The 72089-nt window shown below is 39.8% G+C and overlaps 1 protein-coding gene and 1 non-coding gene across 2 annotated transcripts; one reads left to right on the top strand and one right to left on the bottom strand.

The window, feature by feature from the left end:
• Nucleotides 1-29112: 29112 nt before the first annotated feature.
• On the top strand, nt 29113-48076 carry LOC138804444 (vascular cell adhesion protein 1-like). Its single transcript, XM_069988699.1, has 9 exons — nt 29113-29352; nt 29930-30205; nt 32627-32947; nt 34140-34406; nt 36803-37078; nt 39274-39594; nt 40478-40744; nt 43052-43318; nt 47170-48076. The coding sequence occupies exons 1-9, from the start codon at nt 29289-29291 to the stop codon at nt 47328-47330; spliced, it is 2220 nt and encodes a 739-aa protein (XP_069844800.1). The 5' UTR covers nt 29113-29288; the 3' UTR covers nt 47331-48076.
• Nucleotides 48077-70269: 22193 nt separating this feature from the next.
• LOC138804460 (small nucleolar RNA SNORA18) lies at nt 70270-70395 on the bottom strand. Its single transcript, XR_011365269.1, has one exon. It is a non-coding gene; the product is annotated as a small nucleolar RNA SNORA18 (small nucleolar RNA).
• Between the last annotated feature and the right edge of the window lie 1694 nt (nt 70396-72089).

Here is a 72089-nt window from a genome sequence, read left to right as displayed (position 1 = left end):
TCTCTCCTTCACATCTGGCTTTTTAGACACCAGTCACATAGATTGTACTTCTTGAATAGGTATTCATTCTCTCTTACCTTCCAGAATTTATTCTGAACAGAAAGACCAACCAAGGGGTTAAGGCCCAGGCATCAGGAAGCCTTGGGTGTTAATGTATAAGAAGTGTTTAAAGACTGCTGGAAATCTTTCATGGATCAGTGGGCCTCTCAGGAGGTTCCTGAGAAGTAAGTGTGTTGACAAGTCTTTGGTTGCTGGCTGACACCTCCATAAGGCCAGCTTCACTAACAGTGGTTGGCCACCAAACTTTTTGGAGGCAGATGGATTGTGGGTAATGCAAGGCTCTGCTTTTGTTGAGTGGCAGAGTTGGTGGAGTGTGTGTGTGTGGGGGTGGGGGGATTAAAACCCAGTTCCTTCTAACAAATGTGGAGGGGGCATACGATTGGCTTATGCAAGTTCCCCACATAGAATGGCCCCTTGTTTGGCCCACCAATTGTTCTTGTTATTTCTTCTCATTCTAAATGGTCCTTCTCCCATTCATCTTTATTGCTACCTGTTATCTTTTTGAAGCACAACTCTAGTCATAGTATTCCTTCCTTCAAAGTTCCGATGCTGCCTGTTGTTTACTGCAGATCTTACTAGAAAATGTTTGCTTCTTTAGCCACTGGGAAGAAAGCTGGAGAGAAAAAACATTCAAATGGTGCAGGCTACACTGTATCATCCCAACTACAAGTTCATTCACAGCATTCCTCCTCCTCCTCCTCCTCCTCCTCCTCCTCCTCCTCCTCCTCCTCCTCCTCCTCCTCCTCCTCCTCCTCCTCCTCCTCCTCCTCCTCCTCCTCCTCCTCCTCCTCCTCCTCCTCCTCCTCCTCCTCCTCCTCCTCCTCCTCCTCCTCCTCCTCCTCCTCCTCCCTTTTTTGCTCAAGGCTAGCAACTCCACAGATCCACTCCCAGTTTTTAGGTGCTTACTTGGAGATGAGTCTCAGGGATTTTCCTGTCTGGACTGGCTTTGAACATTGATCCTCATATTTCAGTCTCCTGAGTAGCTAGGATTATAGATGTGAGCCACCAGCACACTCTCCTGTGAATCTTGCTCAGAAGATGATTTGCTTATCTTGCAGCTCAAAAATATTCTCATCTGTGAAATGAAAGCTTTCTCCTTCTCATTATTCTTTTCTCTTTCTTTTCTGTCTTCTCTTCCTCTCCAAATCTAGACAGTTGGATTTGTCCGCATTTCACCAGGTGTCCACAGTAGTGTGAGAATCATGACTACCTTATTATTTAAAGGAAGGTATATTCTCCTGTTTATGGTGTCTGGCAGTGGCTTAGAGCTTCCTGAACACATGTTCATTGTGCTGATCATTGCTCCCAACTGGATCCAGGACTGCCATATGTGGATGATGGGGGAAATCAGCTCATCACATGGTCAAAATACAAGAGCTTGAATGTCTCCTTTGGGCAAAGAAATGCTTGTTTATCTTTTCCTCTTCCTGAATTCTGTCCACCTCCATTTGGGTGCAATCCATTATCCTCTTGTTAGGAAAAAAAGATGTTAAATGTCTTACAGTGAGTTTACCTTGGAATTGGAGTGATGTTAGAAGAAGAATAGAATAAATTATTCTCAAGCAGGAACTCTCTTTGCCATTCACTGCGGCTTAATGGATTGAGCTGACCTGACTGTTATTAGTCTGAAGTTTGTAGGCAAAACATTTCTTTGAAAAAGATTTCTTTTTTTCCGCCCCTAGCACAGTTGGATAGCCCGACTACCTGTTGCTTCTCTTATTGCTTAATTAGCAGTCACCAAGAGTCAGGCCAGCAAGCTTGATCCATCAACTCTTGGGACTGAAGGCGAATGCAATTGATAAAGTAATTTTGAGACATACCAGTTTTAACCCACGGAATGTTATTGTGAATTTATTGCTAAGAGATAATAGCTATAACCCAGCCCTGAATGTGGCTCATTTCTGGTCCCAATATAATCTCTTGCCTTCCCAATGATCACAAAATACATGTTACACTCTCTCTCTCTCTCTCTCTCTCTCTCTCTCTCTCTCTCTCTCTCTCTCTCTCTCTCTCTCTCTCTCTCTCTCTCTCTCTCTCATGTAGAATCTAGTCCCTAAAATAAATGACATGCACGTAAAACATTGTTTGGGGATCTGTGAGTGGAATGGAGAAGGGAGAAGGGCACATGGACATAGACAAAGAAGTTCATGTGTGAAATAATAAAACCCGCTGAATTATTTTTTTAAAGGGCAAGAGAGTAAGAAAGACAGTAGGGTGGATTTGCTCCAAGTATATGGTATGCAGGTATGGATATGTCATGATGAAACAGTCCCTTACCCTAATCCCCCCTAGCCTGCATTTTCATGACAAGTTCATAATTAAAAGGGAAAAAGACCATGAACCCTCCCTGCCCAAGTCCTACCTTGGATAATTAGTCTATGCTGCATTTTAAAAATAAACAAGATGGTGAGATGCCATGAACCAATGCCTCTTTTTTCCTGCAGGAAATGCCCTGGACATAAACATACATTATCATTCTCTTTACCTTCTCCCCCACCAAAGGCAAAGCCATCATATACTAAATGTTTCTACCCTTCCTCTCCCTCCAGCTCCCATCGATGGAAGACAGTACTAATGGATCACAGCATATTCTCAGGAAGATAGCACCAATGGATCAATGCCCTCTTTCTCCTCTCAGCCTTGAACTCTTCCACAAGTTCCAGTAGCCATGAAAGCCTTTGTTACCTTTGTAGTCTTTTACAAGCCAAGTACTGATTACACAGAGGTGGATGACACGCAATCTTTGACTTCAAAGCCATACACTCTAGTGAGTGGGATAAAGCCAATAGCCTCTTACCTTAATCCCTACCCATCCCACATGTTCTGTTCATGAGAAATCCATAATTTAAAGTGAAAAAGATGAACATTTTCCCCCCTGTGAAGAGGTCTAAGATGGAAATGTATTATTTAATTATGAAGTCACTTGATTTGTTTGTTTTTCTCCTAATGCTGGATGAATTCTTCTAATTCTAGTCTAAAAATAGCATAGCTGCATGGCTTAGTGGAAAAAGCTTTAATTTCCTCTTTGTGGTTCTCGAAAGAGCCTTCCTACCTTAATAGGATTTTTCCCCCCTTACTGACAAGGTATCCACAACCTTTACTTGTTTAAAATCCTCCCTTAGTGAATGGTGTGATTTGAAGCTCACACATTACTGGTAGGCCCTGTGAGATTTCTTCACTCCTTTGTCCTCCTGCCCTGGGAATGAGAGGCCTCAGCTCTGACACTCAATTGTCTATAGGGGGTATTGGAGCCTCTCAGGCCAACCATTATGGATGAAGCTTCAAATATAGATGATGCAAGGTGACCTTGGAGCAAAGCTTTTCATGTTTCCCCAAGGTGTATGTGATTAAAAACAGATCTGCAAGCAGAGTAAGAAGAAGCTGGAGAAATCTGGCCAGCCAGCACAAGGAGTAGTGAGATTTTCCCAGCCTGAAGATTCTGGAATGCAGAATAGTGCAGCATGGGGGAGGGGAGCGTCGCAGGGGCTTCTGGTAGTATTAACCTAGGCTTGCCTTCCACTAACTCTGAGAAAAGGTGCATGGCCCATGCTGTGTGTATCTTTCAAGCCACTCCACCACTGAAACCTAACCTTCTGTGAGGAATAAGTAGATATTCATCCTTTGGTAAGTAAATGCAATAGAAATGAGTCTGCTGATAGACAATTCTTCATGGGTTTCTTGCATTCAGCTACTTTGTTTCAGCTTCTTTTGAAGGATATGTGTAGTAAAAAAAAAGATACTGTGATGTCTTCATCATGTCTTCAAATGCAGGCTTGCTTAAAGTCTTGGATAATAGAAATAGTGTGTGTTTTCATAGAAAAGACACTATAAGTCCACTATAATATGTTTGGGTTTCCTAAGTTCCTTTCCTGTAAAGCATTCCAGCACGAGAACTGTGGGCCTCTTTGTATCACCTGTTAGATCAGAGCATGTTGAATCCATGGAATAAAATGCTTACTTTTGTCTACTGCTCTTTTTGTGACTAATGAGTATCCTTGGTCTCTGACCCACCACTAAGACTGTGGAGTCCAGTCTGTTAGCTTGCAAGTAAAGCAAAATCGAACCCAGGGCCTCATGCATGCGAGGCAAGCACTCTACCACTGAGCCACCTTCCCAGCTCCCCTCTACTGCATTTTTGAAGTAGAAAAAAGTCTGCATGCTCCTTCACTCCCATCTCTCCATAGTGCAGAGTGAGAAATGGGAGAGAAAGAGAGAGAGAGAGAGAGAGAGAGACAGAGAGACAGAGAGACAGAGAGACAGAGAGACAGAGAGACAGAGAGACAGAGAGACAGAGAGACAGAGAGACAGAGAGAGACAGAGAGAGACAGAGAGAGAGAATCAGTCTTCCATCCTATTCCATCCTAACTTTAATCTAGGGGATTGAATTCTTAGAAGAGCTCATCTGGGTCAAGTTGACCCATCACAAAGCCATGAAAAGCTAGCATATGGGAAGAGAGGAGGGGGAGGGAGAAGTTTCAAGGTGTTTGCTCTGCCTGCCATCTGTCATTACCAATTGGCTACTGCCCTGCTGTCACCTGTTGTTTCTGGCTGCATGGTACTATACTGACCTGATAGTTTCATTTGCTTTGTAGTGGCAATGTAGAAAATAGGAATAGCCCTTCCAATACAACAAGAAGTGAGAAAGAAAAGCACAATCCCAGATCACTTCCTCCATTTATTTCTCAGCCATCATTTTTAGCATCAACCCTTGGTTAATGTTTCCTCACTCTCATTCTCCTCATCACCTCCATTAACTGCAAGGTAAGTGCCTTCCATGTACGGCAACATAAAAGCTGGCAGGGAAGAATTAGTAGACCATGTATTTGCCATAGTACCAGCTATAAAGATACTAGAAACAGATTCAAACATTTTCATATAAGAAGCTGCTGGAGCACTAGTGGTATTGTAATCCTAGCTATCTCAGGAAGCTGAGATATGAAGCTCACGGTTCAAAGCCAGTCCCCAATCTTTCATTTCTAACTAGCACAAAAATGGAAGTAGAGTTGTGACTCAAAGGGTAGACTACCACCCTTGAGCAAGAATGTCAAGGCTTTTTTGCTGAATTCAAATCCCAGTGCTGGCACAAAAAAAAAAAAACACAAAAAAACAAAAAAAAGAAATTGCTAAAGAAATATGAGAAAATGATGGAATAAGTGAGCGACTGTCAACGTTGTTGTTTTTCGTTTAGCTTTCTTTGAAGATTTGTTTGGTATATATTTGCCCCCCCTTTCCTCTGATAATCTGTTAGAAGGCAAAGGACTAGTTAAGATGATGCTTTGAACCACATGGTTTTAAGAGGGGTGTCCATTCTTGCTGCATGCAACACAGTAGAAATGCATTTAAGGAAAGCTGAATTGCTCCCAAAGTTGACAAAGGAAGACTACACCATGACCCACAACTTCTCTTATGATTTTGGAATATTATCCATCCATAAAATTCTTCCTTTTGGTTTCATAAATGGCTGTCATACCTCCTTAGAAACTAAGAGGGGAAAACACACTTTTTATGCCCTTCATTTCTCATGCTGGCATATGGCTAATTAAAGCAACTGGTAGCCTCTAGCCTGGACAACACATTTCTATGTTCTCTGAGATGAATTTTCCATTGTCTTATAAAACCAAACCACAAGACATCTAAGCAAAAGTATAGACCACCTTTTATTATTAATTCAATATAATAATAGAACTTAGACTGACACAGATGACTGAAATTAAAGTCATTGCAACCTAACAGAGATAATAATGTCTTAAAATAGTTTTATTTATGCATTCATAATAGTCAATCCATATCCTATGAAGCTAGGGATACTGGGGGAGAGTTGGGTTGGGAGGGATGAGGGGGAATGATGAACAGGGTGACATTAATCAAGATTCATTATACTCATAAACTGGCATGTTGAATAAAACTTCTTTGTACAATTACTTAAGATAATAAAAATACGACTTGAAAAAACTCACAAATTTAAAAATATAATTTTGTTCTCATTAAGATATTGTAAAAAGGGGTTACCATAAAAATCTCTCAAATTAAAAAAAAATAAAATGTCAGTGAGATTTTTTCGAATTACTAGTACCTATTTCATGTCTTCTATCTAGGAAATGAATCAGATCTTTATCTCATATTAATTTGTATTAATCTTTTGGTACTTAAATCCCCATTCAAATAAGCTAATAAATGTATTTAAAATGTACCATTCTGTTAGCCTATTTTTGAGTGTTATTCATTACCAAAATATCATGCAGTGTCAATGGCATTAAAATTGTTTTGTTTCTTTATATTTAAGCAAATTGATAGTTGGATTTTTCTGAGAAGTCATGGAGCATACTGACCAAATATTGACCAAATAAAGATGACAGAAATTGAATCAAATGACTACAGTTTCCAAATCAAGTCAGAGAATAGGAGACAGTAATACACCAATATGTTCATGTTCTTGTTGCAATCTCTTTTTGGAAGAGAAACCTCTTGTGGGCAGGCTGGATATTCCGCTCTTCATTTTCCTTACAAGATCTGGGGGCCTGAGTGATGGCTCAGAGAGCAACATGGAGAATGTCTGCAATGCTTTAACTTTACAGAAGTTTCCAGGTAGAAGAGGACAAGGAGGCAATGACTGATCTTCCTGACAGAATGCTCGTGTCTTGACAACGGCTATGAATCTTGATGACCCTTCACATCTCAGGGAACAAAGAAGTCAGTAGAACAAGGTGAACATGTTACAAGGGAAATACAAAAGGAAAATGACAGGGTGACAAGTTAAACATAATCCACGGAATAAGAACCCCGTCAGCAGCCTCCTCCGCAGCACACCTACAAACACCTGCCCTTTTGTTCATGCATTTCAGAGAGCCTCTCTGTAACTCCTTATTTCCCTTGGGGAAGGAAGGCAGAGGACACGCTCCTGGGTGTCTAGGAAGAAGAAATCTCACTGGACAATGCATCCTGCCAGCTTCAATTTACCATTAGCCATCTTTGATTACCCCCAAATCTTGGTTATTCAAGTCTCCCGACTCTACATCATTTCTCTTCTCTCTCCACTTACAAATATCAATTGGAGTTAACAGATTCGAGTAGACACAGTTATCGAGTTAGCTACGTAAGGGAAGTCTGTGTGGAGACCACCTTAACAAGAAGGCTCACTGGAGCCAATTTTCAGAGATAAGAGTTCAGGGAGCCATCTGTGTTAGTCCTTCTTTCTTCACGTGAGAGCTTACTTGCAACTTCAGTCTACAGTTACAAGCGATGGGGACTCTTGATGTCTGACCTAGTAAGAGGAGGGTACGTTCCACACTCTCAAATAGTTCATCTGTTTGCCTTCCCTTCCCTTCCACAATTGAAGAGGAGAACCTTTTAATCCAAGGGCTTCTTTCTAATAATGAAAAAATAGTAGTACAGTGAATAAGACAATGGAATTCAAATAACTTAATGTAAATGAGTTATTCATTTCAGTTCAACTAATGGAAGAAATGTGATACTTGAATAGAGATCTGAGAAAGGAAAATCTATCAATGAAGGCTTGAAAGAGATGAGGAGCAAGGGGTGGGAGGCAACAATTATTTTCTTAACAAGTATCAGTTGTGTGAGGTATTTTTTTTCAGGATATCAGATAAAGAGGATTGATTCTCTCCATTTATATTATCATCACTGGTCAAAGCAAGACTTTATATTTTCATTTTTTTCCCATTTCTCTCTTTCTCTCTTTTTAGTCTCACCTTCCCACTGTTAACTCTTCTAATGCATTTATATCTTTTTTTTCACATGTGTTCTTGCAAAATGCACACTATTTTATGTACATACAGTTTAGACGTATGTATATATCTTTTGATCTTGTTTTAAATCTCCCATTACACAGGACCATAATTAAGATCCACGATATTGAGTATACATCAACTTCCTGGCCTCTAACTATGTCACAATGTATCTCCAGTGATGCCAGTCACTCATGTCAAATGATACTGAAATCAACATTCATGGTGAGGTCCTTAAGTAGACTGTATGAGAACCTTTTTAGGCTCACTGTCTAAGGGTAGAATGACTGGTGATAAGGATAAAATAATATTATATTCTGGATTGTTTTCCTGCAACCTCTGTCTCTCTCTCTCTCTCTCTCTCTCTCTCTCTCTCTCTCTCTCTCTCTCTCTCTCTCTCTCTCTCTCTCTCTCTCTCTCTCTCTCTCTCTCTCTCTCTCTCTCTCTCTGTATGTGTATGCGCTGGTCCTGGGGCTTGAAATCAGGACTGGGTGTTGTCCCTGAGCTTTTCTACTCAAGACTAGTGCCCTACCACTTGGGCCATAGATCCACTTCCAGCGTTTTGGCAATTAATTGTTGATTTTAAGAAGCTCATGCACTTTCCTGCCTGAGCTAGTTTTGAACTTTGATTCTCAGATCTCAGCCTCCTCATTAGCTAGGATGACAGGTGTGAGCCAATCATTCCCTGCTTGCAGCCTCCTTAATTTTGAGGTTGGTTGCCATCCTGCCTTACAGGTGAATGAATGGAAGGATGAAACATAGTCACATGATGATGCTGGGTTTAAGTAGTATTCTCTCCCCTGTTCTTCATGTGCCATCACAAGGCTCCACAAACCCAGACTATCCTGAAATTGGAAAGTACTATATTGAAACTACATTTCCTGGAGCAACCCCTTCCCCCCTCCCCCCCCCCCCCCGCCCTCTCTCTGGAGCACCAACCCAAGCACCCAGGCTAATTAGATGGGAGGGATGCAAATTTTTTTCTGGTTGACAACAACTCTAATGATCGTATTTAACTGTTTCCTGGTGAACTAAGATTATACTTGTGCATTCAAATTAAGGGGAAGCAAATGCCGTACTGATAAAAGGTCTTAGAGATGGTTTTCCAAGGTGATTGGTTCCTGGAGATTCCTCAGGGCAAGCTAATACAGCTTTTAATTCTCTCTCTTATATATCAGGCATAAAAGAGACTTGACCCTCCCCCCTCCAAAAGGACCTTGAGCCTTTATAAAGAGAGATTAAGTTGAAATCTGCTGGGAAAAGAAATAAAGGCACTTATGTGAGGTTTTCTCAAAAGTATTTTGTAAATAATTTATGAAAACTAATCTGAGTGATAGAAGAATCATATTTTTTTTCAAATTCGTATAATCATTTTGTATGCAGGCTTTTGAATTTGGGATTTTACGCTTTGTAGGAAAGTACTCTATCGCTTACCTCATGCCCCCAGCTCCTAGTTTTGCTTTTTCAGATAGGGTGCATTCTAATTTTGCCCAGGCTAAAACATCCTAATCAGATGGGTATAATTTTTTTTCACAGACAAACTAAAGCTTCTGCACAGTAGCCTGAGACTGTTCATTAAAGCAACGGCAGGACTCGGATTAGCTGAGCAAATGGGTTTCCAACTCCACCACACTGGGAAACCATAAAGCACCTTCTTTTCTGTATACATTTTGCAGAATGAGTCTATTTCCCACAGATAAACCAGGATCCTCCTATCTCTGTCTCCAGAGTAGTTTGCATTAAAGCATGAGCCACTATGCCCAGCCTTCTTGTCTCTCTTTAATGTGGTTCTTAACAAAGTCCTTACACTTTTCTGAGACTGTCACACAGTAGCTCCTGTGCCAGGATGAGATACTCTCTTACCAAGAAAGACTGATAAACTCATTCCAGTCATTCATTCCCATTTCTGTCTTTTACAAGGCCTGAAAGTTTTATTTTTTATTTTTTTTTATTGTGAACATACTGTACAGAGGGGTTACAATTACATGGGCAAGATAATGAGTACATTTCTTATCAAGCATTGCAGCCTCCTCCTTTGTTTACTCTTAACATCCCTTCCCAGCCTCCCCCTGCCCCCACCCAATCCTCCCCCCACCACCAAAGTTGTAAAGTTCGTTTTCAACATAACAACTTATACTTCTCATTGTTGCAACGGGTCCACCTGTATCCTTTAAAATGAGTTAAAAACAAATGCATGAAAGAAAAAAAAACATTTAAATACATATCTAAGGGTTCATTTTCCTAAGATCACATTATCTGACCTTTTCTGCTTGACTCATACATATACTAGATATTGCAAATAAGGAAAACCAGGGGACCTATGTTTCTTTGGGCTTGGCTTACTTCACTTAATATAATTTTTTCCAAGCCTTTCCATTTCCTAACAAATGGGGCAATGTCATTCTTTCTGATGGAGGCATAGAATTCCATTGTGTATATATACCACATTTTCTTGATCCATTCATCTACTGAGGGGCATCTGGGTTGGTTCCGTATCTTAGCTATGGTAAATAATGCTGCAATAAACATAGTTGTGCTGGTAGCTTTAGTGTGGTCTTGTTTGTAAACATTTGGGTAAATGTCCAAAAGTGGGATTGCTGGGTCATAGGGGAGCTCTATGTGAAGTCTTTTCAGGAACCTCCATACTGCTTTCCAAAGTGGTTGAACAAGTTTACACTCCCAACAGCAATGCAGGAAGGTTCCTTTCTGTCCACATCCCCTCCAGCATCTGTTGTTATTAGAGTTCCTGATTATAGCCATTCTAACTGGGGTGAGGTGGTATCTTCACTGTTGTTTTGATTTGCATTTCTTTTATGGCTAGGGAGGTTGAGCATTTCTTCATGTATCTATTGGCCATCCAAATAGGGAAAGAAGAAATAAAACTCTCACTCTTTGCAGATGACATGATCTTGTATTTAAAGAATCCCATAGACTCCACTCCCAAATTACTCAAGCTGATTCAAAATTTTGGCAAAGTAGCAGGTTGTAAAATTAACCCCCCAAAATCAATGGCTTTTCTGTACGCCAACAATGAGAAAAGTGTGGCTGAAATTAGGAGAGCAACTCCATTTGTAATAGCCCCACAAAAAATAAAATACCTGGGAATTAACTTAACCAAAGAAGTGAAGGACCTCTATGATGAAAACTTTAAAAACTTGAAAAAGGAAATCAAAACAGAACTTAGAAAATGGCAAAACCTCCCATGCTCCTGGATTGGAAAGATTAACATCGTGAAAATGGCAGTACTTCCCAAGGCTATCTACAAATTCAATGCGATACCTATCAAAATTCCAACCTCATTCTTCAAGGAAATAGAAGAAGCAATCCAAAAATTCATATGGAACAATAAAAGACCCTGAATAGCAAAAACGTTCCTCAATGGAAAGAACACTGCTGGAGGAATATCAATACCGAATTTCAAACTCTACTATAAAGCCATAGTAATCAAAACAGCTTGGTACTGGCACAAGAACAGACCTCAGGACCAATGGAATAGAATTGAAAACCCAGAAATGAACCCACAGACCTATAGCCATCTAATCTTCTATAAGGGAGCTAAAAAAAATAGAATGGAAGAAAAACAGCCTCTTCAGTAAATGGTGCTGGCAAAATTGGTTAACTACTTGCAGAAAACTAAGGCTAGATCCTTATATATCACCCTGCACCAGAATCAACTCCAAATGGATCAAAGACCTCAAAGTCAAAGCAGACACTCTGAAAACATTACAGGATGGAATAGGAGAAACCCTAGGTCTCCTTAGCGCAGGACGAAATTTTCTTAATAGAGACCCGGAAACACAACAAATCAAAGAAAAGTTGGATAAATGGGATTGCATGAAGTTGCAGAGCTTCTGCATGGCAAAGGACATACCTAGCAAGATCAATAGAAAGCCCACGGATTGGGAGAAGATCTTCACTATCCATACAACCGACAAGGGTCTCATATCTAAAATATACTTGGAACTCAAAAAATCAAATCCCCCAACAACAAATCCTCAAAGAAACAACTGCCCAATAAATAAGTGGGCTAAAGACTTAAAGAGAAACTTCTCTGAAGAAGAAAGAAGGCCTGAAAGTTTTGATCCTGAATCCAGACTTATGGGGGGGGATTCATCTTATTTTCATTTTGATAGAAACTTGCTTCAAGTGATCTATTTCAACTTGGGAAGGATAGTTTTCTTCAGTCTTCTGAGATTTTGGTGGAGTGGGAGGTTTTAATCACTATCAGCCTTTACCTAAGAGATCTAATCTAGCCCCCTCCCCCACAATGGATTTTGAGATCTCCTTATCCCTCCCCATTCTAGGGACATTTCAGACATTTCCCCCATGATTATTTGGACAATCTTCTCACTGGTTACATGAGAAAAGGTCTTTACATTGTTAATAAAACAAGTGCTAGGAAATAAGAGTGAGTCAGAGTCTCAGTGCAAGCGTGAGGAAACCTAGATGGAATGATTAGCCAGATGAGAATTTTTTAAGAAGAAAAAAAAAATCTCTTGGGATTCCCCAAAGGCTACTCTATTTTTATTTGTTTTTCAATGAGCAGCAAAGCATGTTTTTCTACTGAAAAGTCAGTGAATTAATTTTAAGCAAAACCTGGGTTAAGATTTGCTCTCTCTGTGACAAAGAGCTTTGATATGTTTGGTATCATCAGAATTCCTCTGGGCTGTACAACAGCGAGGTAAATGCCAAGCTCTTGTCCAAAAGCTATTAGGCAGTTAAATCTAGAGGACAAAGCAAACTTTAATGGGATCTTAGAATATTAACTTCACATCGGTCTTATTTTTAGTCTTTTGGATGAAGAAGGTGAACATGATTTCCTCTTGGTATTTCTTCCTGTGCTTTCTCCTCCTTTGGCACAAACTGTGGAGATATTGAGCTAAGAAGCAGGTTGGATCACAGGGATGCCTTTACTGGATAATCTAGAAAGAAAGAAAGGAGGATTCTTTGGGGAAGAATTCTTCAGTGGGCAAGTTCCTTTGTACAGATTTCTAGGTTTCATCCCCAGAATTGCTGATCCAGTACATCGAGGGTAATATTTATATTTCAAACCTGAATTTCTAGTTCTCATATGTTCCTTACATGTTCCCAGGTGATGTTGTTCACTACACACGGAGAAGCAACTTTATAGAATATCATTTAAACTCTTTTGAGACAGTGATCCAAGCTTCTTTACATCCAGTGGACATAACTTGATATAACTGTTGTCAAGTTAGAGCAGGTGATGAGCAGCTTTTGAAATATTGTCAAGACTTCTGTTTTGTTTTCACAAAGTTTCGTGTTCCAGTAAAAACCACCCACAAAAGAGGAAAAACCGAAACCTAGAAAATAGGAAAAAGCTTATCTAGTCATTCACTTTCTTCATTCTTATCAGGACTCAAAACTGTAAAAAGTCCAGGTCACATAATTGACCCAAAATAAAAATAAGCTTGATGTGGCTGAGGTGGTATATCATAATTTTATTTTTAGCAGAATGCAATAGCTAAAGCCAAAAAATCAGAGTTCAAATACGGATTCATTCTTGTTCCTTTCTCCCAGGAATAATTGTGAGTTATTGAATACTCTCTGTTTGTTATCAAATATACTACTAACTTTATATGGATTGTCTCATGTGATTCCAGAGTTAATCTGATCAGATTAGTATGATTTTTATTTGGTAGATAGGGAAATCAAAACTGAGTCAGAGAAGTCCATGCTTGTCATACAAGAAGCGGTGGAATTAGAATTGCCTATACAATTGTTACCAACTACACGATCCTGGAAAATCATAAAGTACCCACATTACTGTTTATATCCTACAAATTGACTCCCAGGGATAAAGTGAAAATAAATAGGTTCATTGAGTGCCACAGAGAAAAGATGTGTGGTGACTACACAATATGACTCTGAAATACCGTAGCATTTATTCTCCTTTTCTACACCTAACTCATGGCTCTATCTTATTATTTTATTATCTATTTTACTCCTGTATTTCTATTTCTTGAGGAATTATTTTTTTTCCTTGTCCCCCAAATCATCACGTATTCCTTTTTCTGTTGATATTCAGCCTGTAGGTTACTTTAGCTTTTCTGCTTTAGGTAGATGTCCTGATGACAAAGACTAATGGAAGAATTGACTTCAGATCTTGAGTTCCAGCCCCTACTGCTGTGGTCCAGGCTGCCACAGCTGACTGCATTGGCATCTGACCTTATCGGAGGAGCTCCAGTTATTCTACACCACAGCTTATTGAATGGATGACTTTATATTCCCAGACCCCAATTTGGGTGAATCCCATAAATATTTTGTAAGGATGCCAAAGAATGATCATTGCAGATTTTTTTTTCTAGCTGCAACAACTATAATAATTAACAGACATCATTTGGTTCCCTCATTGTGTTATAGACAGTGAGACTCAACGTCACTCGTAATTCATGGATAATTGGTTCTGATTCCATCTCTCTACTTCAGAAGGCAAATAACAAGGTTGACAATTATTTGAAATCCAGTGCAATTTTTTCCTTACAATTTCCAAACTGTAGCAGGTTCTTACTAGTAATAAATTATTGGTAGTCAGTTTTGATGGCACCCTCCTTTAATCCTAAGTACTTCAGAGGTGGAGGTAGGAAAATCAAAGTTTGAGGTTGTCCTGGACAAAAGCATGAGACCCTGTCTCTATCTAAAGACACTAAAAGCAAAAGGAATAAGATATGGCTCAAGTGGAAAAACACTTGTCTATCAAATACAAGGTCCTGTCTTTAGTGCCCAATACAGGAAGAAGAAGGTGGAGGAGGAGCAGGAGAAGGAGGAGGAAGGACAGGAGGAATTGCTGGATGAGGAGATTATTGGTGATAGCACTCATATTTGCTCAGTCTTTTATGGTTGGATGATTTTCAGGTCCCTTCCCACAAATACCCCTCAACTATCTCTTTGATGGTCGTGTGTGTGTGTGTGTGTGTGTGTGTGTGTGTGTGTGTGTGTGTGTGTGTGTGTGTGTGAGTGTGTGTGTGTCTGTCTGTCTGTCTGTCTGTCTGTCTGTCTGTCTGTGTCTGTATGCTAGTCCTGAAACTTGAATTGAACTTTTTTGCTTGAGGTTAGGTACGACTCTACTACTTGAGCCACAGCTCCACTTCTGGCTTTTTAGTGTTTACCTGGAGATGAGTCTCATGGACTTTCCTGCCTCTTCTGGCTTTGAACTGCTAACCTCATATCTCAGCTTTCTAAGTAGCTAGGATCAGAAGTGCAAAACACTGGCACCCAGCTAGTCTTAGATTTTTATCCAATAGACCTTTAAGATATTCTTTGTGAATTTGCTGCTTTGAACAATGAGTTATTCTTCACAATTACATCTATGATTTGTCCAGTTAGCTAACCTGAAAAAAATGGAAGGGGTGTTACAATCATTTCTTGAAGAAGAAAACAAACTTGCTAGACTCTATCATCCATTCCTGCAGAACTTTGAGCTTCTTGGAAGATAGCAGTCTGTGTAGTGCCCAGCTGCCTGGTTGAGATCTTTGTCATCTGAGGCAAAGATGGGATTGGCTTCAGATGAAGGAGATCTCAGAGAATGCTGATTCTGAATGGTTCAAATGGGGGACATCTCTTAGATTACACTGCTCAATATTTCACATTTCTCTCCATCTTAATTTTCTCTCATTTGTTTTTGAGTGTTGATTTTCAACAACCTCACTGACAAATTTGGAGCAAAGATTTGTGATCTCCGTAAAGAAAATTTAATATTTCCATGACAAGCTCCTTTTAAAACATTTTAATCACTTGGTACTTATTCTCTTCATCCTGGCACAAAGGTGTCAAAAACAGGATATTCTCCTTAAGTCCTATTTTAGCTAGAATGTGGTAGATCACAAGCGTTTATAATTTTTATATAAATGTCTTGGAATTTCCACAGCTCTGATCTGAGCCAACAAAAATATACAAAGATGGAAATCAGGGAATTTTTGAATTCCGCTCTTACTTCACAATATTACTCTTGTGTACATAGACTTGCTTAATATGGCACTTGATTTTAAGTAGAATGTAGAAATGGAAAGTTGTTTTTTGTGTGTGTGAACTGGACCAATATGTAAAAATAGTGCACATGTGTTGGATAATACTACATCTCAAGAAAAAGTTGTGCCTACGTTATCTCTACAAAGTTTTCCTGGATTTCTCCGAGTACAGGAAGACCAAAAAAGGTCTGGACTCTAGCTGAATTGAGACGGTTTTGTAATTAGGCATTGTGCCTTAGAGTGGAAAGAACACTCAATGGAAAGTCAGGAAACTTACCTTTTTGCCTTGCTTTTCCTATTACTTGGCTATGTGCCTTAGAACACACCATTTACTTCTTGGACCCTTAACTCTCTCTTCCTAATGGAAATACAATTGATAGAAGAAGGTCACTGCATACTTTCTATGAGGAAAGCTTGTTCAGAGACCCATGTAAGATTAAATATCTTTAAGAATTTTTGCTGGTTGCGGGGCTGGGAAGGTGGCTCAGTGGTAGAGTGCTTGTCTTGCATGCCTGAGGCTCTGCGTTCAATTCCTCAGCACCACATAAGCAAAAAGAAAAAAGCCGGAAGTGGCGCTGTGGCTCATGTGGTAGAGCGCTACCTTAAGCTGAAGAGCTGAGGGACAGCGCCCAGGCCTAGAGTTCAGGCCCCACGACTGGACCCCCCCCCCAAAAAAAAGAATTTTTGCTGGTTGTGATGGTACATATCTATAATCTCAACTACTCTGGATACTAAGGCAGGAAGATTCCAAGTTCAAGGCCATCCTGAGCTACATAATGAGACTATTTCAAAATTTGAAAAACAAGAATAGGAAATCTGGGTTGGGATGTAGCTCAGTGGCAAAGCACTTGCCTACCAAGTACAAGGTCCTGGGTTCAATCTTCAGTTACCACCACTCCCCCCCCCCCCAAAAAAGGAAAAGAAACAGAAAAACAAAAGATAAAAATAGGAAAGGCTTGTGATATAATTTGCCAGTTGAGCATTCAACTAGAAGGCTGTGAGCTCAGTCCCTGGTATATGTCCCATTCAAAGTAAATTAAAACAACTTCAAGGGGTTTTTTTTTGGTTGTTATTGCTGATCCTAAGGCTTGAACTCAGGGTCTGGGCCCTGTCCCTGATCCTCTTTGTGCTCAAAGCTAGTGCTTTACCGCTTGAGCCACAGCACAACTTCTAGCTTTTGCTGAGTAGTTTACTGGAGATAAGAGTCTCACAAAGCTTTTTGCCTAGACTAACTTCAAACCATGATCTCAGCATCCTGAGTAGCTAGAATTACAGGTGTGAATCAGCAGCACCTGGCTAAGATTTTTTTTAAGTATAAAAATATCTTACAAATGTCAGAGGTCTTTATAACAGCTTTCTACAATTCAGTTGAACACCAGATGATAAAATTGGATAGGATGACAAGTTTGATAACATGGTATTTATATTACTTGTTTAATAGGACATGATTTTTTTGCTTAAGAGGACTTGGTGTTTGTACTATTTGTTTATACTGTCTGAACCTGGTTATCTGTTTGGTTCAGCAAATATTAGTAGTTTTTTTTGCAATGTAAAGGGAACCTACTGAGTTCCTAGTACTGCTGTCAACACTACCCTCCTCTATCATTCTCTTTTTCCAAAGTTCAGTGAAGTTCTGCCTATTTTTACCACTACAATCATGAATCCAGACTCAGAAAACCATAGTACTGGAGATCTGATCTCAGACCCATCCCTACTAGATATCACGACCAATCCTCAAGGCCAAACTGCTGCATCTATTGTTACTACATCTGTGTTGTTCTTTTTTTTTCTTTTTTTTTACGGTCATGGGGCTTGAACTCTGGGCCTGGGCACTGTCCCTCAGCTCTTCAGCTCAAGGCTAGCACTCTACCACTTGAGCCACAGTGCCACTTCCGGCTTTATCTGCTTATGTGGTACTGAGGAATCGAACCTAGGTCTTCATGCATGCAAGGCAAGCACTCTACCTTCCCAGCCCCTGTGCCATTCTTATTCTGAGCCAATTCTGGGTCTCCCAAAGGCATCGCTGCACACTATTGACCTTGAGATTAGACATCTGTAAAATCCTGAGGCTGTCTTCTTTCATGGAGCCTTTGCTTCATCTTTTTGTCCTTATGGAAGCCTGTTTGGTCTGAGGACATTCCAGCACACCCTGTCAATGTGATCCCATATGCCACAGAGGTAAGATTAGGAAATCTTCCTTCTCAGTGACACTTCCTAAACTGCTACTCTCCACTATTGCCCCACGCCCCCCTCCTTCGGCCTCCTGGAGCCTTTTCAAACCTCTGCTTCATTCTTGCATGATATTAGCACCTGATTTACTTGCCTTCATGCCTGTGTTTGCCAGAACAATATACTTATTCTTATGCTCACAAGTCCTCTGAGTTTCTAATCTCTTTGCTTGTAACATCACTACATCTGTCCAGTCCTTGTTGCTCTCTCCCATAGCTATTTTCTACTCTGTCATCAGGCATAATATCCGTAACTGCAAGCTCATTTTCTAACTATGATCTCTTTACTTTCTGCCAATTTACTTACTATTTCACAACCCCAGCTTGATAGTCTTAGTGGCTCTGTATACCATATTTCTGACTCATTTTCGCCTCCTCAGCCTTCTCCTCCATGTCCTAACAAGCCTCCAACTATGGCTAATCCGATGTGTCCCCATGCAAATCTGCACTGCTATGGCTGACCCTAGCTGGAGCAAAACTAGCAAGCATTTCAGGTGTGCCACTTCTGAAGACATCCATTTCATACCACCCATGTTCCATATTTTAGGCCACTAATAGTATCATCCCACTGGTGTGTGTGTGTGTGTGTGTGTGTGTGTGTGTGTGTGTGTGTGTGTGTCCTAGGGCTTGAACTCAGGGCCTGGGGTGCTCTCCCTGAGCTCTTGTGCTCAAAGCTAGTGCTCTACCATGGAAGCTCCACTTCCAGCCTTTTGGTGTTAATTGGAGATAAGAGAGTCTCATGGATTTTCCTACCAGGGCTGGCTTTGAACCATGATCCTCAGATCTCAGCCTCCTGAGTAGCTAAGATTACATGTGTGAGCTACCATCATTCAGCATTCTATCTGTGTTTTGAGAACAGGCCTTGCTATACAGTCCAGGCTGCTCTGGAATTCACCATTCTCCTAGTTCACAGGACTCTCAGTTAGAATGATCAGCATGAGCCATCAAACCCAGCTTACAACCTTCCTTTGGAAACCAGACAGAAGGCAGAGCTTTTGAGAGCAAGTCACCAGCTCATCATCTTCTTGTCCAAATAGGTTGTACCTCTACCTGGTGTTCACTTTGTTTCTCTGTCCTAATTTCCCATTCCTGTGCTAGTCTGTTTGTTTTTCATGTCTCTTCGCTCAGCTTCAGTAAAATATACTCTCCACCAAAATAGAAAGATATTTCCTTTGTCACCACTATATTCCTGAGTACCAACAGTAGATGACACAGTTGTGGTACTTAAGAGATACTCATTTTGTCACCAACCTTAGCTTAAAGGGAAACAGAGACATCCATATCCAGGGGCTTGAATACAAACATTGTAACATGGAGAACAAACTCAAGAGTTTAGAGCCTACACCCAACAGCTAACAGTCCAGCTAAGCATTAACAATAATAAGTATGATTTAAAGACACAAAATAAGATTTTTATGAAGTTCTACAAAGAAGTCATGCCCTGTGAGAGGACCCATGAGTCTTTGCTTGGAGTCGGAATGTCTGACCCATAGTTTTTGGTCCACTTGTCTTGGTTTTTTAGCTGTTCATTATTGGTCCGGCAATCATAAGGATAAAAGGGAAGGAAGGACTTCAGAGGTCAAAGAGCCTAGTCTCTTCAGCTTTGCAGATGAGAAAAATAAGAACCTTGGTAGAGAAAAGACTCTTTCCCCATATCACCCTTTCATGTGCCGAACTAAGATAAGAACCCAAGTTGCCTTGTTTTTGGTGGCTTTTATTTTCTTCATGGAACCCTAAAAATGGGAAACTGGCTTCAGAGTTCAATGCTAAGTTAGTTACAGTTGTTCAAAGGTCTCTAGGTGACAAAAGGAAATCTCAAGTGTTACTTATGAAAATTAGTACTTTAATCTATCCTGTAATTTAAAAGCCATCACATTTTAAGGGGAGATTTCCAAGGCTGTTTAGTTTTTTTTGGGGGGGATAATTTTATTGTAGTCTCTATAGTAACTAGAGATGTAGTTGGGCCAACTCTGGGCCAGGGGAAGGGGGGCGGGTGGTGTTTGAACGTGTCAGGTGTGGCCATTTGTCCCAAAGTATCAATGGAAGAAATAAATAGTGGCAAAGGTCAGAAAAAGGAGATTTATTAATGTCACAGCTGTGTGCAGAAAAAGGGCGGAAAGCATTTCAATCCCTGTGTGGGGTACAAACACCAACTTTAGGTTTAAAGAAAGAATTGGAGCAGGGGGGAGAGATAGGTATGTATAGTCAGGCAATCCCAGACAAAGTGTAGCCTGATGGACCATTATCTCAGTTCTTGTTCTAGGAGGGGTGACCAAGTTAGTATTGCTGCCATCATTTGAGGGGAACAGTTAATTCCCAGGTGGTGTTGACTCTTCCAGCAACCACTGGGTGGGCAGCAGGGGTGGAGCAGTCTATCCTCTGAAGCTCTTCTGTTCCTTGAGAGTAGTTTCAGCTGTATAAAGATGGTTTTGATTGGTCCTACTGTTCTGATATCCAAGGTGACTGTAGGAGGAAGACTCAGAACAAAGGAGACTGATATAAAATGGAGGTTGAGATGCCAAGCCTTTCACCTACCTGGACTTGGTTTAATTGTGGGCTCAAGTGAGGACTTGGTGCTCTTTCTAAACACCTGTTCAAAATGGCAGATGAAAGCTGAGAACCCATGGTTCATGCCTGCAATCCTAGCTTTCCAGGAGGCTGAGATCTGAGAATCGAAGTTCAAAGCCAGCCTGGGCAGGAAAGTCTATGAGACTCTATATCCAACTAACCATAAAGAGGTAAAAATGAAGGTGTGGTTCTAGTGAGAGTGCCAACCTTGAGCAAAAATGTTCAGGCACAGTGCCCAGGTCCAGAATTCAAGCCCCAGGGTGTGCTCTCTCTCTCTCTCTCTCTCTCTCTCTCTCTCTCTCTCTCTCTCTCTCTCTCTCTCTCACACACACACACACACACACATACAAGGCAGGAAAAATACACTTTCTTACTTGCTACATCATCACAAATTCAGATCACTGTACATTATAACATTATCCCTGACTTACATGAGGCATTTAGAAATAGACATACACATTTGGTTTAGAGAGGCTTTCTCTCCAGGCCCTTGCTTCTTTTTTCCTTTCTCATCCCTGTCTATTACAAGCTCATGAAATGTTTTCCCTAAGCCCCTTGACACTAATGTAAACAGATGTTTTGCAATCATTTTAGAACAGGAGGGGCTCCGAATGTTTTTGTTTTCTTAACTCCTTCAGGTTTACCGTTAACTATCCACATGAGTCATGCCATTGAGCTCATTTGGAGTCAGGAAGTATGGTGGCTCATGGGGCTCTTTTCCAAGGAAATCCCACCTGCGCTGTCTCGAGGTAGATATGAGCTCACTGAGGTTAAAAATCTCCATTATTTTCTTTCTAAGCTCCAACAAGGGCCAAAAGAGATTCCTCTTTGGGTTTTATGACTTGAAGCCTAGGCTAGTCTCATTTTGTCTGCTCATAGCTTTCCTTCTTGGATACCTATGGCCAATTTTGAATGCTGTGTATAACATTCAAAAATGAGTCTGATAGGGACAGTGCCCAGGCCCAGAGTTCAGGCCCCACAACCAGACCCCCCACCAAAAAATGAGTCTGATGGTAGTATTAGAAGGCTTATAGTCATTAGGTTGATAAATGAGTGCAGTCTCCTGATCATGAAAGTTCTGTTTTTGAATCACATGGCATAGACAAACATAAATGAATCAATTCCCAACTCTGTTAAATAAACCTACAAAAGAGAAAGGAGGGCTGGGAAGGTGGCTCAGTGGTAGAGCACTTGCCTTGCATGCATGAGGCCCTGGGTTCAATTCCTCATAACCACATAAGCAAAAAGAAAAAAGCCAGAAGTGGTGCTGTGGCTCAAGTGGTAGAGCGCTAGCCTTGAGCTGAAGAGCTGAGGGACAGTGCCCAGGCCCACAACTCGACCCCCCCCCCAAAAAAAAAGAGAAAGGAGAATATTTTTATTCTTTTATTTTTACTTTTATTGGGAAAATACTGTACAGAGGGGTTACAATTACATGGGCAAGATAATGAGGACATTTCTTTTCTTATCATGCATTGTAGCCTCCTCCTTTGTTTCCCCTTCCCATCCCTTCCCATCCTCCCCCCTCCCACCCCAATCCTCCCCCTCAACCAAAGTTGTAAAGTTTGTTTTTCCACATAATGACTTGTACATCTCATTGTTGCAATGGATCCACCTGTATCCCTACTTAAACGATTTTTTCCCCTTCCCTTCCACAAATTACACCAACCTCAAATACAGTGAAAGCAGGGATTATACCATGGGGGAGGGACATACAAAGCAACAAAGAAATCATCTTATAACTGTGTTAGAAAATAAAAAAACATTTGAATACATATCTTAGGGTTTATTTCCCTAGCATCAACTTATCTGACCTTTTCTGCTTTACTCAGACATGTACTAGTTATTGCAAATAAGGGAAACCATGGGACCTAAGTTTCTTTGGCCCTGGCTTACTTCACTTAATAAAGTTTTTTCCAAGTCTTTCCATTTCCTGACAAATGGGGCAATGTCATTCTTAATGATGGAGGCATAGAATTCCATTGTGTCTATATACCACATTTTCTTGATCCATTCATCTACTGAGGGGCATCTGGGTTGGTTCCATATCTTAGCTATGGTAAATAAGGCTGCAATAAAAATAGTTGTGCTGGTAGCTTTAGTGTGGCCTTGTTTGTGATCATTTGGGTAAATGCCCAAAAGTGGGATTGCTGGGTCATAGGGGAGCAGTATGTGGAGTCTTTTGAGGAACTTTCATACTGCTTTCCAAAGTGGTTGAACAAGTTTACACTCCCACTAACAATGCAGTAAGGTTCCCTTCTGTCCACATCCCCTCCAGCATCTGTTGTTATTAGAGTTCTTGATTATAGCCATTCTAACTGGGGTGAGGTGGTGTCTCAATGTTGTTTTGATTTGCATTTCTTTTATGGCTAGGGAGGTTGAGCATTTCTTCACGTGTCTATTGGCCATCCTTCTTTCCTCTTCAGAGAAGTTTCTCTTTAAGTCTTTAGCCCACTTATTTATTGGGCAGTTGTTTCTTTGGGGATTTGTTGTTGAGGGATTTAATTTTTTGAGTTCCAGGTATATTTTAGATACGAGATGCTTGTCTGTTGTAAGGCTAGTGAAGATCTTCTCCCAATCTGTGGGCTTTCTATTAATCTTGCTAGCTATACAGAAGCTCTGCAATTTCATGCAATCCCATTTGTCCAACCTTTCTTTGATTTGTTGTGTTTCTGGGTTTCTATTAAGAAAATTTCTGCCCATGCCAAGGAGTCCTAGGGTTTCTCCTATTGCATCCTGTAATGTTTTCAGGGTGTCTGCTTTGACTCCGAGGTCTTTGATCCATTTGGAATTGATTCTGGTGCAGGGTGATATATAAGGATCTAGCTTTAGTTTTCTGCAAGTAGTTAACCAATTTTGCCAGCACCATTTACTGAAGAGGCTGTCTTTCTTCCATTCTATTTTTTTAGATTAGATGGCTATAGGTTTGTAGGCTCATTTCTGAATTTTCAATTCTATTCCATTGGTCCTGAGGTCTGTTCTTGTGCCAGAACCAAGCTGTTTTGATTACTATGGCTTTGTAGTAGAGTTTGAAATTCGGTATTGATATTCCTCTAGCAGTGTTCTTTCTGTTGAGGATTGTTTTAGCTATTCGGGGTCTTTTATTGTTCCATATGAATTTTTGGATTGCCTCTTGTATTTCCTTGAAGAATGAGGATGGAATATTGATAGGTATCGCATTGAATTTGTAGATAGCCTTGGGAATTATTGCCATTTTCATGATGTTGATCTTTTTAATCCAGGAGCATGGGAAGTTTTGCCATTTTCTAAGTTCTGTTTTGATTTCCTTTTTCAAGTTTTTAAAGTTTTCATCATAGAGGTCCTTCACTTCTTTGGTTAAGTTAATTACTGGGTATATTATTTTTTGTGGGGCTATTATGAATGGAGTTGCTTTCCTAATTTCAGCCACACTTTTCTCATTGTTGGAATACAGAAAAGCCATTGATTTTTGAGGGTTAATTTTATACCCTGCTACTTTGCCAAAGTTTTGAATCAGCTTGAGTAATTTGGGAGTGGAGTCTATGGGATTCTTTAAATACAAGATCATGTCATCTGCAAAGAGAGAATTTTTTTTTTTTCTGTCTGTCATGGTCCCTCAGCTCTTCAGTTCAAGGTGAGCGCTCTACCACTTGAGCCACAGCGCCAATTCTGGTTCTCTGGTAGTTTATTGGAGATAAGAGTTTCACAGACTTTCCTGCCTGGGCTGGCTTTGAACTGTGATCCTCAGATCTCAGCCTCCTGAGTAGCTAGGATTATAGGCGTGAGTCACTGGCGCCTGGCTGAAATTATTTTTATGTTGGAGATCTTTGTCTCGTTATCATTTTATACCTTAATTCATTGCTCAATTAAAATTTAACAAACCACTCATATCAAGTATATGTTTTATGAAATAGATTAGTTTTTAAATCTTGATAGTAAGCAACATTTTCCTTAAAATTCCCAGAAGTTATGATAACTTCCTGATAAAACGGGCTTCCTCCCACACAGTGATCCTTCCTATAGTGAGCTTATTATCAATTTATTAAAAAGTATTTTATTTCCTGATTTGCAGATAAACAAAGTGGCCTTTTATTTCATCATAAATTGAATTATGATATCATGCAGGTCACCTTCATTCTGGTACCAGAACTGTGTTTGGGTCTTCCTATACATATTCCTAATGTTAACATGGTGTCTCCAATGCAGATTCTCCATAAACGTTCTGTGACTTGGGTTGAATTAGGAAGCAGACAGACAGTGCTAATTACTATTCTATTACCATTACTAATCATTCATTCTTCCTTTGTGTTTATGGATTAAGGAGGGTGGGGTATGAATGTATTCATGTAAAGCAGTGTCCTCTCTTTTCAAGGAGCCATCATTGGAAGGCACTGTTTTGGTCTCCTTGCAAAGCTCCTAAGAGGAAAATACTAGCTTAGAGTCCTTGCCCTTTGCTTTTCTCTTATCTCCTACCTGAAATACAGATATGGTGCCTGGTCCTGGAACAACCATGTTCGAATCTGGAGGAGGAGTCACGTGATAAGGCCGACAGAGTCAAAATCAATCTAGATCTACATTGTTCTTTAAACAATCGATCCAGCTTTCAACTCTAGACTCTCAGACCAGTCTTCAGTAAAGCCACTGTGAAAGGTTTACACAGAGGTAAAAAGAAGTCACAAGCACAAGTCACGTTGATCTATTTGCAGTAGTGATTCTCCAGTGAAAAAGGATTTAATCCTTTTTCAAATAACTTTTTCACTGTACATTTGACATGCCTTGAAAAAAGGAATTACTCCTTCTCTCGCCTGGGTGCAAACTGCTGGGAATGTGTGAGACTCCTCAAGGGAAAAGGTTAGGAGAATATGTGCCCTGAGAGGTCCACAGCAAGTTAACTGCTGGGAAGTCTTGAAGGAGCTAGAGTCGAAATGAAATTGGTTGGAGGAAGCATGCCTAAGCATCTCAGATTCCAACTCTAGCAGCTGCCAAGAATGTTTATCATCTCTGAGTGGCCTGTCAGGACTGTGGGATTGAAGCTGAGTAGGATAAGCAGCACTGATCATGATATGGAATCTTAGCGTTGGAGGACCCCCTCAGAGGCCAGCCAGTTAGATAACTTATACGAGGCAAAACTTAACCTCTCCTGCATTGTTCAGAGATAAGATTCAGCCTTCATTGAGATACTTCCAGTACTCAGTAGCTGTTGAATTCACAAGGCCACCCATTGCATTGATGAGAAGACTTAATAACTGCAAAGTCTTTCTTTACTGTGAATGTAATTATGGTTGCATCTTATTTCTGCCTATCATGGAGAACAATTTGTTCCACTTGGTAAGTGTTCACATGATTCCTTTTGATATGATAGTCATAAAAAAATCATGTGACTCACTATTGTCCCTAACCTAACATTCTATGAATCTGCTCATAAGATCTACATGTCGTTTTACAGTCTTCACAGTTCTTAGGTAGGGAGGCTGGATTTGAACTTGGGGCGAGTCAAGCTCCTCTCAGATTCATTCAGTTGTGGTATGCTCAGCTCCTCTCTATTGGTTGCTCTATGTATTGTTGAAGTTGTAATAGTGCATAGGACACACACATTCCTGGTCCTTCTAGAACAAATAATCTGTAACAGTTGGCTTAGGAGTCCCCCTTTTAGCTTTTGACTTTGGGTATAAACATTTCCTTCTCATTAATTATTTAGTTGACCCTTGCTTCCTGGATGTCCCTTCTTCAGAGACAGAGCAGGCCTTATTGCTACAATTGCTCATACAAGGAAGGATCTAGACCATCCTCCTCCTTGTCACTTCCCAAGAGCAATTCTGTTTTGTAATGTTTCTCTCTTAAGGAGTAGTACCCAAACCAGACCACTCTGATCCCAAGATTGTCCTAAGTGTGCGTAGTGCTCAAGACCATGGCATCATGTGATGAGAAGGATCAGTTATGAGTGCAGCTTGAGCTCACTGGCAGCCACTTTGGTTTCACATGGCAATGGTTAGCTCAAGTTTCTTTCAACTAAAACCATAAGAATACTTTCCCCTGGATTGTGGTCAAGTCAAACCTTCCCTTATTGCATTCGAACATTTGATACTTTCTCCTCACTACAATTTAACTCAGTTCAGCATCAGGACCATTGTTGTATCCCGTGAGATCCTCCTTACCTGATTTCTGTCATCTCTAAGGCTAACAATCTCTTCTAGTTTTGAAGGATGAGCAAATTAGGTAGTCATGTGCTCCACATTAGATTGAACGAGTTCCAAGATAAAACCCAGCAATGCTCTATTCAGACAGGTGAGTCTCAAGTCGATCATCTTACACTCTTATGATCATTTGTGCTCCCCCAACTTTAACAAATGCCTGCTTCTGGGGTGGATGTTGAGATGAAAATGTGACACCATGCAAGTGAGCAAACCAGGCACGAGGGATGAATTAGCAGGTTAGTGCATCATCGCAGGTACTCCAACAGTATGCACTAGAGGTGGTGGGGCCGCTGAAGAGGGTGTAATCAACTCAGCCTCAGAGAAGCACAGAGGATCAACTTGAAGATAGAACCAAGTACAGGATCAGATACTTGTTGAGACCCCTAGGAGTTAAATCAATGGATTAGTAACTTTCCCAAAGTTCCCAACCCAGAATCATATCCAAACTAGAACTAAACTGTTACATGATGACTGAGTCATAAGCAATCCCATTTTGGAGCTTCTTGGTCAATCTGTCTTTGAGGTTCAGAGAAACATATTCTTAAGCTCTAACACCCTTTTGATCCATCCTAAAGTTAAGCAGTGAGGCTGGGAATGTGGTTCAGTGGTAGAGTGCTTGCCTAGCATGCATGAGGCCCTGGGTTCGATTCCTCAGTGCCACACAAACAGAAAAAGCTGGAAGTGGTGCTGTGGCTCAAGTGGTAGAGTGCTAGCCCTGAGCAAAAGAAGCTCAGGAACAGTGCCCAGGCTCTGAGTTCAAGCCCCATGACTGGCAAAAAAAAAGAAAAAGAAAAAGAAAGAAAGTTAAGCAGTGAATTTACACAATGCTAATTATCTTCCATGACACAATCATTGCAAAGGACTGTGGGTTGCTTGTTGGCCAGCTAGTTTTGCTTGAATGTACTTTTCTGATCTCCTTAGACACTGGGTATGTGAAATTTAGCACTGGAATAGATTTTCCCATCAGGTTTTCTCTCCTTATCTTATTGGTAGCCACATCAGTATCCAAGAGAAGGTCCAGAAGCTTCTTTAGCCAGGTGGGGGCAATCTGCTTGTTTGTAGTCTACAAGTCTGCTGTTTGGGGGTAGTTGGTAGACTACAAGTCTGAAGTTTGCAGACTACAAACTATACTTGTAGGCTTGGTCACATAATACATGTAGTCCAGTTTATGTTCTACACACCAATGAGTCTGGGTGCTCTAGAATTTTCTTAGAGAATTTTTAATTTTTTTCTCACGTAGGATTTCGATATTACTGTTTGGAAATATTACCGTTAATATTTATTATTGCACTTCTGTATTCACTGTGCATTAGGTATTTGTAGAAGTGGAAACAGCCATGAACAAGAACTGGTCTTGGCCATGACAGGAATTGATAGCCCAATGGGGGGAGGTAGACCCGCACGTGGATAATACAAGGAAGTAGCTATTCCGGTTTCTTTTTGGTGGGCAAGTGTTTTGCAAAGACTTGGGCTATGTGTGTGCAATGCTAAAACAGTCAGTTCATTGAGGCTTTTACAGAAGTTATTTCGCCAAACAAAACAAAAATATCTAAAAATCACTCCCTCTCCTGTAAGAAAAACAAAATTATTTTTTATATTTGTGGTGAAATCACACAGCCATAGAGACTTACCACAAAAAGAGATTTATCAGACAGATTCCACACAGTTACATTTAAGCCTGCAAAAGACTTCCAATTAGCCAGCCCTGAACCAAAGGGTTTGGTAATTTTCCTGAAACAAAAGAGAAGAATCATTCCCTCTCTTTTGGCATCAACACTCAGTTACATTCTTTCACTTTCCATTTAAAAAAATCACTTAAGAAAGTTGATCCTTTTGTCTCAAGAGCTATTTGTATGAAATATAAAATTCAGAAGTTGTGTTCACTCCCTTTTGTTAAAAAAAAGTAAGTCATCAAAAGAAGGAAGCTTTTCCTTTTTTTGTTTTGGAAGAAAAACTTTCATCTCTAATTTAAAACTGCAAACACACTTTCTTTAGTGGAGAGAATATGTTCATATGATAGTGGTTATTTATCCAATTCAAAAAGTGCAGGATAATCTCTCTCTCTGGCTCTGGCTCTGTGTGTGTCTCTGTGTCTATCTGCCTTCATTGGATTCAAACTGCTCCTTCATTCTGCAATGGAAATTGTTTTATATTTTCCCAGGAGTGCCAGTCCTTTGTGGAACTGAAGATCAAGGACAGCCTGCATTTATTTTGTAGTGTTGGAAGTGTTTTGCATTCCCAGGACAGGCAGTAACTTCAGTCCTAAGAGCCATTGAAGGGGTTAATGCTGGGACTTGGCTGGATGTCAGTTGCAGTTTTTTTCTTCCCTGGCTCTGTCCGGGTTTCCCCTTGAAGGGATTTCCCTCCTCCTTTGCCTCTGCAGCAAGACCCTCTTTTATAAAGAGCAGACTTTCTATTTCACTCACACCAGCCTCTCTGGCTTTGGGAGCTGAAGACTGCCCAGGCACTTTCAAGCGGGGCCAGAAAGAAGCCTATTGAGCCATTATTTTCTCATCGCAGCAGCAACTCACAATGCCTGGGAAGATGGTCGCAATCTTTGGAGCCTCAGAGTTACTTTGGATTGTATTTGCAGCTTGTAAGTTCTTCTTGATCTGTTTCAAATGTTAATATTCCATGTTTAACCCTGGTTTGTTGGCTTCATTTTTATTTTTCCTGGGGTAGTGAAGAAAAGCACTAAGGATTTTAAACAATGGGAAAACTGAATTTAAGCTAACTTTTAATGTGCTAATGAGATTTTTCTATACACTATATACTGTCATAGAACTGCAATACCTCTCTTCTTCTTTCCCCCCAATGTCAAATGGGTAATTTGGATTGTGTCTGTAGTAGATATATCTCTTCAGTTTCCTGTATTTGCTAATGAGGTCAAACTTTTAAAAAATCCCAAAACAACTTTGATAAATGAGCACGAAGGTCAAGAATGCACAAGTTATCCTGGGTGTTAATGATTCTAGCTCCTTCCTGGGCAGTAGTGATAGGGTTTCTTAGCTACCTTAAGTGTGTTTGAAGCTGTTCAGGAAAGACATTACGCAGGATAGATTTGAGACATTGTACTAGAGTAGAGATGTAAGGATAGACTTCTAGACAAACCAGCTAACTTTGTTTCCCACTCTTTTCTCTCTCTCTCACTCTCTCTCTCTTTTCCTTTGCAGCTCAAGCTTTTAAAATTGAGACCTCCCCTGATTACAGCACTCTGGTACAGATTGGTGACACCATCTCATTGACCTGTAGCACGACAGGTTGTGAGTCCCCATCTTTCTCTTGGAGAACCCAGATAGACAGTCCATTAAACGCGAAGGTGAGCCACGAGAGGACCAAGTCCACGCTGACAATGGATCCTGTGAGTTTCGACAATGAACACTCTTACCTGTGCACCGCAACCTGTGGATCTGGGAAGATGGAAAAAGGAATCCAAGTGGAGATCTACTGTGAGTTGCTTTTTTCAAAGAAAAATTTGCTTATCTCTATTTTGCCTTAAGATAGTTTTTTTTTTTTTTTAAAAAAGAACAGTGGTTAAAAGGGTACTCATTTCTGGGTTCCTGGCTAGCAAACATACAGTATCCAAAAGTTATAGATGACTAAGGCTAGCCCAAATTTTGACTTCTACTTCTGTTTGCAACAAACATTGCAAGAATGCATAAGAAAGCTTCAGTCTTCCTGGGAATGAATTCCTTAGTCATAAAATGGACTATCTCTAAGGCTTTCTAAATGTGTTTTTTTTTAAACTTGAACTTGATCATATCCTTGCATGTTTGCTTGCTCCAACATCTACATGATTTATGAATTTTACCCTTCAGGGACATTGCATTCATGTTATTCTTAGGCAATTTGGTGCTTAAAATCCATTTAAAGATTAAGTAGGAGATCTCTAATTTAGTAATAGATACAAAATATTCTCTGTAGACACAACAAAAAATGCCTGCAGACATTTATTTTATCCATTCCATGTCTGTGTTGACAAATTTAGAAATTTTTGTTGTTACTGTTGCCGTGAAGTATTAGTATTCAACCTCAAATGTTTTCCTGGTAAGTGTAAGTGAACGCTCTTCATGTACCAGCTTGCCAAAAAATGCAATTTTGCACCCTTTTCAACTCCATAAATGAAATCATCAACAAGAGTAAAATATAAACTTTACTTAAATCAATTCCCTTTAGTTATCGATGGTCTTTTTCTAAATAAACAAGATGAAACATTAAGACTATGCACATGCATGGTCATTTCTTTATGAACATCTCATTCAATTTTCTCATAATTACATTGGTACCTTTCTACTGTACCCAAATCCAACTTTGCCCAGTAACCTTAATGGGAATTTCAACAAGGCCCATGTGTTTCTAAAGCTTCTAGAGGAAGTGGGCCTGGCCGGCTGCTTTCAATTATGCTGGTTGTACATGCATAGTTTATGTCTGGCTGCCTCCTGAGCGCTTCGAAAGGTCCCCTTATGTAAATACAAGGGAAACTAGTACATTCTTATATTACCTGTCGTAAAACTATGCTGGATTATCTGCACATTTCACACAGTATTTGGGACAGAAAGAACTGATGGAAAAAATTTCAAATACCATTTCCTTTGTTTTATGCCCATATGTACCAGTTGAAGACTTTCAAAAGAGAATTAAGGACCCTTCTGGCTTTAATTATGTTGCCTATGTTGTGTCCTTCCCCCACCCCCCCAAGAATGTCTGTTTCTCATTATGTGTAAAAGTTCTGTGTCCATTCCACATTTGATTATTATGTTCTGAGAAATTGACCTTGGTGTTCTTTTTACTACCTAGTCCCAAATCTACCAACTTGTTAACATCAAAACAGCATGCAGCGACAGAGGTATACTTTGCAAAGGTGATGAGATTCTGTGTCCTTTTGTTCTAGAAAGTTCGATAGAGGTCTAATTGGAGCACTAGTTCTTAGGCAGTTCAGGAAGTAACTCTCGTATTGAAAGGTTGCATAGAAGCAACCTTTCTGCTGGATGAATTTTTTTTCTGGTCCTAGAATTTCACACTCCTTCAGTATTCTTGCTCAAGGCTGATGCTCTATTGTTTGATCCATGTGTCCAGTCCAGCTTTTGGCTGGTTAATTGGAGATGGAGTTACATGGACGTTTCTGCTCACACTAGCTTTGAACTGAAGTCATATGGGCTTCAGCCTCCTGAGTAGCTCAGATCACAGATGTGAGGCACCAGCAACAGGGTAAGAAGCCAGCTCTTAAACCATTTTTCATTTTCTTGCATACCCTGCACAAAAACTACTTTTTACAAAGATATTCCAAGCTGCCCCTTATCTTCAAAATGGAACTACATCTGCCCTGACTAGAATAAGATAATGTGGTACAATGTAGTATTAATCTGCAGTAGTGATATAAAAGAATAGAAATCCTGAGTTTAAATCCTAGCTTTGACCTTTATCAGCTGTGTGCCCTCAGGCAAAATTATGCAAATACTAAATCCATATTTTCTTATCTGCAAAACCAAAGCAATGTGTGTATGTATGTATGTATGTATGGAAAGTCACAAGGAAACTCCCACTTTCTACAAACTAGCAGATGCTAATAAAAATCTTAAAACAAGGTAAAACAAAATAATCTGTGTTAGGTCTATAGCATGGTTACAGGCACCTAAGTTTTACTCAGGTAACATACAACCTTTAAAATATACAGGGTCAAAATGGAAGAATGCTCCAATACATAGCTGATTCTGACCTCCTGAGAGCATCCCAAACCGTAAAAATCTAATTAAATAATTCATTTTACTGGATTAAGACTAGATTAGATTTCATTTGCATTGTTGGAAATCAGTAAGTGATCTTATCAACATGAGCAGAAAGTCACTTATGAACTCATTTGTCCTTTCCAGCTTTCCCTAAGGATCCAGAGATTCATCTCAGTGGCCCTCTGGAGGTCGGAAAGCCAATTACGGCCCAGTGTGTGGTCCCTGATGTATACCCCTTTGACAGGCTGGAGGTGGATTTACTGAAAGGCGATCATCTCATGAAAAATCAGGACTTTCTGGAAGACATGGAAAGGAAGTCTCTGGAAACCAAGACTTTGGAAGTGACCTTTACCCCTGTCATTGAGGATATTGGAAAAGCTCTTGTTTGCCGAGCTAAATTACACATTGATGAAATGGATTCTGCACCCAAAGAAAGGGAGACTACCAAAGAGCTGCAAGTCTACAGTATGTACTTGTGGGATGTGGTCTAGTCCATGGGAATTCAGTAAGAATTTATTTGACAACAAGTATATATATTCCAATAGCATAATGAAAAGAACACTGAATTTGGTTTGAGAAGACTTGAGCTCAATTTCCTGGCTCTGTTAACTGTGAAAGGGTTCCCTTAATTTGTCTATTTCTCTACCTGTCCAGCAGAAATAATCATACCTGAGAGGGTAGTAGAAAATAGGCTCCAATAACAATATGTTTTAGATCATGTCTATAGGCTAGTATATTATCACTTGAAATATTAGTGTCATAATATAGAGATAGGACTGGAGCAGTTATTCTCTGTGAGTGCATGGGTGTATATATACTTGTGCATACTTGTAAGCTCAACCATGCATATGTACATCAGGTGGATGGACAGTGATGGGATTTGATTCCCCCATCTCTCCAAGACTGCCAGGGAATTTGGGGGACAGTTTTATTATCCTAAAATTGTGCCCAGAAAACTGTACTGTTTTACTGTTTTATGCTAAAATACTCCATTCTTCTATGGGCATTCCATTCAAAAGGACTAGTGATAATTATTGCACATTTAGTCAAAAGAGAATGAGATGGAAGGGATTTTTAACAAGGTTTTGAGAAGAATAGTTAAGATAGGGAGGGGGAAGAGAAAACAATGAAACCAATTGTCTTTCAGTGACTTGATTAGAGATCTCTTTTCTGCTGGAAAGTCAATTTTATGTCAGAGAAGGATTTAATTTACTCTGCAATCTCAGAGAGCAGAACTATGACCAAAGTGGAAAAGTGAGTTACAGAAAGGAAAATTCCAGCTAAATCGAGGCAAAACATCTTCATAATGAAGGATTCAGAAGTCAGCTTGACCCTTTTGTAGGCTGTGTGATCCACCGGTCACTTTTCAGCTGACCGGGATGAGTTTTTGGAAGGGACTCTTGGATGGATTCCTTCTTCAGTTAGGACATTCACTAAGTCACATGATCCTCAGGCCATTTCTAAATATTTATGTCGATCTGAAAACACCAAACATCCAAAAAAAACACACCTCAATGAGTTATTCATAAATTGGCTTGTTCTGTGCTACCATGACCAGGTAGTGTGTAGATGTGGGAAGGTCCACAAATACAGCCTGCAAACCTAGTGGCTAAAGATGATGCATAACAATGGCCTTGGCTATGTCCTGTCTTTCCAGTCTCACCCCGAAACACAGTCATCTCTGTGCAGCCCTCCACAAGGCTGCAAGAAGGCGACTCTGTGACGATGACCTGCTCCAGCGAGGGTCTACCAGCTCCTGAAATTTTCTGGAGCAAGAAACTGGAGAATGAGAATCTGCAGCCACTCTCTGGGAATTCAACTCTAACCTTAATTGCTATGAGGATAGAAGATTCTGGCATTTATGTGTGTGAAGGAGCTAATCTGATTGGAAGACACAGAACAGAAGTGGAATTAGTTGTTCAAGGTGAATAGAACATTGAGCCAGGAGGCGGGGATGGGGGGGTGGAAGTCATGATCATGGCGCTATGGTTGGGAGTAGAGCAATGGTGATAAAGCTTGAATGTTGAATTGCTTCCTGATCCTTTCCATGAGAACCTGTTGTATGGCTATGTACTTTGGCACAAATATGTATCCTACTCTGACAGTTAGGAAGGCTTTCCTCCCAGAGCTTCATGGCTCTGCTTCTCTCATTCTTTTCTGGATCACATTATTCCTCACTGCTGCATTGCTTGGCTTCCTTCCTTCCTCCTGCTCCATGGATGATGGTATATTCAAATTACCCCACCTGGGCATCTCATTTCACTCTGCCTGACAACAGAACCCTCAGACACTGGTTATTCTCAAATCCGGATTCATGTCAGCAGATGCTATAGTTCTTCTCAGCATGATCCCAAGAATCTGACCTCCTCTTCAACTCTCTTGCTATCATGTATTATTTTTATCCCTTCTCAGTTGAGTTCTTATAAAATAGTGTTCATAAACTACCAGCTATATTTCTTAATATAAGCTAAGTCCAACCTTCAAGAAATAACTGAGGGTGAGTATTTGGTTTCCATGGTTCAGATGAGAGAATGGCGTCTCAGAAGAATTGTTGTACTAGCTATTGATTGTATACCTAGCATTTGCTAGGAGTCATCTGGCAAATTATGAACCATACTGATCTTTTTCCAGAATTCTATGAGATAGCTTAAAACTCAGAGTCAGCATGGTTTGTAAGTTGCCAAATAAGGTCCAATAGCTCTTCAGTTACAGGATCACAACCCGTACTTTACCACTTTAGCAAATCATCTCAATTATTATTATTACTTGTGTGTGTCAGTACTGCAGCTTGAACTCAGACCCTGGGTTCTTACCTTTAGCCTTTTCATTCAAGGCTAGAGCTTTGCCATTTGAGCTACCATCTCAACAAATAAAATAATGCTGGGCTTGTGTTTGTATCCTAGGTATGCAGGAAGCACAAAATAGGAGGACAATGGTCCAGGAAAGCCTGAGATACTATTTTTTAAAAAGCTAATGCTGAAAGGGCTGATGCCTGACTCAGGTAGCAGAGCACCTGTCTAGCAAGGACAGGACTCTAAATTCCAATTGCAGTTTTGGAAGAAAAACAAAGCTCAGCTGGACAGCTTTCCTGAATAACCAGAGTTGTCCTCTCTTCTCAACTTTCAGACCGTGAATTAGTTGTAAAATATTTTTATATTTCATCCAACATATTTGAGGGGTAACTTAACAATTTTACCACTTAACTAGTTACATTGCTTTTAGTATGATTCTATGCAACTCTCAAAGATATAGCTTAGTGTTTTGAAACAGACGATGCTGGCACAGATTCATAATTTGAAGACATTGGTGTGTTTGGAAGGTGTGTGATATTTTTCAGAACCTCTTCTATTTTCCCCTTAGAATGACTAGACATAGTTGTTGTAGCAACTGAAATTTGGAATCGTGGCTAAAGTCCCAATTTTGCCCCTTACAAGTTGGGTGAAATTATTATTTAACAGCAGAGTCTAACTTGCCTTCTGGAGAAAGAGGTGGGGTAGGGAGAGGAAGAGAAAGGAGAGAGGAAGAAGGAGAAGGGAAAAGCGGAGAAAACAACAGGTCAGTTTGTGGAGTTGTCATGATGATTAAAATATATAATCTATGGGAAGTGATATGCAAGCCACCTGACACACAGGAACAAGCAAAGGATCCAATCTTCTGTTTGCATTACAGTGTGACCTAACAAGCTACACCCAAACAGAGACTGGATTATTGCCAAGAACGATGCCAGCCACTCACATCTGTCTATAACTATTCTGCTTTGATTGCCCTCAAATGGATTCACTGTTTTAAAAAAATTATGGTTTTAGCTAGGTACTAGTTGCTCATGTTTCTAATCCTAGCTACTCAGGAGGCTGAAATCTGAGGATCGCAGTTCAAAGGCAGTCCAGGCAAGAAAGCTCATGAGACTCTTATCTCCAATTAAGCACCAAATAGCTGGAAGTGGATGAGTTGCTCAAATGATACAGCACTAGCCTGAAGTATAGGCAATTGAGAGCCTAAGGCCCCTGAGTTCAGGCCTCAGTACTAACACACACACACACACACACACACACACACACACACACAGAGAGAGAGAGAGAGAGAGAGAGAGAGAGAGAGAGAGAGAGAGAGAGAGAGAGAGAGAGAGAGAGAGAGAGAGAGAGAGAGAGAGAGAGAGAGATGAGATATAGTCTTGTAACTCATGGTTATGAAGTGGAAAGAGTAATTCTTTCCTGGAACAGACAGTTGTGGAGAGGGTTGAGGACAATTGGGTCTATAAATGAGATTGTGATGAAGGAAAGCATCTTATCCGTTATACATCTTGTCCTTTCTTCTCCCTAGAGAAACCATTTACCATGGACATCTCTCCTGGCTCGCGGGTTGCTGCCCAGATTGGGGACACCGTGGTGCTGACCTGTTCTGTCACAGGCTGCGAGTCTCCATCATTGTCTTGGAGAACGCAGATAGACAGCCCTCTGAGCGGGCAGGTGCAGAGTGTCAGAGCCAAGTCCACCCTGACCCTGAGCCCTGTGAGTTTCGAGAACGAGCACTCTTACCTGTGCACGGCGACCTGTGGACCTAAGAAGCAGGAAAAGGGGATTCAGGTGGAACTCTACTGTAAGTGATTTTCACCACTGGTCGCTGTGTTGTTTTCCCATTTCTATGGGAAGAAAAAGAATCCTCATCTGTGATAGGCAATGGGATTCATTAGTTTAGAAGGAGAATTTAACCTTGTGAATGGTTCCTAAATCTCTGAGAATGAATGCAGTTTGGTGAGACATGATCGGCTTGACTCATGTGCATATGCACATCGCAATTACAGTCTTTACTTCCTCTTCTTGTATTGTTTCACCCTGAATTTGGTCACACTTATGTCCCTCCTCCTCCACACCCCTTCATGGGTATGCAGGGGTGTATGGAGATGACAGTAAGAATAGTGTGTGTGTGAGGGGGTGCAGCTTCCATCCAGATAACTGAGTAGAGGTGGCTACCACTGAGCAATTCAAACTGAGGGTGAAAATGAAGCCTTCTGCTTAATCCGCAGAATGGAGTAAAATGAGGCAATTGGGAAGCAGCAGAAAGCCACAAACTGAAGACAGGGAGTGGACAGGAGACGAGGCAGGCCAGAGGCTATAAAAGCTCAGGTGTGTGCTGGAGCAGAATCCCGAGAATCCCGAGGCAGCATCGGGTCCTGAAATCCATTTACTTTATTCTTTTTGCTGCCTTCCCGAAAATCCTTTGCAACCTTGACTTCCCATGAATCTGAGGTTGTGGAGGCATCCTACTGTATAATGAATCCAGAAGAAAATATGCAAAGGAACCATGAAGTTATGGGGTTTTTAATTTTTAATTTTTTGGGTCCAGTTGTGGGGCCTGAACTCCGGGCCTGGGCACTGTCCCTCAGCTCTTCAGCTCAAGGCTAGCACTCTACCACTTGAGCCACAGTGCCACTTCCGGCTTTTTTCTTTTTGCTTATGTGGTGCTGAGGAATTGAACCCAGGGCCTCATGCATGCAAGGCAAGCACTCTACCACTGAGCTACCTTCCCAGCCCCTGGGGTTTTTATTTTTGAAGGGATCACCTTGACCTATCTTATTCAATAAACTCCAAAGCACAACTTATGAAGTTTTTTTTTCTTCCCACCACAAACCCTGCCCAAATTTGTGCTATCCTTCAAGTTTTTGCCCAGAAGGAGTGAATGTCTGTAAAGGGATTTAAATCTCTCCAGAGGAGGGTGAATTTTACCGCTTTATCGTATTACCTAGAAACTGCTGATGTAGGCACATTCTCAGAAGAGGTGAAAACCAGTGGTGAAGTCTTCCTGCAATATGGAAGGAAACATTTAAAAATATATTACTTTCATAGCCTTGTACTTCAGGGAGAAAAGCTTTGTCATGCGATTTTATCCTTGATAACTATTTCAGTCTCATCAATTTGTTACGATACAGTTTACATTCTATGTAATTAGATTAGAGCCTAAATTATAAATTCTTTTCTTAATAAGAATTATCTGAGACATACTTTAACATTGTTGCCTATATTTTATCATTAGCTAAACTGCCTAGATTAGGAGCTGCCCTTAGAGTCTTATTTGATAGAGAGAAGCTGAACAGCCCAGATTCTAAAGTCAGAGAAGTCTTGTAGCCTTTCAAAAAATTCATTTTTACTAGCCATGAGACAATGAAATGATACCATTTTATGGGCTGCCTAGAAGACTGAGATAGCATTACTTACATTTAGCATTAGTTCATGCTAAGTACTCACAAATATTTTACAATTGCACAGACAGAGTCCGCAGGTAACACAGGGAAAGCTGAATGGATTTAGCAAAGATCAGGTATGTGGTTGATTGGATGGCATCATTAGAAAAGATTATGTACTGTTTCCAACAATATTATAATCAACATTATAATTTTGTGTTTAGGCTTAATGTCATGTATGTACTTGTGTGTGTGTGTGTGTGTGTGTGTGTGTGTGTACTGAGTTGATTTCAGGGCCTCCCACTTTCCCCTGGCTTTTTCACTCAGAGCTGGGGCTCTCCCCCCTTCAGCCATATCCTGACTTCCTGTTGTTGTTTTTTTGCTGTTTAATTGGAGAGTCTCGTAGATTTGTCTGCTTGGTTTCAAACTTTTGATCCTCAGATCTCAGCCTCCTGAGAAGTTAGGATGACAGGCGTGAGCCAAGGACACCTAGGCTTGAGATTCTTTCCCAGCTGAGTTGTAGAGATGTCATTATGAATCCTGTGCATTTAACAGACCAGAACTCCATTTTCTCCTGAATGTCTCACACAACCTTTTTGATTGATATTTACAGCCTTCCCTAGAGATCCAGAAATTGAGATGAGTGGCCTGCTCGTGAGTGGGAGCCCTGTCACCGTGAACTGCACAGTGCCTAATGTGTACCCTTTTGATCATTTGGAGATTGAATTATTAAAGGAAGGAACGATTTTGGCAAGTAAACAGTTTTTGGAGGGAACAGACAGGAAATCCCTGGAGACCAAAAGTTTGGACATGACCTTCACCCCCACCACTGAAGATACTGGAAAAGCTCTTGTTTGTCTGGCCAAGTTACATATGGGTGAGATGGAATCTGAACCCAAACAAAGGCAGAGTACACAGACACTGTATGTCAATGGTAATTATGTTTATGCTACATCTGGATACTCTTTACATTGGATTGATTGCTTTCTCTCCTTTGTCAGGCAATGGTTAACAAGAGGTTAATAGTTAAACACACACACACACACACACACACACACACACACACACAAAACTCCTGGGGAAAAAAGAAAAAATTCAAATTAATAATGTCGATGACAAATACCTCCCCTACATATAAAATGATAGCCATTGGTTTGTTAAAGATTCCAGGCACTGGCATCAATGGCCAGGTGAGTGTTAATTCTGCTTTGCCTGGTAGAAACAGTGCATCCTCAATCCAGCTCAGCCTCTGGCTGGGTTCAGCTGGTCTTGCTCTTGTGTGTTGGCCCTTCCTGGGGGTGACCAGTTCTACCTCTTTCTTCATGTCATGATCTTCTCAAGGGAGATGGCTCACTTTCCACCCTAGAGACCTCTGAGGAGGCAGCAATGAAAACTGCCTCTTGAAGCCTGGGTTTGGGTATGTCACTGTCATTTTTGTCCGTATTCCATGGGCTCAAATGAGTTACAAGGTCAGTGCAGATTCAACGGGTAGAGAAGATAATATTCACTTATTCCCAGAGGAGATTCCAGTAGGTCTTAGTCATGTTTAGTGCACCACAAAGGGCAAGTACACACTCACACTGCTTTGGTAGCAAGAAGGATCCAACAGAACTTCTTTCCATTAGGAAATAGCCATGACTTGTTTGTTTGCTACTTATCTGCATCTCCCAGAGTAAATGCAGACAGAAGGCTCTGCTAGTGATCAAGATGTGTAGACAAAAGCATGGATTCCATTGCCCGGTTTTACAGTGTCATTGAAACTCTTCAGAACTGAGAGCATGAGAATGTCAATCTAATGAGTGTTTCTCCCTTTTCAGTTGCTCCTAAGGACACTACGGTGTTCGTCAGCCCCTCCTCCATCCTGGAGGAGGGCAGCTCTGTGAATATGACATGCTTTAGTGATGGCTTCCCAGATCCAAAAATTCTGTGGAGCAGACAGCTGAGCAATGGTGCTCTCCAGCCTCTTTCTGAGAATACAACTCTCACCTTAATCTCTACAAAAATGGAAGATTCTGGCATATATGTGTGTGAAGGGATTAACCAGGCTGGAATAAGCAGAAAAGAAGTTGAATTAATTGTACAAGGTGAGCACAGTATGGCCCTCACTAGGATTTTCTTAAGTTATCTTTCTGATGATGAACAAAACCTTCCTTGGAAACAAAGTGTGTGTGTGTGTGTGTGTGTGTGTGTGTGTGTGAGAGAGAGAGAGAGAGAGAGAGAGAGAGAGAGAGAGAGAGAGAGAGAGAGAGAGAGAGAGAGAGAGAGAGAGAGAGAGAGAGAGAGAGACAGTACTAGGGCTTGAACTCTAGGTCTCTTTTTTTTCTTTTTGGTCTGAGACTGGGATTCTAACTTGTTTGGTACATTATGTTTTTGCTCATTGGCTAGTACTCTAATAACTCACTCAGGCCTCCAAGTCCGGCCTCAAAGCTCTTCTTACTTGGCTTGCTCACCTATAACTGGTATTCTATCACTTGGACCACACCTCCAATTTTGGCTTTTTGCTGTTTAGCTGGTGAGAAGAGTTTCTCTGATTTGTCAACTCAACCTTGATTCTCAGATCTTAGCCTCTTGAGTAGCTGAGATTACAGGTGTGAGTTTCCTGTGCCCAGCTTAAACAAAGCTTTTATTTAAAAAGAAATGTATTAAGGATTTTTGTTTTGTTTTGTTTTTGTGCCTATCCAGGGGCTTGACTTTAGAGCCTGGACACTGTCCCTCAGTTTTTATATTCAAGGCTTGCACTCTACACTTGAACCACAACTCCACTTCCAGCTCATTTTGGTAATTAATTGGGCTTTTCTGCCTGGGCTGGCAGATCCTCAGATCTCAGTCTCCTGAGTAGCTAGGATTATAGGTATGAGCCACAAGCACCCAGTCTATTGAGGGTTTTGTTTTTGGTTTTTTTTTTTGGGGGGGGGTCCAGTCGTGGGGCCTGAACTCTGGGCCTGGGCGCTGTCCTTCAGCTCTTCAGCTCAAGGCTAGCACTCTACCATTTGAGCTACAGCGCCACTTCCGGCTTTTTTCTTTTTGCATATGTGGTGCTGAGGAATCGAATCCAGGGCCTCATGCATGCAAGGCAAGCCCTCTACCACTGAGCCACCTTCCCAGCCCCTTGAGGGTTTTTTCTTAAAAGCATTCCTGATGTTTCCTATATATAGAACCTTAGATCATTCTTGTTGTTTCCTGAAATAGAACTTGCTCATCAAACAGCCCAAAGTTCTTTTAACAACCCTAAAGTTTTCTTTTAAACTGCTAGCTCCAGGACTTGTGCCAAAAATTCCAGTGGCTCTTGGGAGACAATTATTGAAATAAAGACAGGAAGAAATGTGTAATTGTAAATGGTTTAAGTTTAAAACCACTCAATCTGGCTGGATTAGTTTGGGCACTCTACCACTGAGCCACACCTCCATCCCCACTGAGTTTTACATTGTAAAGGAAGAAATTTGGAAGTTCAACACACAATCTTAAATAAAACCTTTTGAAGAGGCTAAGGGCAAAGGACTGAATTTCAGGCCAGCCTGGGCTACTAGCTAGTTCTTGTTCAAATAGACTGTATGTACTACATCACTAGATCATGTCTCAAGAAACCATGTACACAAAGAAAATAAATGGAAAGAAAAAAAGAAAGAGAAGGAAAAGGAAGGAAAGGAAGAGAGGAGGGGGAGGAAGAGGAGAAGAAAGAAAAAGAATAAAGAAGAAGAGAAAAAGACAGGAAAAGATCCTTTGAGGTTGTATGCCATGCCCCTGTGGCCTTAAATAGGGATTCCTTAGCAGGAATCATTTTCATGCTGGGTAGGTAAGTCCTTCCTACAGTTGCATTAATAAAAATACACCTCAAGTACCGAGGCCACAGCCTGGAACTTAATAAATAGTAACTGTATTGTGAAGGACAAATAAACAAGCCATCTGTGTGCAACTTAATTTCCTCATCTGAGAAAATCTAGCTCAAAACACAGAGGCCTTTGGACGACAAAGAATTTTTGCTAAACAGTATGACGATGATTTTAATTTTCTGGTTCAGTAACATTTGAATTCTATACCCACATATTGTATTCTCTGTGCTAGGCTGAGTTAAAGTCTGTGAGATTCTAATCTCCAATTAATCACCAAAAAGTTGGAAGTAGAGCTGTGACTCAAGTGCTAGAGCATTAGCCTTGAGCCAAAAAGCTGAGGGACAGTATCCAGGCCCTGAGTTCAAGCCCCAGGACTGGCACCACACACAAACACATACACAAAAGGAATTCTGTTACGAGAACTGAAAAAAAGCATAAGTCATGTCTTCTCTTGCCTAAAACACAAATCAGCAAATGCTTGACTTCATTCTTGCCTTGCTTACGTTATTAACTTATTATGGGATTGCCTTAAAGATGCCTTTTCAATGGTCTTTTTTTCAGTTTTTCCTAAGGACATACAACTGACAGTTTTTCCTTCTGAGAGTGTCAAGGAAGGAGACACTGTCATTATCTCCTGTACTTGTGGGAATGTTCCAGAAACTTGGATAATCCTGAAGAAAAAAGCAGACACAGGAGATACAGTACTGAGGTCTGTAGATGGCGCGTACACCATCCGCAAAGCTCAGTTGGAGGATGCAGGCGTGTACGAGTGTGAATCGAAAAACAAAGTGGGATCCCAGTTAAGAAGTCTGACACTGGATGTTAAAGGTGGGCTCTTTGTCTTTGGACTTCAGTGTGGGCTTTCCTACATGAAGGAGTTGAATTCTGTGTTGACTGTGGCTCTTTCTTGTTTCCTGAAATAATCAGGCCCAGCTGTCGAGTTTCAGGAGGAAGTTAACATAAATCATTGATGACTGTGGAATTCCCATTTGCTTTCTTTTCTTTCTTTTTAAAGTTGCCCAGTTAGCATTAGTCTCTGAGGTCTTGGATTTGTTAAGTGTTTTACCATATTTTCCAAGACCTTTCCTTGGGAAGCTAAAGAAGTAAGAGGGGGTAAAATGGAAAAGAAAAATCCTATCCAGACCCTCGTCCTTCTTACTAGAAAACTATCCTATTTTCTCCACCAGGAATAACTTCATATATTCTCCATTGACTCTTTTAGAGATAATCACGGAAAATTCCAATTTTGATTCTGGACAACATATAAAAGACCTCTAGGCTACAGAATCATTTCCCTTAAAATCCACATCTCTGCCTAGTGCCAGTGGCTCACAACTGTAATCGTAGCTACTCAGGAGGCTGAGACCTGAGGATCAATGCTTCAAATCCAGCCTGCGCAGAAAAGTATATAAGACTATGTTCTCCATTAACCACCAAAAATCCACAAGTGGAGCTGTGGCTCAAGTGGTAGAGCACTAGCCTTGAGTGAAAAAATACAGGGACAACACCCAGGCCCTAAATTCAAGCCCCAGCACTAGCGCGCGCGCGCGCGCACACACACACACACACACACACACACACACACACACACACACACACACACACACACACACTGGTGTACAGGGAGAGGGAGGGACAATGGCCTCATCAAAGACATTTGAGGTGGAGCATTAATTTCCTACTCCTTCCTGTGAATGCACAATAGGTATGATCTGTTGATCTTACTGGTAGAAGTGGGCTGTGTCAGTCTTCATTAATCGGTCTCACACTCCTTGCACACTAATAAGAGCCTGTGGTGCACTGGAAGCCATAGTTGGTGGTAAAGTGATGGCACTACAAATGCCAACTTTTAAGAGGCTCAACATAAGTGAAAGTCGGCAAATACTTGCCAATGTAAAGCAAATTTTACTTATCTGGCCATTTCCAGATGGCAAGATGTACTATATATTTTCTGTTTTCACAGTAGCTCCTAGAAACACACAAATATCAATACATCCATCTAGACATGTTAAACAAGGGGAAAATGTCATAATTACACATAAGACTGTTAACCATCCACTTGTGGTGATTGTTCTGAATAGTGTTGGTCTGGCCAATGAACTTACTATGAGTTCCAAGAATGGAACCTTGTACTGTGTTGCTGAAAATGACCCGGGGGTTTATGAAATCCATGATTCCAAAGAGGAAGGGGCGATGCTGGAGGAGTTGAGATCTCAGTTCTGAGTGCATTGAAATTCCTTTCTTCCCATTTTAATCCTCAGTGCTTCTGGCCATCCGTAATTCCACCTAGTTCGGGTAACCTGGACTCCTAACATTGCTGTCCATCTGTCTGTAATTAATTGTTCTTTATGAGACACATTAAAGTTTCTTCTTGACTTTTATCTCTTCTCCTGTATACATTACCTTTTCTAAATTACTTTACTAAATTAATCACATATATTTTTTACCACAGTTTATTCACTGTATAAGTGAACAATCAAACAAATATTAGGCATTCAGGCAGAAATTCAAAGTCATGCTCCATAATTAAATCTGGTTTTAAAAAGCTGGACATGTATGAAGACTAAAAATTGACATTTTTTCCTGTGTATTTTGAAGTTGTTTTTTTTTCCTGTGTGTTTAAGTGAGTTTTGAAATTGTGTTGTTGTGGCTTAAATGTATTCAATTGATAGATATGGTCAGGAATTTAAGAGTTTCAGGATTTATACAGCCATTAACATTTTTATGAGAAGATTCTCCTGGGTACTGACTCAGCAGCAAGACTTTTCTTGCAATTGCCTGAGGGGAAAAGTAAAAAGCAAATATAATACTTATTAAATGGAAAGGAAAATAATGACATAAATAGTTTTGCCCAGCATGTCATCAGTACTGATGCTTAACCACAATTATGGTGATAAACATCCCATTACAATGTGCCAGGTGTCAGTGGTTCATGCTTGTAATAGTTCTCAGTTGGAACTGAATGTACCTCAGGCAGAAAAGTCTTTAAAACTCTATCTACAACTAGGCACCAAAAGGCTGGACTAGAGGCATGGCTGAAGTTGTAAACCATCAGCTGAACAAGAATGATGCCCTGAGATCAAAACTTAGAGAATCTTAGTTGGGTTGCTGGTGGCTCACACCGGTAAACCTAGCTAGTCAGCAGGCTGAGATATGCAGACTGAGGTTCAAAGCCAACCCCGACAAGAAGTGAAGACTCTTATCTCCAACTAGCCATCAAAAGGAGAGCTGTGGCTCATGTGGTAGAGCTACATCCTTGAGCCAAAAAGCTCAAAGCTCTGAATTCAAGCCTCCACATGGGCACATAAATTAACAAGTTATCCTTATACATTCACTAGCTCAATTATACCTACCAAATGTTGAAAAATGGAGCAACTATTATGCTTAAAGTGTTGTTTCCTTGATAATGTGATACAGCTCATTTCACATCACGTGATTCTATTGATTCTTTTCCCTTGGATGGCTTTCAGTGTTTAGAACGCTCTAGGTGGAAGGCAGTGATGCCCATAGGCAGATCACTAAGTCCTGTCAGCACTAAGACCACATGCATGCCACTTCGTGAACCTTAATTGTAAGTCTACCATTCAGTGCTGTGCCAAGTAAAGAGAAGCACATCTCCACAAATGCTGGGCTGTGTCCCACACACTCTTACCACTATCAGATGTTAAATTGCAGCTGCCAGGTGACTTTTTTGGGGTAGGTTATAAAGACTACTAATTTTAAAGTTTTTGTATACTATTATTTTCATATTCCAGTTATAACTAATTAGCAAAACGATAGGATTAAAAAGCCACACTACTTTATTAGAGTTTAAAAAGTACTTTGGAGGTACCAGTTTTATTCCAAGTAGTGACTTAAAGGCTGGTGGGTCTAAAGGAAAGCAGACGTATGTGTTTTTATGGAGTTTACAGTCAGAAAAGCAAACCAAATTTAGTAAATAGTTATAATGTTTAATTACAAGTAGAGCTAAATGATATGAAGCAAAAGTGAGAACATGTTTGGGTTCTTAACAGACTAGGGGAGCAGTAGGGAATGAGTGACATTACACGAGTGACATTAAAACTGAAATACAATACTATCCAAAGACCGCCAGTAAACACAAATACTGAAGGGGAATGACACATGTTAAGATGCCCTTCCTTCAGTCAGACAAAACATAGCTTGCAAACATGCATGCCATCAGCCCGGATTCTTCCTCTCCCTCTCAATCTATAGAGTTTAACTATAATGTTCATGTTGTAAATGTTACAAGGGGTTTTTGTTTGTTTTTGAGAACTGGTGAGCCACTTCCACTCATGGTGATCAGAATTCTTAGTCTCAATACTCTAGCAGATTTTTTTTTATTTCCTCGAAGACCCTCCTCCAATTCCTGTGCTTGTGAAGGACCCCTGCCCCAAACATTGCATGTTCATTTCCATTTTGCTCCTGAAATGGACTCTTTTTGAATCCAAGTTTGTAGAAATTGACAGCTGTCATCTTTAGATCCATTATGACCAAAGCATCCATCAATGTGTTATTTGGGTAATTCAGAGAAATGCATTGTGGGTCCTTCTGGCCCTCATCATGACTTTAGAGCTCTTTCTTTTTGGAGAACTACTTGTACTATAAGAATAAAACGTGTTATTTAATGATTTCTTTTTGTACTGGACATTAATTGCACCTATTTGGTTATTTTCCAGGAAGAGAAAATAACAAAGACTATTTTTCTCCTGAACTCCTGGTACTGTATTGTGCATCCTCTCTCATAATACCTGCCATTGGAATGACCATTTATTTTGCAAGAAAAGCCAACATGAAAGGATCATATAGTCTTGTAGATGCACAGAAATCAAAAGCGTAGCTCACACTTGAAATACTCAATCAGAGACCCTATTTGTAAGTTCAAATCCTTAATAGTGCTCATCATTCTACAAGAAAAACAACTGAACATTCAGACTTCCTAGAATGTACTGGAAGCAAAGAGAAGGGGACTTCCCAGGCTCTTTTTGAGAGCAAGAACCAACAGAAAACTTTCTTCTTGATAAGTCATGGCTATTGAGATGAGATGATTGAGAGAGTCCCTGATGCGTGTAGACAATAACACAACCTGTACATATGTAAAATAAAATTATGGCATAGCAAGATTGCTTGGGATAGCAGCACTCTATGTTTAAATCATGAAAATAACCACCCAGCGTTGCTTGGAATGACTGTAATTACAGCACATTTTAGGAACTTTTGATATTCGTATTGACTGGCAGTTGGCTGAGGCTATGTTTCTTCTATTTTATTGCCTTAACCAAATTTTATTCTGATGATTTTCTTGACAATAATTTCATGTTTTATAAAGAATCCAGGGCTTCATTTTTTATAGGCAAATGATAAACAAGGAGGGCACTGGGTTGACTTTCAGGTACTAAATACCTCAGCTGGTGGTATAATGGTTGACCAGGTTTCTCTATATGGTACTTGCATGGTACGGAGATGTGATGTTTGTTCATCTGAATCTTATGTAACTTGACTAATGTGGTTAGAAAATGCATCTTCTTTGGGTTTTCTTTTGTAGCTGTTAAGAGTTTTTTGTATAGTAAAAATTAGTCTCTGGAACTAGGAGTGTTGTGTGCTTATTTATTATTATAAGTGATCTCCTTTTAATTATGGTGTACTTCTTTTGACAATGCCAGCTTCCAAGGTGAAGAGTATGGAAATGCTCTAGGTATAGCAAGTGTGATCCTCTCACAACCACTGTGGGAACTTGCATAAAATGCATATTTCTTAACCTTTATATTAAACTCAGATATCTGGTTTGGGGTTCTTCAAGTTTGTCAATTTAAAATAAAAAAAATATGTATAGTACACACAAAAGGTACGAACACTGTTGGATGGACATATGGATGAGCAATTAACTGTAAACTGACAGTTCAAGAGAGAGTCATGCTACTGATGCCTCTTGATGACAACTCTCTCCTCTCACTCAGAAGTAACAGTTATTTGTTCTGAACAGAATAGTGATGTGTCCCTTGAGTTTGGGGGAAAGTTACTCAAATATACTATGTATGCGATTAGTATATTATTTATTTATTGCCATGTTTTGAAATTTACATGAAGACAATCAAATGACATACTTGCCTTGTGACTTTATTCTTTCACTCAAAATTTCATTCTTGCATAATTCACCCATATTCTAGGCCATTTTTCATTGCTCCATAGCATTCTACTATAAGATGGCCACAATTTATTTACCTATCTATAGATAATGTCATTTCCTTTTGATTTTTTTTAGTCTTTTCTATCATGAATAAAGCTTCAATAAATACTGCTTTACATGTTCCTGGTTATCACAGACCAGGTTATTTAGTGAAGGACAATGATATTAAGACAAAGCATCTCATTATTTTGTTTTGTCTGAGACTCGAACTCGAACTTGTACTCTGCTTTTGCTCAATGGCTGGAACCCTACCACCTGAACCACGCCTCTAGCCCCAAGAATTTCATTTCTAATGATAATTTTTAAAATCATTTTTACAAAAAAACCCTCTACTTTAAAAACTGCACCTTTTAGACAATAAAACTTTGAAACATTAATTTCTTTTGTTCTAGTAGAAATGAGGTAAATAGTTGCTTTGGGGGATAATCCACAACATTTACCTAAAGAACTCTTTCATAATGATTTTCAGTCTGGTTTTCCTGGCGATGGATTCAGATCTTGCTAGACTTTTGTAGTATTGACCTCAGTTACATGGAAGAGGCTGGCAAGTTTGCCTTCTTCTGCTCCGGTAGCACGAAGTAGATGTAAGACAAATGAATGCATGGAAAACTCTATGGAAGTTTGCCTCATGTAGCCATTACTAAGGCCTTTTCTCCTCTGGGTAAATAATACACAGAGAAGCATGTGATAAACCCAGTTTGTTTGCAAACAGAGAGACACTGTACAAGGAAACACAGTTTCAAATAATAGTCTCACGTAGAAACTTTTATCTGCTTCCTATAACAGAATCTCTAGATTTTGTTCGCAAACTGTGAATTTGGGGAGGATGTGAATAACATGAAACTTACTAGTAATAGTAATAGTTGAATCATCTTATAAAGTAAGAAGCTTCCATTTTCTTACATGTAAAATTAAGGCATTAGTCGGTTTCAAGTAAAGACCCTTCTAGTCCTTGGGTGCAGGGGTTACATATTTGTCTCGGGTAACTTAATTTTTTTTTTTTAATTTTAGAGAATCTCTTTTTTTTCCCCAAATGAAACTCTTTTTGTCTTTGCTCACACAAATCCATACAATCTTGAAAAGAAAAAATACAAGTTAAATGAATCTGAACATTAGCAAGTAGCCCTCACTGCTCCAACACTCCCCCTCCCCCCCCAGTTGTAAAGTTGTAAAGTTTTCAACATAGTGTCTTGTACATCTCATCATTACAATGGGTCAACCTTTATTCTTTTTTGGGGGGGAAGGGGGGGTCCAGTCGTGGGACCTGAACTCTGGGTCTGGGCACTGTCCCTCAGCTCTTCACTACTGCTCTACCACTTGAGCCACAGCGCCACTTCTGGCTTTTTTTTCTTTTTGCTTATGTGGTGCTGAGGAATCGAACCCAGGGCCTCAGGCATGCAAGGCAAGTGCTCTACCACTGAGCCACCTTCCCAGCCCAAACCTTTATTTTTGTTTCAGCATTTTGTTATTTCCCTTCCCCTCCCCAAATTAGAAAAATGTATATACAAGATGTAGGGCACCAGAATCAAACACAGTGACAACAGGGGTTCTACCATCAGGGGAAGAACATACAAAAGAAACAAAAAAAATCACATATTACATTAAAAACAACAGCAACAATGAGCAGAACAAGCCTTGGAAACAAGAAAAATGGCAAGTCCGGGTGTCTCAACTCCTGCTCATGATCATCAGGCAACACAGCAGCAGTTAAGGAATAATCCAGAGGAGAGCTCCCAAAATGTTTCAGGCTTGGAAAATACAAAAGAGTCATGAGCTCACATAGACTTTGTGGAGTGAGATGAGATGGTGAATCACTCCTAAATTAATTTGTGTATTTGGAATTGAACTCGGCCTCATGCTTATACGGCAGATGCTCTATCCCTTGAGCCATACCTCCAGCCCCCTTTTCACACTAGTCTCCCTTTTAGTCCAGGAGACTGTAGTTTAGTTCTCCTGTTGGTATTTCCCTGAGTATCTGAGGATGAGAGGCACACGCCACTGTGCCCAGCCAATCTGCTCTTGTAACTAGGTTAATAGTTATGCGTCACTATGTCCAGCCCTGGGTTGAAATGAAATCTCACTTTTATGCTTGTGTTGTCTAGAACCACAACATACTGATCCCTGCCTCCCCCAAAATACAAAAGGATTTTTAAAAGAAGAATTTATAATTGAGACTGTTAAAATTGCTCTTTCTCTCTTTTCTTTCCTTTCTTTCTTACTCTTTCTTTCTTACTCTTTCTTTCTTCCTTCCTTCCTTCCTTCCTTCCTTCCTTCCTTTCTTTCTTTCTTTCTTTCTTTCTTTCTTTCTTCCTCTCTCTCTCTCTTTCTTTCTTTTTTTTTTGTTTTTGGTCAGTCATGGGGCTTGAACTCTGGGCCTGGGTGCTGGTCCTTGAGCTCTTTAGCTCAAGGCGAGTGCTCTACCATTTGAGCCACAGCACCACTTCCAGTTTTCTGGTAGTTAATTGGAGAGTCTCACAGACTTTCCTGCCTGGGCAGGCTTTTAACCACAATCCTCAGATCTCAGGCTCCTGAATAGCATACAAATAGTATACAAAGAAATTCAATCAATTACAGAACATAAAATGCTACCAGGTTAAAGCCCCAACAAAAAATGCTATTAAACCTGGAACTTCAAGTACATGATTAAAAAAAAAAAAAAGTGAACATTATGCTAGGCTCCGGTGGCTCATGCCTATAATCTTAGCTACTCAGGAGGCTGAGATCTGAGGATCACAATTCGAAGCCAGACTGGACAGAAAAATCTGTGAGACTCTTATCTCCAATAAACTACTCAGAAAAAATCCACAAGTGGTGCTCTGGCTCAAGTAGTAGAGTGCTAGCCTTGAGCACAAAGAAGCTCGGGGACAGAACTCAGGGCCTGAGTTCAAGCTGTAAGACCAAATAAAAGAACATTATTACATGGGCTTGAGATCAGCAAGTTTCCTAGAAACTTAGGAAAATAGTCATGTATTACTTAATGATGGGACTACAGGTTCTAAGAAATGTGTTACTAAGCAATTGCATCATTGAGCAAATGTTATGGAATATACTCATACCACTCTAGTGTTACATCCTCATACACATCAGGCCATATAGGTAGCAGATTGCTCCAAGCCTATACACCTGTGCTGCATGTGATAGCACTGAGCACTGTACTGTGAGCAATTGCATCACAAGTACTCGTGTATCTAAATTTATCTACATCCAGAAAAGGCACCGAAAAAATATGACATCGAGGATTAAAGATACACAAACATGGGGCATTCAAGACAGAGATTGCTTTGAGTGAGCCACTGAGTGAACAGGGAAAAATTGGTATACATCCACTATGACACATGTATATTAAGATGCTCTTTCTTCCATAATAAATTAACCTTAGCTTACTACAACATTATACAGCATACATTTTTAACTTCCTAAAATGTTTCTGACTCATTTTGTAATCACTACTTAAACACATTGCACAGCTATACAAAAATACTTTCTTTTATAAGATTTTTATTTATAAGCTCTCCTTTATTTTCTAAATGTTTTTGTTTACATTCAAATACTCACACTAGTGTGGGCCTGCACACGTTTGGGATCAGCAGGAACACAATCTTCAGCTTTGCATCTTGTCCCAATAGAAGGCCCTATGGACAATAATGATGGAACCATCTTCTCCCATGACAAGGTCTTCTTCCGGAACCCTCCTGGAGGGGAGCAAAGGACCCACCTGACCAGATTAAACAGTTAATATTTTTTTAATAAGTAGGAGTGGGCTCTAAAAATTAAAAAAAGTATAATATGGTAAATATATGATTTAGGAGTATCATATGTATGTATCATACCTAATTATGTGTAACACACTTTTATATTGATGGCTACTGCAGATTTGTTTCACCAATGTTACCATAAACACAGAGGATGGCTATGAGATCCCTAAGCAAAAGAAAATGTTTCAGCTTCACCAGCACAACTATGTTTATTGCAGCATTATTTACTATAGCTAAGATATGGAACCAACCCAGATGCCCCTCAGTAGATGAATGGATCAAGAAAATGTGGTATATATACACAATGGAATTCTATGCCTCCATCAGAAAGAATGACATTGCCCCATTTGTTAGGAAATGGAAAGACTTGGAAAAAATTATATTAAGTGAAGTAAGCCAAGCTCAAAGAAACATAGGTCCCATGGTTTCCCTCATTTGCAATAGTTAGAATATGTATGAGTCAAGCAGAAAAGGTCAGGTAAGGTGATGTTAGGAAAATGAACCCTAAGATACGTATTCAAATGTTTTTTGTCTTTCGTGCATTTGTTTCTAACGCATTTATATGATTATTTCTTTGTTGCTTTGTATGTCCCTCTCCCACAGTATAACCTCTGCTTTCACTGTATTTGATGTCAGTATAATTTGTGGAGGGAAGGGGAAAAACAAGTCGTTTAAATAAGGATACAGGTGGACCTGTTGTCATGTTGAAAACGAACTTTACAATTTGGTGGGGGGGGGGGCGAGGATTGGGGGGGGAGGTTTGGAAGGGATGGGAAGGGAAAACAAAGGAGGAGGCTACAATGCTTGATAAGAAATGTACTCATTATCTTGCCCATGTAATTGTAACCCCTCTGTACAGTTTTTTCACAATAAAAAAAAAAAAGAAAATGTTTCAGCTTCAATACCTTTTTGCTTTCAAGGCTAGCATTCTACCACTTTGAGCCACAAATCCACTTCTGCTTCATTACTTAAAAAAAAAAATAGTATTGAGGATTGAATTCGGAGCCTCAACCCTTGCTAAGTATTCTACCACTTGTTCCACACAGTCCTTTTTGTTTTTCTTTTTGTGTTCTGAGATCCTTCTATCTCGGCTTCCTGAGTAGCGGGGATTACTAGTGTGTACCACTAGACTTGGCCAGCTTCATTACATTGTCATGAGGCCACAGTTGTGTGTGTGATCCACCACAGATGAAGGTCATTATGAGGCACATGGCTGTGTCCACATGAAGTCCATTTAAGGAGAAACAGACTCCAGGAGTTGCTTTACATGGGGTCCTAGTGTCATTTTGCCATGGTCGATGGACACTTAAATCACTGTGGGAAGAATGTTGCACTTCCAGGCAGGAAAATGACCACATGAGTTCATTTGGCCTTGTGACAATCTCACAAGGCTCTACTTCTCCTTTATTTGTTTGGGTTCCTTATTTAAGTGCCATAGTTGCTTTCCAGTTAACCTTTAATATGATATACTTGTATACTCTTTAGCCTTTCCGCAGTGTTCAGGAAATATTTCTCCATCTTTCTGATTATGATGGTTTCATAAGACATTAAAAATTATCCTCAGTCTGTCTGTTTGTCCATCCATCTATCCATCTATCTCTTTGTCTGTCTGTCTGTCTGTCTATCTATCTGGTAATATTAGGGTTTGAACCCAAGTTCTTATGCTAGGCAGATGGTCTTTCACTTGAACCTGGCAATCTCCCTGCCCCGCCAACTCTTTTTGCTTCAGTTATTCTTTGAATATGTTTCAAAATTTATGTCTGGGCCGGTCTGGACCACAATTTTATTATTTATACTTCCTACATAGCTGGGGTGACAGGCATGCTCTACCATGCCCACATTTTATTGGTTGTGATGGAATCTCCTGTGCTTGTGTTTGTTTGGTTTTAGCTCAGTCTGGCCTCCAACCATAACCCACTCGGTCTCTACCTTCCAAGTAGCTAGGATTGTAGGTATGAAACACTATCTAGCCAAATAGAGCACTTATTAAAAACATAAAATTTGCCGGGTGCTGGTAGCTCACATCTGCAATAATAGCTATTCAGGAAGCTGAGATCTGAGGATGAAGGTTCAAAGCCAGCCTGTGCAGACAAATCTGAGAGACTCTTGTTTCCAATTAGTCACCAAAAAGCTGGAAATGGAGTTGTGATTGAAGTGTGAGAGTGCTAGTCTTGAATGAAAAGTCATAAGAACAGTGTTCAGGACCCAAGTTCAGTCCTCAGGACTGATAGAAAACAAACAAAAAACAAAACAAAAAACCCCCACAGAATTCTCTGTCCTACTGTAGACTTACTGCAATAAAATCTAAATTTCTGTAAATCTCCATCATGATTCTCCTGTCTGTATCTAGAACACATTACTCTAATACAAATGAAATAATTTTTGCTATGAAATCTAATTTTTCTCATATGAATATGACCACCACAGCTGTCCCTCAGTTCAATCTGTATCTCTGTCTTGATTATCCTCCCAGATTCTCTGCTAAGCTTTCTACCTTTAGTGCTAATCACTGTTCTGTTACTTAATGCCAAGGTTCCATGTTAGTAAGAATTAAAAGAACCCCTGTTCTGATGCTATCTATAAATACGAGAATAATATTTAGCTACTAAAATTACTAAAGTTACATTATCCCAAAATCATTTATTAATATGGAGAAACTGCTATTAATACACTAATAAATGCACAAATCAAATTATATATAAAAACAGTAAGCAGCGTATAATTCTGCACACTGGATGACTGTGTGTATGTTGATATAGTAGTATTCTGAGCATTTTAGGTTTTTTATTTATACCATTCTCCACTTAGCCAACCATAATACCTTTTAGTTATAAGAAAAATTAACCCTTTACTGTGTTAACTCTAGCAAGTAAGTCTTTAAGTAGCAATCTGGTAAAATTCCTACCCGAACTTGAAATCTGGAATTTTCAAAGACTTAATAAATATCCAGGGATTTGGGCTCCAGAGAGGAGGTGCTTTGGCTGTCTGAGTATTGGAACCGAAGAGAACAGAAAGTACCTTCACCACCAGCTGCTTCTGTGAATTTCTAAATAGGGCCTTGGATGGCCGGGAGATAACTAGAAGGACCTGCATATCATCATTCTGCATTCTCATGGGGCTGGGGTTGGGAGGACGAGGACTTAACAAGGAGGGTAAAAATGCCACACTAAATAGAAATTCTGAGGTGTGAACGTCGTCATTCTACCAAGTATTGAGCCTCATACCTGGACCTTGTGCAGATTTTGACTTTGCTTACTATTACCCTGCTTTGCCTAGTTCACAACTGTGGGAACTGATTACGGTTGAGCAGATGAAGGAGTCAAGGAATTCCTGGAAACAGAGAAAACCCCACCATATCATTATATTAGATCACTGCACTTAAGCAACTGGATTTGTTAATTCACTGATTTGCTCAGATTATTTTCAACCAAGTAACTGTAGGATGTTGTCCATGTCACAGATATAAGGAAAATATTCTCCTGACTGCCCTGTCTAGGGTCACACTTGCTTAACCACAGTCTTCTTTCTGGTCCTTCTTTCTCCCATGCAAACGGAACCTGTCCTCTTCTGAGACTTGCTAGAATAACAGTAGACCCAATTATTCAAAATCTCCAAAGCACGGAACTTTGGGAGCCTATTAATAATAGTTTTATAGCTTTCCCAGAAAAAAACGAAAAATAAAATTCTTCCTACGAGCGACAGAGACACTTTAGAAGATTAGATTGTTCTTTCTCATGGCTCTTTTTTTTTCTGAAATATATCCATCCTTAGAATCTTAGGATAATGAGGAATCAAACCAGCTTGGTACTGTTTAGTCAAGGACAGGCTGAAATGTGCTTCATGAATGGGGCGGAGAGAGTAAGGGCCTCGAGGTCCCTTCTGACCAGGCTTCCGGGTGGCCTGTGTTGTCATGGTGCCTCTGCCTAATCAGAGTGGGAGGAATGAATACATGGAGGACCTGGATTCAGGACTTTACTTAAGACTGGGTTAAGTTCTGTTAATGAGACCAATAGAAAGCTATCTAGAACTTAATAATGGTAATAGTAATAATAACAATTATTATATATCATTATTTAAAGAAGCAAGTTTTGTGAGGGAAAAGGAAAGGAGAAGATGTGGGCTGAATATTATATAAAAGTACATTATATATGTTTATGTATATGAATTACATGTGTATGCATGTAATATGCATATGCATATGTGTACATAAACATGTGCGTGTAAACATATATGTAATCCATACATATGTACACACAGAAAATACAATAATAAAATAAAATAAATAAATAAAAGGAGGGAGGAGAAGGGAAAGTAATTATGAAACAACATAGAAGTGTGACTTGATCAAAATCCTTTATATACATGATGTACATAGCACAATGAAACAATTGACTTATGAGAATAAAATATGGAAAAGCAAACCAAACAGAGCACATGAGTAATTTGTAACACGGAGCCGGGGCTGACCACTGCTTGTCGGAGTCCAGAGCCTTCTGTATGCTGTATCACCTTTAATCCCTCTATCAGGAGAGAATTTCTGTGGACTTTGACATCTTTGAGGCAGAACACAAGTAATCTTAAAAAGAGAAATGCATCTTAGACCCTCCGCTGGTTAAGGGCAGGAAGAAGGGCTGACACTGTCCAGATAAGTTTTGCTGTGTTGGTCTGAAGAACATCATAAGATCCCCGATGATTTATGCTCATTATCTAAGGCTGTTCATGTTCTTTCTGTTGAATTTAAAAGAAACATCTGGGTTCTTATGTTGGAACGACCATCTGCCATCAAATTCTTGAGGAAATTACTTGGGGCCTGAAGTACAGCATATGCTTAATATTTGTATCTATCACACTTTTTCCATTTGGTAAACTTTGAAGAAGAAAAAAAAAGTGCAAAGAAAGAAAACGGAAAAGCAAGGAAAAGCAAAAGTAGAAATTTTAGAATGCAAACGAAGTGTTTCCTGGTGTTTCAGACTAATAAGAGTAAGAGGGAGAGATGCCAAGCTGTCCAAATAGACACAACCACAATCTTATTAATTCTCATGTAGTTGAAATTAGGCAATTTGGAAAAGAGACACATAGCTCAAATTTTATATGTAGTGGTCTAAATAATACCCCCTCCCCCAATATATCTATGTTTGACACCCTCCCCCCCCCAGGAACTAGTGAATATATTACCTTATATAGAAAAAGAGACTTTGCACATGTGAAAGATTGGAGGTTATCCTGCATTACTGAAATGGAATCAATAGAGACAAAGGCCTTTATTAGAGGGAAACAGTGGTGATGTAATTGGTCAGAAAGAGAGATTGATGACAAACAGTGACACACTTTAAAGAGGAAGGAAGGGGCCACAAGCCAGAGAATGCAGGTGGTCTCTAGAAGCTGTAGGCATGAGTAAATATCCCCACCCTTGAACCTCTAGGAGCAGTGCAGCCTCACACACAATGCAAATGTGCCCTATAAGATTCATTTTAGACTTCCTAGCTCTAAGATAATAGGCTTGTGTTGTATTGAGCTGTTTAGTTTGGCAATATTTGCTATAACAGTAATAGGGAAGTCCTACGGATACACGACAGAAAAATCACAAACTCCCTTAGTCATCTTAGTAATTCCTCCTATCCAGGTGCTGGTGGCTCACATCTGTAATCCCAGCTACTTAGGAGGCTGAGATCTGAGAACTGAAGTTCTAAACCAGCCTAGGCGGAAAAGTCCCATGAGACTTTTATCTCCAATTAACCACTGAAAAACCAGAAGTGGTGCTGTGGCTCAAGGTGGTCAAGCACTACTCTTGAGCAAAAGAGCTCAGGGACAGAGCCCAGGCTGTGAGTTCAAGCCCCATGACCATCAAAAACTTTTCCTTCTAATAGCTAGTCCATCTCCCAAAGTCATTACTTTGCTCATGTCAAGCATTTCTCCTTCCAATTCTGCTCCTACTTGAATGAATGCAGAGCCTCTAGATCATTGCTTCCATTCCCTCCAGCCTACCTGGGATGTATTCCACACCCACTGCCAGATGTACCTGCGACAGAAATGTGTGGCACACATACTGCCCAAAGATAAAATGTCCCAACATCACAAGAGCATCCAAGCTGCAACCAAGACACTCTGACCCTCCAATATTTTGCATCTTCATATTCATGTGACACAACATGGCCCTCTACTACTTGTCATTTGGTCTACAGAGAAGCAATTATCAATTATCTCAATTCATCACACCTTGCACACCACCAACCAACTAAAATCCCACATTTCCAGATAGCCATCCTTGGTCAATTGGCTCTCTGCCCTGTTCAGTTAAAATTTGTTCAGTAAAATTTCCACCTGTTAAAATGGTGTCCATCTTTCAAGGCCTTTCCCCCTTCAGTATGTTGCATTCTCCCTAACACTTTTCCCATATCTGAGCAGGAAAGTCTTCACTGGCCAGCGATTCCCTTGTGAATTTGTGAAAGTAGTTATCACATTCTGTCTTATCACACCTGCTGCAGGGCAAAGCGATTTATTTTATATAAACAACTAAAGACAGGGAAAGTGTCTCATCCTCCTTAATCTGCTCTCCAGAGCTGCACATATCCAATGCTAAACTGTTGATCATTAATTCAGTGGTTGAATTTTCTGAGCTTTGGGGAGATGATTATCTGTTTAGTACTTTTTCTTTTCTAACTGCCCTTGATTTAAATACCCAGGAAAAGGAAGCAGAAGCTTTTCTCTTGTGAGTGGACAAGAGCATCTAGAAGTCCTGAGGGGAAATCCATGCATGACTCCATAAACCCTAAAAGGCAAAAGGAACTTCAGAAGGCTGGGTCTTGGAGGATGGAATATGGAATATGGGACCTTGAAAGGTCCTGGCAATCTTTGTGCACTGTATCATTAACATTTAAACAGGCAGGGCTCCATTTCAGGGTTCCATTTCAACATATGGAGTATTCCACCAATCATACCCAAGTGTGGTCTACCTCATGAACCATATCTCCAGTTCAATTTTTGCTGGTTTATTGGACATAGTGTCTTAAGAACTTTTCTGCCCATTTTGGCTTTGAATCTCTATTCCCCAGGTCTCAGCCTCCTAAGTGTCTAGAATTACAGGCATGAGCCACAGGAGCCTGCCCAGGTTGTCCTTTTTCTTTTTTCTTTTTAATTGTGAAAATATTGTACAGAGGGGTTACAATTACATGGGCAAGATAATGAGTACATTTCTTATCAAGCATTGTAGCCTCCTCCTTTGTTTCCCCTTCCCATCCCTTCCCATCCTCCTCCCCCCCCCATCTTACCCCACCCACAAAGTTGTAAAGTTCGTTTTCAACATAACAACCTGTACATCTCATTGTTGCAATGGGTCCACCTGTATCCCTATTTAAACAATTTATTTTTCCCCTTCCCCTCTACACATTTTACCAACATCAAATACAGTGAAAGCAGGGGTTATACCGGGGGGAGGGACATACAAAGCAACAAAGAAATCATCTTATAACTGTGTTAGAAAATAAAAAAACATTTGAATACATATCTTAGGGTTCATTTCCCTAACATCAACTTATCTGACCTTTTCTGCTTGACTCAGACATATACTAGTTATTGCAAATAAGGGAAACCATGGGACCTAAGTTTCTTTGGCCCTGGCTTACTTCACTTAATATAAATTTTTCCAAGTCTTTCCATTTCCTAACAAATGAGGCAATGTCATTCTTTCTGATGGAGGCATAGAATTCCATTGTGTATATATGCCACATTTTCTTGATCCATTCATCTACTGAGAGGCATCTGGGTTGGTTCCATATCTTAGCTATGGTAAATAAGGCTGCAATAAACATAGTCATGCTGGTAGCTTTAGTATGGTCTTGTTTGTGATCATTTGGGTAAATGCCCAAAAGTGGGATTGCTGTGTCATAGGGGAGCTGTATGTGGAGTCTTTTGAGGAACCTCCATACTGCTTTCCAAAGTGGTTGAACAAGTTTACACTCCCACCAATAATGCAGTAAGGTTCCCTTCTGTTCACATCCCTTTCAGCATCTGTTGTTATTAGAGTTCTTGATTATAGCCATCCTAACTGGGGTGAGGTGGAATCTCAATGTTGTTTTGATTTGCATTTCTTTTATGGCTAGGGAGGTTGAGCATTTCTTCATGTGTCTATTGGCCATCCTTCTTTCCTCTTCAGAGAAGTTTCTCTTTAAGTCTTTAGCCCATTTATTTATTGGGCAGTTGTTTCTTTGAGGATTTGTTGTTGGGGGATTTAATTTTTTGAGTTCCAGGTATATTTTACATATGAGACCCTTGTCTGTTGTATGGCTAGTGGAGATCTTCTCCCAATACGTGGGCTTTCTACTAATCTTGCTAGCTATGTCCTTTGCCATGCAGAAACTCTGCAACTTCATGTAATCCCATTTGTCCAACCTTTCTTTGATTTGTTGTGTTTCTGGGTCTCTATTAGGCCTGTGCCAAGGAGTCCTAGGCAGGTTGTCCTTTTTCTTTTAATTTGTCTCTCAAATAGGGTCTCTCACTTTTGCCTACCCTGCATTTGACAGGAAGTCCTGCAGGGTTTATAAGGAGCATATCAATATTGAAGCTAAGTGAGGAAAATTCTCAAACTTTAACTAAATAAATAACTAAGTAAATATTAAATAAGAAACTAAATAACTGGGGCTAGGAAGGTGGCTCAGTGTAGAGTGTTCACCTTGTATGCATGAGGCCCTGGGTTTGATTCCTCAGCACCATATATGCAGAAATTGCCAGAAGTGGCACTGTGGTTTAGGTGGTAGAGCGCTAACCTTGAGCTGAAAAACTGAGGGACAGCACCCAGGCCCAGAGTTCAAGCCCCATGACCGGCAAAAACAAAACAAAACAAAACAAAAAACAAAAAACCCTAAACTAAATAAATAAATAGGATGGAAAGTCTATACAATGATGATTGTCACACTATGTACAATATATGCAGTCCTAATAAGGACTTTTAAACTACAGGCTGAGTATCTTTTATCAGAAATGCTTGGGACTAAAAGGATTGTAGATTTCTGATTTTTCTGATTTGGAATATTTGCATATACATAATGAGATACGTTTGGGCTGGGACCTGTCTAAACACAAAATTCATTTATATTACATGTGTATTTCACACACAAGGCCTGCAGGTGATTTTATACCGTGTTTCAGTGCACTTGTGTTTTAACAGTGACTTGTCACATGAAGTCAGGTGTGGAATTTTCCACTTCTGACATCATATCATGCTCAGGGTTCAGATGCTAGGGCAGTTAAAATTTTGGATTTTCAAGTTAGGTATAGATCCTTGCAATGTGATTTACATTGATTATTCTCAGTTGGCTACAAATGACAATCACCTGGGGAACTTTCTCTTAGTATGGTACCCATACTATGGCTTGAACTCAGGATCTCATGCTTTTATTTGGTTTCTTCATTCAAAGTTGGCTCTCTACCATACCTCCACTTCTGGAAACAAGAGTCTCATGGACTTTTCTGTCTTGGCTGGCTTTGAACCTCCATTGTTAGATCTCTCAGTCTGCTGAGGAGCTAGGATTGCAGGTGTGAGCCACCAGTGCCTAGCTCATCTCCAGGGAATTTGTAAGCGAACCAAAGCCCAGTCCTCATCCCAGACTAGTTGAACAATAAACACAGAAAGGAGCAAGTATTAGAACGGGGTCAATTCCAGTGCTACCAATGTAAAGTCAAGTGTGTGGGCCACAATTAAGTTGATCTAGAACATATAAAATAGAGAAGGCTCCCCAACTTCATTTTATAAAGCCAACAAAAAATTAATAACAAAACACAATAATTACCACAAAGAGATAGAATGATAAATTAATAAAATGTAAAATATCCAGATACATATCAAAAATAGCTAACAAGTGTTGTTTTTTTCCCTCCCTGTTAATTAATAGGCAAGCATTCTACCACTTGAACTATATCCTAATCCTTTTGCTTCTAGTTTGTTTTTGAGCTGAAATCTTACTTTTTCCTAAGCTGACCTCTAACACCAGTGTTTCTCTGGAGTAGCTGGGATTATAGTCATGAGGCACCATGTCCAGCTCACAACAGTTCACAAAATGTGTTTACTTTCATCCATTAAGAAGCAGTTTTTGGTGAACTTCTGTTAGGGGATTTGCCCTGTGCCAGACTATGATAAAAGATGACACCTTTGTAGAACCCTGGTCTTAAAAGTGAAGTTCCAGACAACACTGAGCAAGATATTTTAGACAGAGGTCTCTGTGAGAAAAGGGTAGGACAAGTCAATGCCTGGGAGAATAAGAAGGAATGTAAAATGTATTATAGCCCAATTATAAAAGAAAAAGAAGAAAGAAAGAAAGAATCACAAATTCATGAGTAATACTGGTGAATGGAGGCAGATTGCCAAAGAGGAACAAGTAGTATGCTATAGAACTTTTGTTAAGATTCTGATGGTTTTTAAGATTAAAAGTTCATCAGTGATAAGCAGGATTCGAAGAAGGAAAGAAATGGAGGCCAAATGATATCTTGTCGCTTCCCCTGGAGTCTCAAGGAAAATGAGTCAGGCATGGTGAAACCAGAATCTTTTATGCAGATGTGGACAGGTCATTGGAACTGACAACATGACTCTGAAAGGCCCAGGCACCAAGGAGAAAGTTTCTTAGGTGGGAAAATGACATATAGAGCCGGCAGGTGCACGGAATACTGAAAAGTAATTGAGCATGGGTTTAATGTTTTCTTTCTAAGAAATGCCTCACTCATTGGCATTCAGGCTTTGGTGAATGAGGGGAAGGCCTGAAAGGAACTACAACAAGCAGAAAGCTATGTGCCCCCTCATCTGGCTGTACCCACGGCATCGTGGTCAGTCTCTGCACACTGCTGCGCAGAATCTATTGAAAACAGATGCCTTTGTGGTTTGTAAGGTGTCTGTCATTCACTGGCTTCATGCTTCGGATCTGAGATGAGGCTGGAACCATCTATTGAGTCCAGAATAGAAAAGATCTTAAGATAGCTCAACCTGCATCATCATCACCATCATCATCAAAACAAAAAGAGGATAGAGAAAAGTTAATTACAAATAGTATAAAGGCCATTCAAGTCCAAACCAGTCAAAGCATAATTGGGTTATTGTTTTGAAATTCTGACCTTCAACCATTGTAAAAAAGCCAAACTGGAGGAAATCAGTCAGACCGGAGACTGTGATTAAAGGGGCTGAGATGTTTAGATTAGAAAGGAAAGATTTAGGGTTATGAAATGTGCCTTCAAATATATGGAGTTACTACAGTATTCTAAGAGTGAAAAAATAATAGAAAGAACATAGGGTGTTTTATTGAAATGAGATGTGTTGTGATAGACTTCAGAAAATCCCAGAAACCTATACTGTGGTTCTATTTAAAAAAAAAAAATCACAGGGGCTGGATTTGGAGTGTTCTGGGCTCATTCCTCTGATATAAAAGCCAATGAAGAGATTATAGCTCAAGTGCCAGGAGCCATTACCAGCAGCGCTTCCTGAAGTGATAGTTCTAACCAGGGCAGATGGAGGGCAAGCCAAAGGGTTGGTTCACAAACAGGAAAGCTGAACAAATGCCATCATGATGAGTAAAGCAGTGCTCCAAAAAATAAGATGGCAAGGTGGTAATGGGAGGAGTCACTAGGAAAGCCCTCCCCCCACCCCCTCTCCCCTAAAAAAAAAAATCAGGATGCTGTGTCCAGAGAAATTGGATGAGAAGAGAAGAGGAAGAATCAAGTTGGTGGTTAAGCTGGCAGCCGGGGTGGGTAATACAAGTTGAATCTTAAGATGATCTGTAACAGATCATCAGAGTAAACATGATTACAGTAAATCAGTAAATCAGTTATTATTCTCCCCGATCAACCAAGACAGAATCAAGTATTTAAAATAAGCAGGACATGCTAAGTCAAGGTCAGATCTTGGAAGCCTTGAAACACAGTTATTTGAACCAGGATATACCTTAGGAACATTTTGCATTGTGAAGAGGAAATGGGTATGATAAGAGAAGAAACAGAGCCAGCAGGTAAGGAAGTTATGATGGCTTTCATGGGCGGCTTAGAAGTTGCGGGAAGTAGTCGCCCAGAATGGGGAGAATAAGGGTTTGTGTCTAATTGAATCATGGAGCTGACTATGTATAGAGTCAACATGGTCAATAAAATGATATACCATCATTAGTACTCTTATCCAGGCATGAGAGCAGGTTGACAACAACCATCCCCATGGAACACTGAGTCTGAAATGTCAAGGTCTCAAAACTTAAGGCTTTTATGGGCATGATAGAAGAAAGGTAAATTTAAAATTTGAGCTAAATCTGAGCTTGGGAAGGGGTTATCTGCTATAGAGGTATTGAGTAAAAAAGAAAGAGAGAAGGGAAGGGCAAATGAAGAGAAGAGAAAATGTGTTCACAGAGAAGCAAAAGAAAGAGCCTGTTTCAAGGGCAGAATGTTCCAGAATGTCACAGGCTGCAAAGTAGTAATGTAAAAACTGAAAAGTGGCCAAATAATTTGAATCAAGGCATATGGCATGCAGATTTATGTCTTAGTGCCAAGATAATAGGAAATGATATGAACTTTTAAACACAGCATGGTAAATAAAATCTTACAATCATTTACCTTAGTCCTATCTCTATTTCAAATGAGTATCTATTTATATATCATGCAACACAGCAAGTAAGATTCATTTTTCCCATACATAGCTCCTGCTGCTACAGCAACATTTGGGGGAAAACTTTCCTTTCTCTATTGAGTTCTATGAAATTTGTTAAAATGTGTTAAAATTTGATAGTGTGTGTGTGTGTGTGTGTGTGTGTGTGTGTGTGTGTGTGTGTGTGTGTGCACGTGCATGTATGTGTGTGGGGCAGTGGTATTGGGGCTTGAACTCAGTCTCTTACACTGTTCTTGTTCCAGGCTGACACTCTACCACTTGAGCCATACCTTCATCTCTAGCTTTTTGCTGGTTAATTGAACACAAGAGTCTCATGGACTTCCTTGTCCCTGACTGTGATCCTTAGATCTCAGCCTCCTGAGTAGCTAGGATTACAGGACTGAGCCATTGGTGCCTGACCTTGATAGAACTTTTAAAACTATGTATTTTTATTTTTGGCCTTTCTGTTATTGATCTAGTCCATTAATCTATGTATACTCTCATAATTATTATTATTTACTATTTTTATTATGTGGTTTTACCACAAGTTAAGTTTTAGAGTCAGTGTAATAAGAACTATCATATTATCCTTTTTAAATATAATATTCTAGGCCATTCTAGGCACTTACACATACATTTTAACTTCCACATATCCATTTCTACCAAATGTTATTCAAAGCCATCTTACTATTAAAAGCAGATCTATATATCAAAGTTGGGAGGACTAATATTTTAATAATAGTCTTCCAATTCATGTGTTCATAGGCAATACTCAGAAAATAAAATCTAGTACATGTAACAAGTTTATTTCTCCTTTGAGTTCTGTCCATTTCTCTTCATATTATTTTGAAATGTTGTTGTTAGAAGCATTTCCATTAAGGTCATTTTATTCTATTAATGAATAACTTTCTTATCATTGGAAAATAACTTTATCTATGCTGCTATTCCTAATTCTGAAAACTTTTTTGTTATTACTAGTATATTACACTCATTCTGTACTGCACATTTCCCCCTTTCAGTTTTCAACCTATCTGTGTTTATATTTAAGTTTCATCTTATTTCCATAGTGGTATATACTTGGAATTTGCTTTTTCAAAAAAGACCAGTCTGCAGTCTCTGCTTTGAACTTATTAGTCCATTTGCAATTGATGTTCATTGTGACTTAAATCCTTCACCTTATTGTTGGTTTTCTATTTGCTTTGGTTTGTGTAGTTTTTTTCTTTTTCTTTCATCTCTTGAATATTTTTAAGAATTTCCTTTTATTTCTGTTTATATGCTTAACTGCCTCATTATACTATTGAATTTTATAGTTTCTCTAGAGATTCTACTATGTCTTTAATTTCTTAGTCTGTGTAGATTTAATATTATACTTTCACATGTAATGTAAGAAATGTACTACAATAAAATTTCACTGCATCCCTTCCCTTTCCTTTTACTATTGTGGTCATGCATTTTACTTCTGCACATGTTTTGATCCCAAAACACATTTTAAAATTATTTTTATTTTAGCCAATTCACACTTAGTGAAATGAAGGAAAGACAGATCTTGCTATTTTCCCACATCCTTAAATTCTCTTTTCCTCCTTTCCTTTCAATCCTGATTTTCATTTGTGTCATTTCCTTTCAGGCTGGAAAACTTCCTTTGACCTTTCTTGCATTCACTGCTATTGGCAATAAAGCCACTCTGGCTTTGATTACCTGAAAGTGTGTTTGATTTTCTTTTTCTTGCATTTGTCTTTGAATTTTTCTTTGAAGTAAAAACAAAACTTGATTTTTTCTTTGTAATTGATGACATTATTTAACCATGTTATAGGTGCAAGTTCAGTGGTGTCAGCAACATTTATGAGACCCTGGCATTGTCAACACTATTCCTAAAGTCTTATCACTCCCCCAAAACTCTGTTACCAACCAGGAAGCAACCACTTCCCATTCTTCCCGCCCCCAGGCCCTGCTAACCTCTAATCTACTTCCATTTCTCCACCAAGATCTCCTAAAATTGGAACCATGTGATTTGTCCATTTTGTCTGGCTTACTTTACTTCTTATGATTTCAGAGTCCATTTATGATGCAGATCTGTTAAGCTTCCTTTCCTTTATATGACTGCACCATAGGCCACATCTGTTTATCCAATCATCAGCTGATAGATGCTGGGTGATTTTCCTTCTTTCAGCCATTTTGAATAATAGTAATATTAATATGATGTGTAAATATCTGCTAACTCCACATTTTTCTTTTCCTCATTTACTTTTTGTGCTGGTCCTGTGGCTTGCACTGGGAGAATGGGTGTTCTCCCTGAGCTTTTGTGCTCAAGGCTAGAACTTGACCACCTGAGCCACAGATCCACTTTCAGCTTTTTGTAGAGCCTCATAGACTTTCCTGCATGGGCTGGCTTTGAACCATGATCCTCAGATCTCAGCCTCTTAAGTAATTAGGATTACAGGTGTGAGCCACCAGCACCTTGCCTTTGTTTGTTTGTTTGTTTTTAATATGTCCCTAAGAGTGGAATTGCTTCATCACATGATGACTCTATAATAAAAGTTTTTGGAGGAAAGGTTAACCTAGTTCCCAATACAGATGCACTATTGTTGTTCCATATCCTTGCCCACATTTGTTGTTTTCCTTAATTTTATATAATTTTTTTTTGAGTCCGGTCGTGGGGCCTGAACTCTGGGCCTGACACCTCTTCAGCTCAAGGCTAGCGCTCTACCACTTGAGCCACAGCGCCACTTCCGGCTTTTTTCCTTTTGCTTATGTGGTGCTGAGGAATCGAACCCAGGGCCTCAAGCATGCAAGGCAAACGCGCTACTACTGAGCCACCTTCCCAGCCCCAGTTTTATGTAGTTTAAAAAAAATTATGATCACTGGAAGTGGCACTGTGGCTCAAGTTGTAGAGCGCGATAGCCTTGAGCTGAAAAGCTGAGGACAGTGCCCAGACCCAGAGTTCAAGCCTCAGGACCAAAAAAAAAAAAATTATAATCACCTTAGTAGATGTGAAGTACTACCTGTGGTTTGTGTGTTCCTAATGAAGATGATGTTGACTACTGTCTCATGAGCTAACTGGTTATTTATATGTCTTCTTGAGGAAAATGTCTCTTCACATCCTTATCTCATTTTATTTTTTTTAATTGTCAAGGAGATGTACAGAGGGGTTTTAGTTACATAAGTAAGGTAATGAGTCCATTTCTTTCTTTTTCTTTTTCTTTTTTTTTTTTTGGGTCCGGTGGTGGGGCCTGAACTCTGGGCCTGGGCGCTGTCCCTCAGCTCTTCAGCTCAAGGCTAACGCTCTACCACTTGAGCCACAGTGCCACTTCTGGCTTTTTTCTTATTACTTATGTGGTGCTGAGGAATCGAACCCAGGGCCTCATGCATGCAAGGCAAGCACTCTACCACTGAGCCACCTTCCCAGCTCCAGTTATTTGTCTTTTTATTTTGAGTTTAGGAGGACTAGTAGGATGATGGGTAGACAGATAATACATAGGTAGGTAGATAGATATTCTGGTTATTGAATTCTGCCAGATATACAATATAAAAATACAATTTCTCATCCCATAGATTCTCTCTTCATTTTCTTGATAATCTTCTTTGATAAACAAAGGTTTTCGATGGTTATGAAATAATATTTACCTATTTTTTTTCTTTCCTTGCTGTGTCTTCTGGTGTTATAGTTAAGAATCCACTGCCACATTTCCATCAGGAAGATTTGTTCCTGTGTTTTTCCTAAGAATTTCATAGTTTTCATTCTTATGTGTAAACCACTGATCCATTTTGAGCTCATTCTTGCTTGTGGTGTGAGGCAGGGGTCTAACTTAACTGTATTGCAAATTCCATCATTTCAGCACTATCTGCTACCGAGATTATTATTTCTCTGTTGAGGGCACTTGCCATTCTTGTCAAAAATCTATTGGCCATAGGTCTATGTGTGCATTTCTGGACTCCCAGATTTTTAGTCTGCTTTTACACCAGTACCACTGTTCTAATTACTGTAGCTTTGAAGTTGGAGGTGGGAGGGAAGGGATGGTAGGGGAAAAACAAAGGAGGAGGTAACAATGCCTGATAGGAAATGTACTCATTACCTTGCTCATGTAACTGTAACCCCCCTGTATAGTATTTTTATAATAAAAAACCACATTCAAAAATTTCAAAATCATTTCAACTATTTTGCAATCATGGCTATTTCATATGAATTTGAAGATCAGAGTTTTCTTTTTCTGCAAAACCACATGCTGGTGAGGATACTGTTTAATTTTTTGTTTTCATTTCTAATATTCAAGATAATTTCTTAAATATATATTCTAAGTTAAAAAGTGCTTTTTTTCCTCTATGCTTTTAGGATACTTTCATCATCTTCTAGCCACCAGTATCTTGTTTATAACTTTCATACAGTTCCTCTATGTTTAATAGGCTTTTGATTCGTATGGCTCCTTTTGTTTCTGTCTAGTCGTGGTTTTCTTTGCTGTTATTTGATTTGAGCTTTGAGAGATTCTTAGCTCGTTGGATTACTCTGAGAAAACTCAGGAGAGTTGTCAGCTAATAATTCTTTGTAAGTTTTGTCTGCCCTATACCTTTTGTGAAGTTCTTCCGAATCCCCATGAGGCATCTACTTCAACAACAAGCCATGTATTGTTTTTTTCTCCCCTTATTTAGTGGTATTTGGGTTTGAACTCAGGACCTTATGCTTATTCTACCACTGAGACATGTTCTTAGGACTGCTCTTTAGTTATTTTGCTTTAGCTGTTTTCAAATAGTGACTCTCATGTATTCCTAGGCCAGCCTGGGTCACAATCCTCCTATCTATGCCTACCATTGTTTTCTGTAGGAATGTTGATGTGAAGCACAACTTCCATGAACTTGTTACTTGGCCTTTTGCCCTGCAAATGACAGGATATTGGAAACATTTTGCTTTCTCAGTTCACACTGTACTTCTTGTTTGCAGAAATGCTGAATTCATGATGAAACCTGTCCACTAAGCATTCGTAGGTTAATTGCAAACTCGGTGGATTTACCAGACATCTAGATTTTATTAAATAAGATTCATCCAGCCTTCGTAATGGGAAAGGTTTACAGGGAATCTGTAATCAACTTTTCTAAATCTGTATCTTTATACATATTCCCTTCTTAGAAAATATATTGTATTTCTTTTGCATACTTTTGAATTTCAAAACTTCTTTTTTTTCCTTTTTTTTCTTTTTTTCTTTCTTTTTCTTTTTCTTTTCTTTTTCTTTTTTTCTTTTTCTTGTGTCTTGTAGTTACTTCCCGCAGACAGAGAATAGTCCTGTGAGTAAAGCACACCACAAATTTACTCTGGGAGGCGTTTCCAATGATGTGTTGCCACAGATGCTCCATCGGGATAGACCTCACCTGAATTTCAAAACTTCTTGAACACATGAGTTAACTTTTAACTCACATGGCAATGTGAATTAACATTTCTAACAAGGTTAGCATTCCATTTTTTAGCATAGTATGAAACTATTCTAAATATGAATAACTAATTCATTCTGACTTTTAAAGATAATAGTATTTTTTCTGAGAGAATTATAAAATAGGTATGGGGGCACTTTTCTTTTCAATGTAGGTAACTAGAGTCACTGCAAGATTTCCCAATGGGCTGACAGGTTCAACTTTTGTGTTTTATTCCACACATGAACAAAAGTTCAAATCACATTAGCATTGAAAAACAAAGATGATGCTAAATGAAATGAACCCCAAGATATGGGCACAAAAGATCTGTCTTTATTGTGATTGTTTTAAATTTATGTTAGGTTTTTTTTTTTTTTTTTTGGGTCCGGTCGTGGGCCTGAACTCTGGGCCTGGGCACTGTCCCTCAGCTCTTCAGCTCAAGGCTAGTGCTCTACCACTTGAGCCACAGCGCCACTTCCAGCTTTTGTTTTCTGCTTATGTGGTGCTGAGGAATCGAACCCAGGGCTTCATGCATGCAAGGCAAGCGCTCTACCCCTGAGCCACCTTCCCAGCCCATTATGTTAGGTTTTTAAAAAGAGGTAGCCGAGTAAGAACAGCAGCACACACGTGGTACTCAGGTAAGGGGTAGGTTTATTCAGTAGACCTGCTGGGACCAGGCAAGGTTGAGGGGTAGGTTTATTCAGTAGACCTGCTGGGACCAGGCAAGGTTGGCACTCCATGTGGCTGGGAAAGGCCTGGGAATGAGAGAAAGCTGGGAAAGAGAGGAAAGAGAGAGGAAAGAGCTAGAAAAGAGCAGAGAGAGCAGAGAGAGAGAGCAGAGAGAGGAAAGAGCTAGAAAAGAGCAGAGAGAGGGCGTCTGGGCCTGGGCTAGGCCTTATCTAGGGTATGGGCAGAGAAAGGTGTGGCCACATCAAATTCAGATGTGACCTCAGTGGATGCAGATGTGACCTCTTCCAGGTGTCCCAGTTGCCCAGGTAACGCAGGTACTGGGTGGAGACATTGCTGTGAGGAGGGTGGAGTCTGCTCCCATCCAGGAGCGGACCTTACATATACCATGTGATTTTATTTTGTTGTTGTTGTTTCCTTTGTATTTTCTTTCCTCTATGGCATATCCCCTGTTGTCACTGTGCTTGATTTTGGGGCCCTGCATTTTGTATATACATTTGTCTAATCTGAGGAGTGGAAGGAGAATAACAAAATGCTGAAAAGGGCACAGGATGACCCATTGCAACAAGGATATCCACAGGACAGTATATTGAACATAAACTTTACAACTTCAGGTGGAGGGGGGAATTGTGGTGGGGGGGAATGAGTGTGGGAGGTGGGGGAAGGAAGGGATAGTGGGACAGTAACAAGGGAAGGGGTAACAGTGATCAACAAGTAATGTACTCATTGCCTTACTCGTGTAACTGTAACCCCTTTGCACAAAATAAAAATACAATAAAATAAAAAATTATACCTCAATAAAATTGATATATATCTTTAAAAAAGGAAAGAAAACACACTAGCTTTAGAGTCAGCAAGCCCTTAGATCATATAGTAATTTTTCTCTTTTCCTTGTCATAGATCGTTTGTCTATATGTAATGTATTAACTAAACTCTTAGTTTTAAAATACAATTGCTTATTTTTCTGAT

Source organism: Dipodomys merriami, unplaced genomic scaffold, assembly GCF_024711535.1.
Source record: "Dipodomys merriami isolate MVZ:Mamm:240054 unplaced genomic scaffold, mDipMer1.0.p SCAF_365, whole genome shotgun sequence".
In the NCBI taxonomy this organism is placed as follows: domain Eukaryota; kingdom Metazoa; phylum Chordata; class Mammalia; order Rodentia; family Heteromyidae; genus Dipodomys; species Dipodomys merriami.
This window is presented reverse-complemented; position numbering and strand designations above follow the sequence as displayed.

Coding starts and splice junctions, on each gene's coding strand:
- LOC138804444 (XM_069988699.1), top strand. CDS start 29,289: ATGCCTGGGAAGATGGTCGCAATCTTTGGAGCCTCAGAGTTACTTTGG. Junction 29,353..29,929: donor TTGGATTGTATTTGCAGCTT/GTAAGTTCTTCT, acceptor TTTCCTTTGCAG/CTCAAGCTTTTAAAATTGAG. Junction 39,595..40,477: donor ACAGACACTGTATGTCAATG/GTAATTATGTTT, acceptor CTCCCTTTTCAG/TTGCTCCTAAGGACACTACG.